The 60,364-nt window shown below is 35.7% G+C and overlaps 3 protein-coding genes across 7 annotated transcripts; 2 read left to right on the top strand and 1 right to left on the bottom strand.

Moving 5' to 3' along the window:
- The first annotated feature begins 24,834 nt into the window (after positions 1–24,834).
- Positions 24,835–26,645, top strand: LOC130997418 (GDSL esterase/lipase At5g33370-like). The gene is made up of 4 exons (XM_057922726.1): positions 24,835–25,286; positions 25,365–25,495; positions 25,569–25,811; positions 25,887–26,645. The coding sequence occupies exons 1-4, from the start codon at positions 25,052–25,054 to the stop codon at positions 26,370–26,372; spliced, it is 1,095 nt and encodes a 364-aa protein (XP_057778709.1). The 5' UTR covers positions 24,835–25,051; the 3' UTR covers positions 26,373–26,645.
- A 5,393-nt stretch (positions 26,646–32,038) lies between these two features.
- On the top strand, positions 32,039–37,136 carry LOC130997417 (probable lipid-A-disaccharide synthase, mitochondrial). Of its 4 annotated transcripts, none has more exons than XM_057922724.1 (11): positions 32,039–32,218; positions 32,291–32,411; positions 33,440–33,556; positions 33,934–34,190; positions 34,439–34,538; positions 34,661–34,766; positions 34,865–35,085; positions 35,439–35,517; positions 35,819–36,057; positions 36,377–36,603; positions 36,835–37,136. In XM_057922724.1, exons 4-11 carry the CDS (start codon positions 33,952–33,954, stop codon positions 36,998–37,000), a joined length of 1,377 nt encoding a protein of 458 aa, XP_057778707.1. In that variant the 5' UTR covers positions 32,039–32,218; positions 32,291–32,411; positions 33,440–33,556; positions 33,934–33,951; the 3' UTR covers positions 37,001–37,136. The 4 variants fall into 4 exon arrangements, with proteins under 4 accessions (XP_057778707.1, XP_057778708.1, XP_057778705.1 ...); XM_057922725.1 differs by having other exon boundaries at positions 32,039–32,230; XM_057922722.1 differs by lacking the exon at positions 33,440–33,556.
- A 3,075-nt stretch (positions 37,137–40,211) lies between these two features.
- On the bottom strand, positions 40,212–57,905 carry LOC130997416 (ubiquitin C-terminal hydrolase 12-like). 2 transcript variants are annotated; one of them, XM_057922719.1, is made up of 32 exons: positions 57,730–57,905; positions 57,307–57,376; positions 56,874–57,024; positions 56,632–56,789; positions 53,667–53,932; positions 53,371–53,589; positions 53,141–53,249; positions 52,950–53,065; positions 52,476–52,574; positions 51,147–51,256; positions 50,799–50,873; positions 50,316–50,394; positions 50,035–50,181; positions 49,889–49,969; positions 49,700–49,819; positions 47,582–47,704; positions 46,273–46,350; positions 46,069–46,157; positions 45,745–45,853; positions 45,581–45,649; positions 45,375–45,485; positions 44,524–44,579; positions 44,227–44,404; positions 44,019–44,120; positions 43,840–43,911; positions 43,522–43,587; positions 42,856–42,921; positions 42,411–42,494; positions 42,174–42,290; positions 41,653–41,727; positions 41,482–41,568; positions 40,212–40,822 (listed from the first exon to the last, which is right to left on the bottom strand). In XM_057922719.1, exons 1-32 carry the CDS (start codon positions 57,757–57,759, stop codon positions 40,781–40,783), a joined length of 3,354 nt encoding a protein of 1,117 aa, XP_057778702.1. In that variant the 5' UTR covers positions 57,760–57,905; the 3' UTR covers positions 40,212–40,780. The 2 variants fall into 2 exon arrangements, with proteins under 2 accessions (XP_057778702.1, XP_057778704.1); XM_057922721.1 differs by having other exon boundaries at positions 57,307–57,373; positions 57,730–57,896.
- Positions 57,906–60,364: the final 2,459 nt, after the last annotated feature.

Genomic DNA, 60,364 nt, shown 5'->3' with positions numbered 1-60,364 from the left:
TCGACTTCTTTACTAAACTACATCAACTTAGAATATTTGTGATATTCATAAGATATGTTTTGGTCTTCAGCAAGGTTCCATCGTTAGGTTTTGGCATTCCATTAAAGTATAGAATTTTTCCAATAATTTTCTCAGTTTTGATGATGCCATAAACCCAAAACTTGTACATATTGGAGTCTGATTCCAAAAGTTGAGATCAACAACAACCTGTTTGTTAGTTTGAAAACAAAGGTTTAATGTCATTTGCATAAAGAACAGAGCACAAAGCGAGGAGAGAAAAATATACAACAAGAAGTATAGTTTCAACAGAAAGGTTTATTGATCACTTTCCGAGTACATCAGCCAAATATATAAAATAAAAGTAGACTAGACTTTGTTCTATTCTTATTCTGTAGAGTATCTTCATAAGTAGGGGTGGGAAGATAGGGTTTGGGTAGGGTACCCGATTACCCGATCCGAAAAAATCGGGTATCGGGTACCCTATACCCCAAAAATTAGGGGTCGGGTATTTAGGGTGTTAAAAAATCGGGTATCGGGTATACCCGAAATACCCGATTTTGTAATTAATAAATTTTAAATTATTTAATTAAATTTAATTTAAAAATCTGTTAATTTTTGAATTGAAATTCAATTTTCAACTCCAAGCCCTAGTCTAGTACTGTTCGGCATCCCCCCTTCCACAGTCCCACTCCCTACCTCCTGCAACCCGCCTCCGGCCAGCGACTAGCGGCGCGCCGGCGCCCCTCGCCCACCCGTCGTCTCCCTTCGCGCGCCTTCCACTCGCCATCTCCATTTTTCGTCGTACCCTCCCACTCCCTCCGTGTGCCTCCCACAGCCGACTGCGCGACGCCTCCGAGCTCCAAGCCTCCACCGGACCACCGCGCCGCCTCCGAGCTCCAGCAGGTATGCTTCTTCAATTCTTCTCCTTCTTTTTTTTCTTACAGAGTTCTTCAAATATTTTTGGTTAATACTCTTTTGGTTTGCTTCACCCTTTCTCTTTTTCCAATATTCTGGCCTGGGCAACTGCTCAAATTGTAATCAATAAAATTAGGCTTTAAACACTTAGCTTAGCTTGATTGAATCAAGCCATCAATTATGACAGTAGGAGATTGATTACCTTCGGCTCAATAGAATATGCAGTTCTTCCAAACGCACTTTAGCTTCGTATACTCCATCCTGAAATTGAATGTATGATCAAGAAATTATTTGAATGGTATAGATGGAAGACAAATAAATGAGGAGAGGCTACATTTTCGATTTTTTTTAAGAAAATCGGGTATTTCGGGTGTTAGGGTATTCTAATACCCTAATACCCAAAATACCCGATTTCACAGTTTGACTTTGAAAAATTTAATTTTGATCGGGTAATTTAGGGTACCCGAATACCAGACTCGGGTATCCGAGTCGGGTATTAGAGTACCCAATTTTTTAATCGGGTTCGGGGTCGGGTATAGGGTTTTAGGCTTATTCGGGATCGGGTACCCGATTTTTTCGGGTAGGGTAACCGATCCCGACCCGATTCACAGCCCTATTCATAAGATCTGCCTATCAGTTTCTTCAATACTTCAGGTTGCTTCTATGCTAAGCTCCTTGCTGAGTTGTTCCTAAGATTGATGATATCCTCTTCAAGTTTCCTTTCTAAGTCATTTTCCCCTTTTTGGCAATCAACAAAAAGGAAGTTCTCTGACGTCGCATCAAGGAAAAAGGAGATTGAGGTTGTCTTTCAATACTGATCACATGGATTACCATCATGGTCATTAGCTCTCTAATAAGCTTTGAGCTTTATTGAGTAGAGGAAGCTAACGATAGGACAAATAGCTAAGATCTTGAGATTTTTACTTGTCCTTGATAGTTTTCGAAAACATATATGTCGGTTCCAAATGACGTATAAGGTCTAAGAGAATGTGTGTAATCAATAGTGACTGATTTTGGCTTTGGAATTCTCTTCTTCGATTCAAGCTTTGGGGATATTAAGCTTTAGGCTGAGTAGCAATTTCGGCAGAGCTTCAGCTTATGTCGTTGAATCGGTGAAAGTTGAAGTGATCCTCGAGCGCTATTTATAGGAGAACTCTTGAATAGATCCGTTGGCGTAGAACGTCATCAAGATTTCTTCCGTTGGAGAGCAATTCGAATTTAGGTTGAGGCTTCAATCTTCGAGGTTCCTTTTCTGGGTGGAAACGGCTCTCTTGATGGACAGGAGATGTGACGTCTCTGAAAAGTAACCACCAGATAGGAATGACCTCTGCAGAGATAAGATCCTGAGATCTCTGCATTTAATGCGGCTGTACTTTGTGAGTACGTGGCTTCCTCTGAAAGTTGGAAGATCAGTCCGATGAGGAATGTTCAACTGATACTTGACTTTAGTATCAGTCCATTGTGCGCATTAAGTAATCAGTTCGTAACTGATTCTTCAACTGATACTTCAGTTGGTATCTGCAGTCTTCAGTATTCAGTCCTTCGTTCTTCAGTCTTCAGTCTTCAGTCTTCGACACCGCAAGCTAAACTAGAAACGAACTCTAACACTTGAGTTCAAAGCAATTCTAGTCTATTACAATTAAGTCCTATGAATTTTGGTATCATCAAAACAAGGGTTAGGATATTCCACAAGGTTCCCAACAGTATTCTTCTTCTTCAAGTTGATCAGCTTTTGGATCTGATAATCAGTATCTGTGGTTGAGCTAATAACCACCATTGTTGGCACCAACTGTTGGTTAAGTTGTTGACCTTTCGGATATCTTTACTGATTTGAGGATTCAACTTAACTGATGAGTTGAAAAAGTTTCATCAAGATCAGTCAATTCTTAAAGCTGCTTCTGACTTTGAATGAGGTTATCCCTTACCTTGAAGTGGCTTATTTTGATAAAAGATTAGGGTTCTTCATCTTTTTTGTAGAAATGTCTTCAGCTCTAGGTTCTGTGAGTGAGAATACAAACTGATGGTAGAACAAATTGTTGAAAATGACAACTTGGGCTGATATCCTGGTGCTGATTCCTGTTTCAGCATCTTGATAGTTCATCCTTCACCATTTTAAGATTTGTCTGTCACATAGTCCTTATTGGTGTGTTGACTGTCTTCAGCTATAGGTGAGATGAATTTTCTCAACAATTACGCTAATTTCTTCTGAGGTTGAGCTTAGCTGCATTTCCTCTTAATCTGATATCTGAGCTTTAGTTTGAGGCTGGGAATGGCTTATATCACCAGAGTGTATGAGGCTTATTACACTGTTTCAACTTGTCTTCATTTGGCTCGTCTTGTGTTGATCTTCTTAGAGCAAAACTCTTTCAACATATTTGATTTGGTGATGCTCCAGATGCTCCAAGGTGTCAGACGATGCGATGATTTGTTATCGTTCATTCATTCTCGACTATCTAAGGAGTGATGTCTTTTTATCTAGATAATCTTTGAACATTTGGGGAGTCACAATCCAAATGTCTTCCTCAGCAGTCCTCTTGTTGCACCTGTTTTCACTTTCTCTTTTACTTCCTACAAATGAACTTTTTTCATGGTACCCCATTTCTCAAGATAGGGTCCGGAGCAATTAGCATATCTCATATTTTTAACAAGACTAGTTCTTGTGGTCTTTCACTAGATAGTGATACCAGAGTTGAGGTGAAATCCCAATAATAAAAGAACTTAATTTGCCTTGTTATTTGTTAAGCAGTTAAGATCAGTCAAATACAAAAAGTTGAAATATCATTCATGAATAAATCATATTTTGGTAGACAGAGAAGCTAACATGTCATTCTTACAGAAGAATATGAACATAGAGTGAGGTGCGAGCTCACGTGAGTATGTTATATACTAGTAGGATTATACAATATAGTTCATGTAAGTTTATGGCCTTGAAATTCTGTCACCTATACAAACTTGTATACGTAATCCAAATCTCAGCTGATTCTTTGAGGTTGACTGAGTCAGTCAGTACTCAAAATCCACAAGGATTTTGAGATTCATCCTCAAAGGAATTCAACAGCCAGTGTACCTTTTGTGCTGATGGGTAGAAGAGCTAAGTCAGTTGTTTCCCCTCTTGAGTGATGTCGTGAATCCATCTTCAATGTTCACATTTCAGAAGGAACTTTATCGTTGATGAGCTCTTTCTCTAGCGAGAGTAGCTTCGAGAAGAGATTGAGTAGTTTTAGCTTTGTGATAAACTTTGCAGTATTTATCAACCAACTTCTTCAGGCTCATTTCCTTGTTTGAGCTAATTTTATCGCTAAGCTCGATATTATACTACAGTTTGGTGTTCTCTTTCTTGAGCTCATTTATTTCCTCAGCGTGATAGGTTTCATATTATTAAAGCTTATTTTTTAGATAACCAGTCACATGCTGGGCTTTATTCAGAAGATCGAGCATCTTGTCATTTTCAACTTTGATCCACTCGATTCTTCGTCAGTTCGAAGAGATTTCCTCTGACTCAGTTTCCTGTTCAGAAATAACAGCAATTTTAGATAAATTGAAAATATGATTACTGCTGGTTACCTCTGGCTCATTTAGCATATGACCAAAATTAGTGAAGATCATGTCTTAATTGCTGCATCATTCAACATCGGCTCTGGTGGCAAGGAGGTGGTTGCCTTCATCATCTGAGCTAGATGATTCCTCGGAGTTCTTCCTGATCCTTGATGATTGACCACGAGTCTCAGAATGATGATTCTTATAAAGTTTGAGCTTTGCTTCCATCCTTTTGAGTCGCTTAACCATGAGATGGTAAGTCTTAGTCAGTGTATCAACAAGATCCTTGGGCGACAGTTTGTCCATAATACTTTGATTTAACACAGCTGTCAGAACAACTCCTGGTCTTCTTATTTCAGTGAATGATTTGAAGATAAAAAGAGTTTGAGCATCAATCTTTCAACTGAATGAGATTTTATTACCTGCAAGGTAATTATGAGTTCATAAAAATAGTTCTATACACTATTGAATGAATGAAAATCGTTTTTCAATCAAAAAACCAATAGACACATTAGGCACAAAGACTGCTTTTAACGATTTTGTGAACTCAAAATTTTTGTTGCACAAAGCACAAACTGACTTTGTAAAAATAGAAAAGATTTTCTAAGATCGGTTCTAGTAGACCTAATATCCAAAACTAGATGTCATGACATTAGTTCCACCAGAAAAGACGTAACCATGTTTCCAGAGGCATAGGTCTGTAGCACAACCTTCTCTTACACCAATTGTTGGTCCCGGGGCGAGTATATATTGTGTATGGGGGAAATGAATACACCAGTTTGTAGTTTTTCGTTGTTTTCTCATTTTCTCATAGTATTGAACATCTTACTGATAATGAGTCAGTAAGTGAATGAAGAGTCTCCTGACGAATAGAAATCTTACTGATGCATCAAGTAAGTTGACTATAATCAGTTTAGACAAGCAAGAGATCTTGTTCATTTAATCATGTGAATTTCGGTGGACTACGAGTCTCGCTTTGTAGAAAATCTTTTCTTCGAATCTCACATCAAAAGGCTTGAGTCAGTCTGATGTGGTTTTGATAAACAATTTAAGCATGTGAAGTTTACATTCTTTGTTTCTAGACCTTCCAAACGATGGCTGGGACTCGTCTTCGGGGCATAATTACTCCACAATCTCTTATAAGCTTTCGCGTCCTGCTTCTTCACTTCTCCCAGATTGTTACTCCTCAAAAGTTTCTCATGTGTATTTTTCATGGATTAGATACCATTTGGTGCGAACTTCCATCTCCAAATATCTTCATTTTTTTGTGTTAGATTACACCTGCTCAACAACAAAATAAGAGAATTAAGAATATCATATTCTCTTTGGAACAAACTCCTCATCCATCTCCAATCCCACTCCCATTTTCCTCCCTCATAGTTCCCCATATCACTCACCAGATCTTCATTTTGAAGACTAAGATTAAAGAGTCTAAGGAATTTATTTTTCAAACTTTCCATCCAGAAATACATATTTTTACCATTGCCTACCACCTTCTCAATCTCATTACGAATCCTTCCACCACCAACTCCCTCAAAGATCTCACACACGTCTTTCCAAAACCTGACGTCCCTCTCATTCTCCCACCGCTATTACCACCAACCCCTAATTCCTCTAACACCCCATATTTTGATCGAAGCATTTTAGCCCAAAGTCTCTCGGGCTCAGTAATTATCCTCCAAGCCCACTTCCACACCAACACCCAGTTGAATAAACCCAAATCCTTAATACCCAACCCGCCCTTCCTTTTATCTTTGCACACCTCATTCCAACTCACCATATGAATTTTCCTGATGTTCTCATGCCCCCTTCCCCCACAGAAATTTTCTCTGAATTTGAACAAGCTAACGAAGGTGTTTTTTTGTTGTAAATAGAATGACAAATAATAGATCAGCATCGCAGAGAGTATAGATTGAATAAGAGTAAGTCTAACCCCATCAAGATTTGATTATTATCCCACCTTGCAAGTCTTTATTTGATTTCTTGGACCAAGTTTCCCCAGGACGAGTGCATGCTATCGTTAATTCCCACCTTCATCCCAGGTTATGAGAAAGGCAAATGTGAAATCGAACAACTCAGTTCCTTCAACATAACATTCAAGCTTTCATTCGTAATATGTATACCTATAAGACTGTATTTGTTAAAATTGACCTTCAAACCCGACAATAATTGAAAATTCCATAAGATAAAGTTCATGGTCATGATATTTTCCATCTTTCCAGTGCTAAAAAAAACTGTATCATCAACACATTATAAGTGAGATACACTCACCTTCAGCCATCGGCCACAATTAAAAATAGAAAATGGAAAATGGAATACTTAAGAATCCCAGATTCAACAGCTCTACGATAAGAATACTTAAGCCTTCAGCCACAATTAAAAATAGAAAATGGAATAGCGGATCACCTTGTCTTAACCCCCATTTGAAGACGAAATTCTCTGGAGGGTCTGCCATTATTCACAAGGACGCTAGTTGTTGTGGTTGAAACATACAATCTCATCCATTTTCTCCATTTTTCATTGAAATTCATCCATTCCATCATTTCATCCAAAAAACCCAAGCAACTAAATCATAAGCCTTTGCAAAATCAATCTTGAAAATCACCGAACTTAATTTGCGCCTTCTAGCCTCTTCAAATGCTTCGTTTGAAATAAGGATGCCATCCATGATTTGCCTACCCCAAATAAAAGTAGATTGATGATCCAAAATGACATTGTCCAACACTTTACATAGCCTCCTTACCAGAATTTTTTAGATAACTTTGCAGATGCTTCGGATCAAAGAGTTAGGTCGGAAGTCTTAAATGTGTTGCGTTCCTTCTTTTTCTAGAATAAGGACAATAAAAGATGAATTGAGTCCTTTTACAATTCTGCCATATCTATAGAATTTCTCCAAGACCCGTAAGAAATCATCTCTCACCAAATCCCAATGTTCCTTAAAAAACTCAAAAGAAAAAACATCAGGTCGAAGACTCCTATTCATATAAACAATCAAAAATTGCATCTTCAATTTCCTCCATAATAAAAGGTTGGATAAGAAAAGCATTTTCGCAATCATCCAACCTCTTATGAGTGAGGGATTGAGGCAGAAGGGTCGAGTTAATGCTTTAGAGCTGAAATGTTCCTTGAAATGCATATGGATTTCTCTTTTTACCCCTTCCGCAAACTCAAACCATTTATTTTTCACAAAAATCCCATTGATCTCGTTAAATTTATACATCTTGTTGATGAAGCGGTGGAATGCTTTTAAGTTTGTATCTGCTTCCCGAATCCACTTTACCTTCACCTTCTAATAAAGCATCTCGTTCTCAACGAGGCCTCCTCTTCATCTAAGTCAAGTGTATCATCAATTTTGTCAAGTTTCTTGACCACAACTTTATTTTTCTCAATGTTTGTATCTAAGATTCCGAAAACCTACTGATTTCACTCCTTTAAATCAATCTTAATCTGCTTCAACTTTTTTTCCACCAAAAATCTATCACATCCTTAATGTTGTAGCTTTTCCACTTTGATGAGACAAACTCTTTAAAGTTGGGGTGCCATAACCAGTTGTTGATAAAATGAAAGAATTTTGGCCCCCAGTCTTTGAGAAGTGTTTCAATAAAAATGGGGCGGTACGACGGCTCCCTTTGAGACTCTAGTCATTTCACTTCTCTAGCCAGTTTTCATTCACCATCAGTCTATCCAATCTGCTCTTGCAAGTTCCATATCTGGCCTGTACCAAGTGAATTTTCTGTCAGTTAACTGAATCTCAGTCAGATTGCTTTGAAGAATGAAATCGTTGAAATAATCATATCCCTTCTGTCGCCAAAATATCTCCTTTTAAATTGCGATTTTCACTATAACTAACCTATACATATATATATATATATATATATATATATATATATGTGTGTGTGTGTGTGTGTGTGTGTGTGTATGTGTGTGTGTGTGCGCGCACGCGCATGTGTATGTGCGTGTGTTGTATAATTTCTCTCTTTCTCTCTCCTTAATATTTATATACAAATATATACTATTATTATATATTTATATGTATATTTTATGATTTATTATTAAAATGATAAAATATTATAACATTGGCATATATATATATATATATATATATATGTGTGTGTGTGTGTGTGTGTGTGTGTGTAGAGGGGCGCTCCAATGGCACCCCCCTAATTTTAGTGAGATCTAAGGCACGATCTGGTGCGTTTATTTTATCAATTCTATGGCTGATATTGTATCTGGAGGGAGATTTTTTTTCGCAGGGTTCGAATCTTGGAGGGAGCAAAATATTTTAAATTTTGTTATTCATCAGTATATACTACATTGTTCATCAGTATATACTGCCTTGTTCTTCAGTATTTATGTATTATTCATTACCAATTTTTTAAATTTTATTTTTCATCAGTATATACATCTTGTTCGTTAGATATACGTCTTGTTTATTAGTAATATATGTCTTCATGTTACCCAAAAAATAGGGGGTCTCAATGGAGTGCGCCCCTATATATATATATATATATATATATATATATATATATATATATATATATATATAGGGTTAGCTTATATTGAGATTTTAAATATTTTGAGATTTTGAGATAAATGAACATATCAATAAATTCTTTGAACATAACCAATATAACTGATGAACATATGAATCTATTTAATTTATTTAAAAAACACGCCACTTGTAGGGTTTGAACCCTAGACCAACGCGCGTTCATACAAATTAATTGACAAGTTCATCAAAATGTACTTATATGTTTATTTATCTCAAAATCTCAAAATATATATAAATCTCAATTGAACCAATTCCTATATATATATATATATATATATGATCATGTAGTATCCACTCCCCTCTTAGTAAATAGGTCCAAATCTGGACCACACAATGTGGCTACACGGCTCACTAGGAGCGTGACACGTGGCAGATGCCTTCAAAGGCAAAATACACACACAAGTAAAATAAGAATAAAATTTCCAATTTTTGTTTTTAAGTTTTAAATACTATTGTTCCAATAATTGAAAGAAACTAACAAAATATACTTAATATTCATACATGTATTTAAATTAAGTGATTATGAGACTTTATTTAAATATTTTGTAATAAAATTATATTTTCTTATTGTATTTATAACTTTTTATCTGATAGTTGAGTTAGTATGTATTTTATATATAAAAACGTTTCTCGTATATTACACAGATGCAAATGTTAGTTGTTCAAAAACTATGAACTTATAAGAATTAAAAGGATAAATATTGTGAAAATAAAATTTAATTGCTCTCAATCTTAGGGTGACGGATTTAAAATAATTAGTGAAAAATAATCTAAAGTAAATAACGAAATAGTTCACAAGTAATGTCCATTGTATCCTTTACCAAAATGTAACGGTATTTATAATTTATGCATGATTCATTGATTAGATTGTCCCTACGAATGGTGTAATTCAACGACTTATAGGGCTGGAAAATTTAGCTTTTTGGAAACACTTAATACATTAGTATGTCATGACTAATTTAATTTATTGGTTGGGTGATTGTGAAAGTCTATCTCTTTCTGCATTTTCAAATATTATTGTCAAGCTTTAACATATTTGACATTTGATCAGATTCGAAGTCCAATTCGAATAACTTAATTGGTTGTGTACAATGATTTATATAAAAGGAATAGGTTGTTTCTATTAATTCTATTCAACTTAAATATAGTTCATTTAAGCTTAACTCAATTTTTTAATAGTGATTGAGGGTAACATAAAATGAAAAAGTTCAATCAAATTTAAATAATAAATTTTCAACTCTACTTACACTCCAAGAGCTATAAAGATACGATTCCTCTCAACATGATGAAACACCAATTAATGAGGCTTGTATAAAGTTATAATGTAGTAACAAGTAATAGAAAACAAATGCCTAGAATAAGTGATAAATACTATTAATTCAACGAATAAATGCCTACTAATTCGGTAATGTCTACATTTAATAGCCAAATTATTAGGGAAATATTACTGCCGACATTAATTTTTATCTTCATTAATTAATTGGTCCAATTCTGAAAAACTTAATATGTCCCATCACCCATGTATTATAATCTTTCTTTTTTTTTTGATAAAAGGGTTAATTGTCTCTAAATCTATAACGTATACATGGAATTGATTTTTGCACCTAATTTAAAAAATCCGCTTCTAAATACATAACATTTCCTTTTTGTCTGGTTTTTGTCCGATGACCGATTTTTTTTCACGCCGGCGCCGGAATTGACTATGTGGCAGCCGGAATTAACACTGTGGCAGCCGAAAATTGACACCTAAGCTTATTATTTATATGTGGAAAAAAAATAATAAAAAAAATATAAAAAAAAACACACATCATCATCTTCCCCAATCTCCCCCACCCCCAAACCCTAATCTCCCCTCCTCCACCCACCGCCGCCACCCTCAGCCGCCAGCGACAGCGCCCGCCGCCCCCTCCCCCTCCCCTTCCCCACCTCGGCGCCCCCTCCCCCTCCCCACCTCGCTGCCTCCCTTCCCTTCCCCACCTCGGCGCCCCTTCTCCTCCCCACCTCGACGACAGCGCGGCGGAAGAGCTCCAGGGCTCGGTGGCAAAGTCAGCTTAAACATAATCTCAAATTTCTTTTCAGACATCCCCAAGAATCAACTACACACCAAGAAGTCGTTGAATCCACCGGCGATTTAACAGAAGTCGTTGAATCCACCGAAAATTTTAGGGCGGCGGCGCGGCGATTTAAAAAATAGAAACTAGGGGTCTTCTCCCTGCGACTGGCGCCGCTGTCAGCCACGGCTGCCGCCTAGCCATCCCTTCTCTCCTCGCCTCTGCTCTCTCTCCTCTCTCATTTCCCAACGCACACACACAGACGGGCGACGCGAAGAAAATCAACGGCCGCCTCTAATGCCCCTCGTCCCTCGCCCTCAAACTTCGTTTTACGGTGTCGGTAGTCAACAGACCACCATCGTCGTTTGATTTCCAGATGAGAGGTGGCGGTGTCGGCGTGTGGTGGCGGCAGCGGGTGGGGGAGGGGAGGGGAGGAAGGGGGAAGAAGATGGTGTCACGATGGGGATTTTGTTTTTGTTTTTTTTGTTTTTGCTTTTTTTTTAATTCCACATGTCATAAATTGGCTTAGGTGTCAATTTCCGGTTGCCACAGTGTTAGTTTCGGCTGCCACATAGTTAATTCCGGCACCGACGTGAAAAAAAACCGGTCATCGGACAAAAACCATACAAAAATGAAAGGTTATGTATTTAGAAGCAGAATTTTTAAATTAGGTGCAAATCGTAATTCTCGAACAAGCAGTCGAAACCAATTCTGTGTATACGTTATGGATTTACAGGCAATTAACCCTTGATAAAACCTATGTATTATACTCTTGAAACAATATCATATACATTTAAAGATGTGCCAATACGTATGCGTGTGTTGGCGAAATGGTAAGAGGCGGGGTTAATGCCTAAGACCAAAGGTCATGGGTTCGAGTTCCTTGTGACACAACTTTTAAATTTTTTTATTTAATACTAAAAAAAAAAAGATGTGCCAATATCATGCCACCTTGAATTACAATATCCATATATAGAGAGAGGCAATATTCTATTCTAAGTTTCTAACAAATAATAATAATAATAGGAAATTATAATCATATAGATAAAAATATAGAAATAATAGTTTTATTGTATTATTATGCCCTTACACGATTTACAATAACATTGTTACACGTATTTGTGTAATCAATCAAAATTCGTATAAATCATATAATGGGCATAATAGTCTCAAATAGCTAATATTTCAATATTTTCATCTACATGTCTATAATTTTCTTTTGCTATATGAAAAAAGCTAAAATGAGATATTATATATATATATATATATATATATATATATATATATATAGGGAGAGGTTTAACACTAAATAAAATTAGAACAGAGAACCATTTTAAACCATTCGATCATCAAGATCTACGGTGGATGCATCATCTTGGTGGATGAATGCAGATCCTGGGTTCGAATCCTGAAGGGAGCAAAAAATTTATTATTTTCGGATGCATTAAATTTAATAGCGAATGCATTAATTTATATAGTAGATGCATTGATTTTAATGGTTCTTATGTTCTCACTATAAGTGTGGTTCTCACTATAACCGCACCCTATATATATATATACTTAATTCATTTTTTGTTCATCTCTTAGAAATTAATACAGAAAATCTACATTCCCCAATATTTCCAGTTGATACCGCCCACACACAATTAGGGACAGAGCTAGAATTTTAAAAATGAGTTGAAGAAATTACTTTTTTTATTTAAAACAAGTTTGGACAAGTGAAATTATAATTATATATATACATAAATTGAAAAAAAAAATACAATATAATTGGCCTAGTTTTCTTTTCGGACCACCCTACCCAACTTGGCATATATCTTTTTTTAATAATAAATATTCACTACAATAGATATGGGTCCACATACTTTACACTACAATCTCATTTTTCTAAATAATCGTGTCAAAAATAACTAGGTCATGTTAGGTGGGACGGAGGGAGTAAAAACTTAAATGTAATAATTAAAATCATAATTGCATGAATGATTGTTGGGTCGTGCTTGGGGTTTGGCTCCATATATCCCAGTGCACAATAGACATTCCAGCCCACCCATATTTGATTCTAGGGTGATTATATTCATAATCATAACCCTTATTTTACTGAATATAGCCCTCATGTAAATTAATAATAATAATAACTAGTTTTAAATTTAATATTTTACCTTATAGTTCATATATAACCCCAAATTAAATGTTATTCTTTTTATGGGCAAATTAATCCACACTTTCGTGTAACCCCCATCACATGCAAATGCAACTCATGGCATAAACTCATCTTGAATCTTTCTATAGCCAAATTAAACTTTAAATTTTACTATAGCCCCCAACCGCAACTCAGCACCATAAATTTTCAAAAGGCTTTTATAATAAATAAATTTACAAAAGATGCTACTGACAAAAATAAATCTGAATTAGTTTTAATATTTGGTGCAAGTTAATTTCATGATTTGTATTCTGTTTCATAAAATTGAGGGTTGGGTCCTTGTGCATGGTTGTTACTTGTTAGCAGTGTCTGGTTGTGTATTGCACAGGAATTAATTAAGATAAACATATTAGAAAGACCTAAAATACCACTCTATTCGCCCCTTAAGAATGGGGTCGGTAATAGGTCGACTCACTCGATTTCGGGCCAGTCTATTTGATTTCGGGTTGTTTTCGATTCGGGCCAATTGATTTTTTATTTTTCAGGCTAAAATATTTTGACCCTAACTCTAACCCACTCAGTTTCGGGCTAGCCTATTGGACCTACAAGTTTACGATTTTTTTTTTACATGTATGAATATTTGTTGATAATCATATTCTTGTAAGAAAAAATAGGTTGTGATTTTTTACTCAATACACTTCGCCTCAGGTTAAATACAAAAATTAGTATAATTTCAATATAATTAAATTTACATAATACTCTCTCCATCCCATTATTTATTGCACATGCCTTTTCGACATGGAGATTAAAGAGAATAAAATTAGGAGAATAAAGTGTATGACCTACATGTTTAATTAGTAATTTAATGCATAATTTATCATTGTTATTTCTTGCAAATCATGTGTGTTTTATATATAAAAACAACATTCCGCATTAACAAAATCATTCGAAAATTATGAAACTAAAATGTTGAACGGATCTGGAGAAACAAGCAACAACATTTCAGAAATAAGTTTTTGCCCGATTATGAAGAAATAAGCTTCTGCACAGTTCTTACCAAGCAACGAGATTTCATAATTAAATTCACAAAATTGAAAACACATAATCAATTACCAAGCAACAAGATTGAATAAGCTCATGTCCTCAATTACCAAGCAACAAGATTTCAAAATTAAATTTATGAAATTGAAAAATAGAATTAATTACCAAGAAACAACATTTCAAAATCAAATTACATGTTTCTTATATTCCCTAAATTACCAAGCAACCTTGCACTCCGCTCACTGTTAGGGTTTCACTAAGAGGGGGGTGGAGGGCAGAAGAGGCAGCGCGAAACTCAGTGGGTGGAGGCGTGCGAAAATCAGAGGGTGGAGGTGGAGGTGGCGGCACGAAGGGTTGAAAGTGGTAGAGGCAGCGCATCGGTATGGACAGTGGTGGACGGATCTAGAGAAATCTCTATGTTCTTTCCTCTACTTCAGTACATAGAAGGTGGATGCAGTGAGGGGTTTTGAGACGTGCGGAGAAAGAGAGAGAGAGAGAGAGAGATGGTGGATATGGAAGACAAATCTGGGGAGTCACGGTGAGGAAGATGAGGAGAAAGAGAGATAGACGGTGGTCGGTGGGTAGGGAAGACAAATCTAGGGGGTCACGGTGAGATAGATAAGGAGAAAGAGAGAGAGAGACGGTGGGTAGGGAAGACAGATCTTGGGGTAGTAGTGAGGGAAATGAGGAGAAAGAGAGATAGGCAGTGGGTAGGGAAGACATATCAAATGAGAGAGACAGAGAGTAATAATGAATTGATTAAGAATTTTAATTATGCTATAATTATGGTCCAAAAGGGAAACATACCATGTTACTTGGGACGAAATCCAAAAGAATACAAGCCATAAATAATGGGATGGAGTGAGTAACTAATAAGTAACTTCGTTAACGATAAGAATTGGATATACTTTTAACATAAATGACCATCATTATTTGATTTCTATGTTATAAAATTTTTGTATTAACTGTTGCTGGAGAAAACAAAAACACATTCAACAAGTATCAAAACCTTATTATCGAATTAAAAAGTGTTAGAGTCTATGTTAACTCTAGCAATATTGGGTTTAATGTTGTTAACATTTTATTGTCAACATTTTTAGCAACTACCGAACATTGTGGAGTCAGCCTTAAAGTTCAACTTTTTCTTCTTCATTGCTAATTGTATATATTTATTTTTTACTTTCCTTTCACGTTTTATATTCTTTGGTAGTGGAGTATTGTATTTTATGCAGTGGACCACGTTTTTAATGAGTTGGAAGGTGGATTAATCATGGTCCAAGATAATGGGTAGTTTGTTCCTATTTTTCAGGAACCATGATCTCTCAACCAACATCCACGACTAGTCAAATAGCAGTTTTCGGATAAACATTGCAATGATTGTAGAAGGCTTCTAAAAGTAGGAGGTGGAGAAAACTAAACACGACATGACACTCTATAAAATCTGCAAGATGGCCCTCTCATACATACGACTTGGGAGTGTCATTTCACCAACCTAACAGTCACCACAATCATTTCGTCATTTTTCCTTCTGCAAACATGACTGACGATCGTTGTACTTAGGATTTTAAGCGAAGTTGTCATTTCATCCAACGTACAAATAAATTTATAAACTTGTCGAAGACAGGCGTAGTGCTTAGTGAAAGCAAGGGTCGATCCCACATGGAGTTGGTGTAGCTTGTCTCTTGTCACGAACAAAAATAAGAAAATGGTGGGTTGAACTATTGTCCTGATCACGAGACACTTTCCCGGGACTCAAACTCAACTTGACTCGAAATAATGAAAATAATTAAACTGAAAACATTAAACAGACGTCAAATTTGTGGATAATCTGTTACACTCGCTCCTTGGTCAAGATGTTTATTACAATATTATGTCTACTGGTTATAACTTACCAATGGTCTGTGCCCCCATTCTCACTTGTCACGTGCACTTCCGTTGTCTAAGAAAATCTATCTTTAAGTGTGTTCAAGGTAAGGGACACCCTATACCATTAAACCATCTCGACCTAACCATGCAATAGGACACCTCAGAGCATGCAATTAAATCGAGAAGCATTTAGCCCTAGATAGACTCGATATTGAACTTAGGCAGACCGAAGTCTACTTCAACCTCCCGTGCCGCAAATACTCTCAAGACGCACAGTGATCGTACACACCCTATAATCTTTATTTATTGGTGATCTAAGTCTACTCAATTAATTAATGGCCTATTAACTAATCAAGTCAATTTAGACACTTAATGTCCAGCACTTTGGGAACACAACATGCAATTACTTAAGCACACAATTAGACCTCACGAGTTTATAAATTCATATCCACATCATCTATGCCTTGCCCATATCTATAAACTTAGCTAGACATAAAGTAAATTGCGAAAACAAAAGATAAATAAGACATGGAAATAAAATAAAGTAAACTTAATATTATGGGAAAATAAGGCAGGATGTTACGCTGCCAACAAAAGTAAAAACTAAACGTCTTACCCAAACGGGAATTTAACTACTAAATGCAGAAAATATAAAGATTGTTTTTGGTACTCGCCCTACTCCTTACACCACAAATTCATCTCCGTAAAATGAAATGGGAACATGTATTTATAAGAATCCAAGCGTAGGCTGAAAGCCAACACGCAGGTAGGGCTTCAGAAGAGTCCGACTCCAATTGGAATGTCCAGGCTGCCCTAGACAGAGTTTTCAAGCATGAGGACTCTTCCTTGGATAAACCTCGTCATTGATCCGTGCATATCCTGAAGCTTCAACTATATCTACTCCACGCATGGGAAAAGAAATATTCATACGCCTTATCTTCTTGCACTGGATCTGCCACATCAGTATCGTGCCCTGGACGCCTGGTCATGATGGATCATTCCTTGTTCACCCTTTTTGTCTTCATCTTGCCCATTCTCGTGCCTTCGATACCTCTCGTAGTGGGTGCTGGTTTCTGAGCGTAAGTTAGGCCAACCTCTTGGTCAGCGGCAGATAGCCTTGACTGCAACACTCTCTCCCGAAAACTGCTCCAGAATGCCTAGGACCCGATAGAATTCCTCTTCTGAGTGGTACTACTTACTTGATTAACATCATGCCCAGCAGGTCAGCATATGTGACTCTCGATCTTTGGATTGCATCCAACCTGCAGGCTTCATTAGACTTGATCGTTGAGGTGCCTTCCCAGATTTTATCAGATTCGCTCCATCTTGCCTATTATAGCTCCACGAGGCCTTGTCCAAACAAGTGTCCTCCCAGACACAAAAACAAGCAAAAACACACGCAAAGGACTCGATCTAGACCTAGACACAACAAAGAAAAAGAGCACAAAACTTGGGCTCGTCAATGACACCAAGTCTTCAAGTCTTGCTTTGACGGATGAAACATAGGCAACCAATCTATAAAGGCTTACTATGTATTGACGGTAGGTTAAGGGCAAGGATTGAAGATTGAAGACATTGGAGCGTAGCATGCTGTTTGTTTGATCGTTTAAACTTAAGTTATTCAATTGATAGTTTTTTGTGCTGAATTAACATTATAGTTCAGTTAATAGATAGGTGTTTTAATTTTAGGCAGCCAATCTTCAAAGGTTGATCACCAAGAGATCTTGTATTGTACTGTAATGTTGATAAACATAGTGGATTTGGCCACGAGGCACTCATGGGTTGTATTTATCTAACCCGTGAAAAGTATTATATGTGTTGTTTAATTTCCACTGCATGTTAGCTTGAATGTTATTAATATTGTTTTATCAATATTCTTGGTAACATTATTCTTACGAACTACACAATGTTACTTGTTGCTTTGGGGCACTAAATTCTTTTAATTGGTATTAGAGCAGGTTCTTGAGGAACTAAGAAATGTTCTTATGTGCAAAATTACCACCAATGGATGTGTCATATACTTTAGTTCATCCTCATACCTTACATAGTAGTGGGAAGAACTATTCATTGTGGAAAACTAAGATAAAGATGTACATAAAATCCATTGATGAACGTGGTTGGGTTGTTGTGTTGGATGGATGGACTTCATGCGAGTTACTGATGATGTTGGAAACACTACTCCGAAACCAGAAAGCCAATGAAGTGCAGATGAACGACTCACTTCAAATCATAATTACAGGGCTTTGAATATTATCTTTATCTAAGTTGATGTGCCTTGTTTTTGCATTATCTCTAACTGCATTGAAACTCGCAATGTTTGGCTTAATTTTATAAGAACAATATGCAGGATCAGAAAGTGTCAAAGCAACAAAATTGCGAATGTTTACCACCAAGTTTGAAATCGTGAAGATGTACGAAGTTGAGACTATTCCAACATATTATGAAAAGTTGTGTGAGATCTCAAATAACGCTATTGGTCTTGGAGAACCGATCAGCAATGAGAGACTTGTAAGTAAAATATTTAGATCATTTCCAGAAAGGTATAGCATGAAAATTTATTCCATTGAAGAAACTGTTGATGTTACTTCTTATAGAATTGGTGATCTGGTTAGTAAGTTAGTAACATTCGAGATGAATCTTGAGCAATATAAATCTTATTATAATCCTAAGAGTGCTGCTTTTCATGTTGACAAATCTGCCTCTGTGATTGATGTTACTGACAATGTTGGGAGCGCAAATTTTGATTTGGAAGATGATGATGTTAATCTTGTCATGTTAGTCAAGAACTTTAACAACATGATGAAGTCTCTGAAGAAAGCAAAGACCAAATCTGAAAAGTGTCTGATTCATTTGCTGCCCAGAGTGAAGATGTTATCTTCAATGTCACTAACTTTCCCTCTACAAAAGTTCACAGGCTCATCTTCTTATTCCAAGAAAGGCAAAGAGCTCATGCATGCTCGTCTTAGATCAGAAGAGATGGATGTTGATATTGACATTGATGAACTAAAGAATACTATGGTGGAATTTTGCTCCTCTCAAAAGTCAAGTCAAAATATTGATAAATGGCACAACAAAAAATGGGTGATGCTATCATTGCGCAGATTGAACACCCAGATGAAGTGTTTCAACAACTTCTACATTTTCTTCTTTTCAACAAAAAAGGGTGGAGTAGATGTTGATAATGTTGATATTGATCAACTGATGTTGATGTTGATACTGATGCTAAAGTTGGGCTGTTGATGCTGATTAATAATTGATGCTGGGAAGTGGTTTTAGATGCATGGACACCTGTTTGTTTAATTTTGGTATTTGAGGTGTATAAACACTCTGGAACTATGAGGCAACACCCTAATCTACCCAAAACTTCTTAGGTGTAGGACAAATTATCCATGAAGATAAAAATATGGAAAATCTAGCCTTTTGGTGTTGAAATGACTTACTTACCCTTACTAACACTAATTTTCATTAGTTTATTTTTTTATTATTTTTGAAAATAGCAAAAAATAGTAAAAACAAAAAAGTTTCAAAACACAAAAAAGTCTTAATTCCATCGTCTTTCTTCCAGCGCTCTCCCGGCGTTTGTTCTCACTTCCCCTCATTTCTGGTGAGTCACTTAGTTTTAGTCTCATATATTTCTCAATTTGCTGAGAGTTTTTGAAAATGAAATTGTTGAATTTTGTTGGGCAAAACATGATGACAGAAAAAAGTCTTAATCCCCTTTTTAATGTTTGAAACCTCGAGATTTGTTTGATTTGATATAGTATTTGTGAATAATCATGTTGTTCTTGGTTATTGATTTTGAATTTTTGAACTATATTCTTCATTACATGATAAAAATGCATGCTTACGCACTAAAATCAAAATTTACACGCAATATCAATCGTTACACACAATTATCGATCGTTACATAGATTATCGTTCGAAAGTGTGTATAAAATACAAATTGTGCACTGTTACACACATTATCGTCAAAATATGTGTAATGATTGAATTTACACTGTTACACACAATTTCAAATGATAATGTGTGTAACAATGCATTTTGTGATTATACACACATTTTCAGACAAAAATGTGTATAAAATACGTTTTTTTTTTAAAATTCCAATCATTTTTGTTTAGTTCTGAGTATGTGATTTTTAATATAAAAATTTTGTATGTGCTACAAATGAGTCCGATATGCATGGTTTTATCCTATGGAGGATCATGGTTTTAGCCCAACATTTTGATGTTTGATCATAAACTTGTTTGATTGTGATTTTTTGTAAAACTCTTATTTGTTTGGATTAAGTTTGATCATGTACTTATTTGGTATTTGAAGTTTGGATTATTTAAACTATAATGCAAAATGTGTAGAAAAAGTGTGAAATAAAATGACTCCAACGAAAAAGTGTGTAATAGTTCATTTTGCACTGTTGCACACTTTTTCAATTTAATAAAAAAAAATGTAAGTTCACGATTTTTAGTGAATCATTAATTTTAGGGTTAAGTATCAAATATGCCCCTAACATAGAGGCCCTTATTACGTATAGCACCCTATACTCGACTTGGGTTCAACTAAACCCCCAAAGTCCTTAATTTGGTGCAATTACACCATCTGCCTTAACGGCAGTTTAACACAGTTAACTATTTTAATTTTTTTTTTTTGTAGAAGGTGGTGGACCATGCCTTCTTCTTCGTGCCGGAAACACGCCGAAAGGGCTCCGGCGATTGGAAAAACCTGCCTCCCGGCTCCAACAGTTGGCTCCTGGGCAGAAAACATGGGATTTCGCAGAAAATCGCAAAATGTCACTGAGACCAAACATCAAACACCTCATCGGCGCTTTCCCCTTCGCCGCTCGCCATTTCTCCTACCACCGAATGATAACTGAAAGATATATCGCCATTTAACTCGCATATCTTATTTTAATCCATTGATATATAGCTTGGCAATGATAAACACTAAACAAAATGCAGAAAATGATATATATTGTTAACAAAAAAAAGAGGATATGAAATATGTGTGTGTGTAGAGAGAGAGAGATAGAGAGATACATATGAAACCCTAAGCAGCAGTAGGAGAGTGAGAAACGAGGGTAACAAGAAAATCGAAAATATCAGTTTCCATGACAGCAGCAGCCACATCTTCCTTGTGCATTGTCCTTCTTTTCCCTTGCAGCGTCATCTCCCACGCTCTCTTCGTTAACTCCTTGATGAACAGTTCACACGCTTTGGAGAAGACGATGGGGGCCTCGTATGAACTAGACGAATGGAGTAAAAATTCCAGAATTTCAGCGAGTTTGTCAACCAAGGGCACCACTAAAAAATCATATTCCAAATCACCGCAAATCCCATGTGTTTCCCGGTAATCCAAGGAAATTCTAGCGATTCCTCACGGTTCCATGCGTCTCCCAGAAATTCTTCGAATCAGATCCACAACTGCTATCTTCTTCCATAAAAATTGGAAAAGTTCATATCCACAACTGCTATCATCGTCGTAGCAAATCCGACAAATTTTCAAACGAATTTTAAAATAAATATTTTTATGGAATATTATGAAAAGCTAATGAATGAATTTAGGGTTAAGGTGCAGATAGGCCCCTCAAGTGAAGGCCCTTAGAGCATTTCAGTCCTCTTACTAACTGTGTGTGCAGATTGGCCCTCGAACTCAAAAAAATGGTGCAGATCGCCCCCTCTGACTTAACACCGTTATGGGCCGTTAGTCAGAGGGGGCGATCTGTACCGTTTTTTTGGAGTTCAGGGGGTAATCTGCACATTTTCCCTTTTTAGAGTTCGGGGGCTAATCTGCACACTGTTCATTAAAAAAATCACATCTCATCTTCTCCGACCAACTTTTCCGGCGTCAATCGCCGTCAGATGAGGAAAATCACGAAATCAAGTTCCCAAGCCCTAAATCGGGAATTCCAAATCGGCGTCATTGCTCCCGAAAATCACATAATCGAAATGGAAACTCGAATTCTCCCTCGAACGTCACCGCCCCCAATTACAGAATCACCCCCAACGAATCGAACTTCGCCTCGCCGTAGGCGGTGATCGTGACCCCAATCGAGATCGAGATCATGTTGGCCATGGTCTCTGATTGGAAGGCGTCCTTCTTCAACAGCACGCCGATAGTGTAGATGGCGACGGGCATCGTCAGCCTTTATCATCGGATTTTGCCGGATTTGAGAGAAAGAGGCGACTCCTTATCGAGAAAAGCTAGGTGACTCCTCATCGAGCGTGTGCAGTCGAGCGAGCTCCGAGGTTTAGGGCCCAAGAGAGAAAGAAAGGGGCGGCGCCCTCCGCCGGCCTCGGCGGAGCTTGAATCAGCGACAACGACGATCAAATTTTGAGCGAGAGAGATTAATTAATTAAAAAGTTAAAAGGTGCAGATTAGCCCCTGAACTCCGAAAAAAACGGTGCAGATCGCCCCCTTGACTAACGGCCCATAACGGTGTTAAGTCAGAGGGGGCCGATCTGCACCGTTTTTTTGAGTTCGGGGGCCAATTTGCACACACAGTTAGTAAGGGGACTGAAACGCTCTAAGGGCCTCCACTTGAGGGGCCTATCTGCACCTTAACCCATGAATTTAATATGTACACACTTTTTCTCTTTAATAAAAAATTATGGAAGTTAACGATTTTTGAAAAAGAATTTTAATATATATTTTAATACTATTACATACTCCCTCCGTCCACCAATTAAAGGCCTATATGAAAAAAACGGGTTTTAAGAAAAAGTGATTTTTATTAGTTGAGTGGAGAAAGGGTCCCACTTTTTAAGAAAAAGTGTATTTTTATTAGTTGAGTGGAGAAATGGTCCCACTTTTTTGTAAAGAATCTTTGACTTTTTTGATTAAATAATGAATAAAAACTTACCAAAAATAGGTAGGCCTTGTTTTTGTGGACAGACCAAAAAGGCAAGTAGGCCTTGAATTGGTGGACGGAGGGAGTATTTTTTTTGTTTTATTACAAGAATATTAATACAAATATTTTTATGAAATATTATGAAAAACTAATGAACAAGTTTAATACTCCATATGTCCCGTGTGTGTATATATATATGTGTGTGCGCGCGCGCTAATTGGAATTTACACAAGGATTAAGAAAAATAATCGAAAATGAATTTATACAAGTAAACTTCCTATGCAGGCTTTATTGATATCTTTATTTAGGAGTGTGTATCACTTTTAGTGACACGTGTTTTAATAAATGTCAGATGAGTATATTGGAATGGGGAATGAGACTTATCTTCTTGTAATATTATACTGTAAATTAGTATTTAAAAATAAAAAATACACACTTTTATGAATATATAAAAATAACAAAAAGTACACTCTCTTGTGACAAACAGAGGATGTACTAATTCATGCATCGCAGTCCGAAGTCCAACCCAATCATCAACCTAAACCCATCAAAATATCACAATTCTAGCTTTCAATCAACTACCTTCAAACTTACCACAATCAATTCCCCCTATATTATTACAACTTAGAATTTTATATAGAAAGTCCACCTCTAAGACATTTCCTACCATCAGATCTTCATATTTAAGAAATGACTAATTATTTTCAACCTGAACCCAACAAATCAATTTACCGTCATTACAACTCAAAATGCAACATGGACTCAACCTTCTATTTCATGAAATGCGATACGAAATTACGGATCATGACATTTGCACCAAAAATTAATACTCTAAATTCATCTTCGTCATTTGCATCTATTTTATTTTTTATGAAAGCCTCTTGAAGACTTCTGGTGTTGAGTTGCGTGGTTGGGGTTATAGTCAAATTTGGAATTTAATTTATGAAAAAAATGAAGAAGAATTTTTGTCGTGAATTGGATTTATGTGTAGTTAATTTGACTATAAAAAAAATCACATTTAACTTGAGGCTATAAATTATAGGATAAAATAGTAAATTTATAATTATTTATATTATTATATATTTTATACGGGAGATTATAGCGAGTAAAATGAAGTTTGTGATTAGAATTAGCCTTGATTCTATATTATATATATACACTATATATGTCGAATACATTGATATTTGATAATACATAAGTATGAGACAGAAAATTAATCGAGTGAATAATAATAAAGGACCCGACTAGAAAAATGAAGTGCCACTACTAATTGGATATAACAATATGTAGGTATATCTTGAGACTCTTGCCTATAAAATAACTTGCTAGTTGTACTATTACGTAAACTTGCGTGAGTAGTTAGTTGTCTATAACGTTGTGAAACTCATTAATGCAGCTCACATGCTGCCCTTTTATCTCACAAATCTAAAAGTTCTTACAGCCCTATCACCATTGCATATGTGTGTGAGAGAGAGTTGGCTAATATTCTTTGCAAATTGAATTATCTAATTATGGGGAAACAAAAATTGCAAGACTTTTTTTTTAGTCTTTTTCAAATTGTCTTGCATTTTTCTATCTCTATCATTCAACCCTTTTAAGATCTTCGAAATCTATATCCATATTAATAAGGCATATTGTTACCTAACAATATATTGTTCAATTCCATTTGATGGGATATCTATAACCACTAAATTAATTTATATATATGTGCATGTACATTCTGATTCACCTAAAACATGAAACCACCTTGGTAGATATATTTAATTTCCACATAGGTAGATTATATTAATTTTGTTGGCATGCACATAATCTTTAATGATAGCTAGATCAAACCTCCTATCAACTGTCCAAATTGAATACTATTGTACCACCCTTCACATTTTGCTTTGCTTAGTTTGAGGCGCTTTTCCCCCCCTTTACAACCACAATGGTTCCTCCATATTTAATTCCATAACAAAAGAGCCACAATCTTTGCTGAAAAATACACATTTATATGTCAGGGTATAACACAACACTTACTCTTATATATACAACCAAATTCAGCATCCATCTCATCTCCATCCACAGCCACTGTGTGTTTTGTGTCTTTCTCTTCTTGCTCAACAATGGCTGCCTCTGCCTTCACCATTATTGTGACTGCAGCCATGTTCTTAGCCACAAATGGCGTGGGCGTAGAGGGCAGAGCCTTCTTCGTGTTCGGTGATTCGCTCGTCGACAGCGGCAACAACAACTACTTAGCCACGACCGCACGCGCCGACGCCCCGCCTTACGGCATCGACTACCCCACCCGCCGCCCCACCGGCCGCTTCTCCAACGGCCTCAACATTCCCGATCTCATCAGTTCAGTTTTGCCATCTTACTAATATTATCCATCTGAAACGAATGATAATTAATAAATAATTTGAATCGATGTTGCAGGCCAGAGCATCGGCGGGCGAGAGTCGCCGTTGCCCTACTTGAGTCCGGCCCTAACCGGGCAGAGGCTGCTGGTGGGAGCCAACTTCGCCTCCGCCGGAGTTGGGATTCTGAACGACACCGGAGTTCAGTTTGTAAGTCAACACAACTCATTTATATATATACCAAATGAATATATGTATCCTTACGAATTTGGAGTGTATGCAGGCGAACATAATAAGGCCATTCCAACAGCTAGAATACTTCCAGCAATACCAAACGAGAGTGTCGGCATTGGTGGGCGGCGGCGCGGCTAAACGGCTGGTGAACCAAGCGCTGGTGCTGATGACGTTGGGCGGCAACGACTTCGTCAACAACTACTATTTGGTTCCTTTCTCCGCAAGGTCCCGCCAGTTCTCCCTCCCCGACTACGTGCGCTACCTAATCTCCGAATACCACAAGCTTCTCAGGGTAATTAATTAACGCCTCTATATATATCTCCATCTCCATCTCCATTTAATTAATTATACATACATATATATATAGAAATTATACGATATGGGAGCTCGGAGGGTGATAGTGACGGGGACGGGGCCGCTGGGGTGCGTGCCGGCGGAGCTGGCACAGAGGAGCCGGAACGGGCAGTGCGCGGAGGAGCTGCAGCGGGCGGCGGCGCTCTTCAACCCGCAGCTGACGCAGATGCTGCTGAAGCTGAACTCGGAGGTGCGGGGCAACGTGTTCATCGCGGCCAACACGCAGCTCACCAACAGGGACTTCATCCGCAATCCGCAGGCGTATGGGTTCGTGACATCCAAGGTGGCATGCTGCGGCCAGGGGCCCTACAACGGGCTGGGGCTCTGCACGCCCTTGTCCAATTTGTGTCCCAATAGAGAGGTGTATGCGTTTTGGGATCCGTTTCATCCTTCCGAAAAGGCTAACAAAATCATTGTTAGGCAGATCCTCACGGGATCCCTCGACTATATGAACCCCATGAACCTCAGCACAATCCTCGCCCTCGACGCCCGTCTCTAACCTCCACTCTTTGGGTATATACAGCATTTCAATTATTTGTGTGTGTTTGTGTGTGTTGAGACTCATAATGGTGGTGATGATGCAATAAGATGCAGGGTCTCGCCGACAAATAATATTTCCTTGTATTTCAAGTAGACAGAGAGAGTCGGAGAATTCGTGTTGTATTTTGATGTGATGTGATTCCTTCTTGTAATGTCAATCAAAAATATGGTTCAACTTGTAGATTTATATCTATTGTTTTTTAATATATACATGGATGGGTTCAAATAAAAATGTAGGTTTATATCCATTGTTTATTAATATTTATTAGGGTTAATTGCACAAAAATACACAAACTTTAGTCATTTTTCCATTTTGCACATGAACTTTGAAATTTACATTTTTAATCATGAACTTTGCAAGTATTTCAATTTTTCCTTAAAATTGAATTCCGACTGCCTGAAAACCGACGTGTCATTGTAGATGCCATGCATCTATAGCACTTGTCATTAATAAATCGACGTGTCATTACTAAAACGACAGCATTTGGCGAGCGATCCTCCAAACTATATCGTTTTACTGATGCCGATGTCGTTTGACTTCATTTAGGGAATTGAATCTCTAAATTTAGTTTTTACCTCGGTAACATTTAGGGCTACAGGGAATTAGGGAGATTTTCGCCATTTTCAACGCAATTTGAAGGTCAGTGTTGGCTTCGTTGAGCGCGGCGGACAACTTTCAGCTTCAACGGCGGCCTGCAGCTACGATGGAGGAAGCGCATCAGCATGGGGACCTCCAGTAGGCGGCCGCAAAATTGAGACAGAATGGAAGCTAGGGCTCGACCCTTGTTGCGTTTCGCCAAATTGAAGGGATGAACGGATGAAAAGAAGGTTTAGGGGTGAAGGCAGCGCCGATGGTCGGGCCCCGGCTTCGCCAAAGTTCAAAAAGGGGAGATTCAGGTGGCGATTTTGAAGGAAAGAGCTAGGGTACGAATTGAGAAGAAAGGAAATTAAGAGAGGAAAGAGAAGGACGAACTGAAGAGAGAGAGAGAGAGGGGCACAGTGGCTGCCCATCGAGCTCAGTGAGGCGGGCAGTGGTGGCGATGCCAGACACCTTGCCGGGAACGAAATCGATAGAGAGGGGAGGCTGCATTTGCTACTGTGGAATTGAAGGAAAAATTGTGCCCAAGAGTTATATTTCAGAAGTGGGCCGAGTTTGGTGAATATTTGGAAAATTTAAACCCAAATTCGTGATTTAAAACTAAACAACGTCGATTACAGCTAAAAAAAATGTCATCGTTTACCGGACGATGAAATAAGTGGCACACTTCCGGCTGCCACATAGGATCCACATCATCATCAAATTGGGGGAAATTTAATTTCAAGGAAAAATTGAAATACTTGCAAAGTTCATGATTAAAAGTGTAAATTTCAAAGTTCATGTGCAGAATGAAAATGTGACTAAATTAAGTTCATGTATTTTGGTGCAATTAACCCCATATATTATATGTATGGTTCCAATAAAATTCTGCTTATTGTAATATGAGTATATGAGTAACTGTACTCAACCTATAAGAAATTCGCAACTTTTATTAGAATCATACACTAAGGGAAGATTCAAAGAATATTTAAATAAATTGAAAATGAAGAATCATTTTTAATCGTTTGATCATGAAGATCTATAACATACACATCATCTTAATGGATTAATGCACCATATACATGGATTTGAATCTTAAAAATTCTAGAAACAAAGATTTCCTTGTTCCTTTTTTAATACATTAAATTTAACTAAGGATGTCAAAAAAGCCTGAAATCGACGGGTCGACCCGAATAGACCGATAAAAAATGAGGGTTAGGGTTGAAAAATTTTAGCCCGAATGGCCCGAACGGAAAATAGCCCGAGCCCGATAGGATTGGCCCGAAAATCGAGTGGATTGACCTGATTAACCAAACACTTTCTTAATAATTGATTATTAAACTTTAATACTTTACTTTTTAATTTGATAATAATATTTTGATGCTTGTAAAATACGTTTTGATTTTTTCCAACAGTTAATAACAAACATCTATGATATAAAAGTCAAAGAAAGATAGTTATTTATGTTAAATCTATATACAATTTTTATCGTAAACGAAGTTAAAGTTAGATATTATGTAAACTTACGTTAAAATAACACTAATTTTTGTATCTAAAACAAGACGAAATGTCTTGATTTAAAAAATACGACATATTTTTATTATAAGAATATGATTATCTATAAAAGAAACTAAATATATAAAAAAAAAATCATAAACTTGCGGGCCTGAACGGGCTACTCCGAAACCGAGTGGATTAGGGTTAGGGTCGATAAATTTTAGCCCGAAAAATAAAAAAACGACTAGCCCGACACGAAAATAATCCGAAATCGAATGGGTCGGCCCGATTGACATCCCTAAATTTAACAATGAATTTATTAATTTTATAAGAAAATAAATTATTATTGCGTTCTCACGAAAAATATAGTTATCACGATTATCATACACATACCCTACATACACACACACACACACACACACACACACACACACACATATATATATATATATATATATATATATATAAACTAAAAAAATCAATGCACTTTTATAAATTTGAATTTCATATATTTAATTAATTTTTCAAATTGTAATATTCTCTTCTACATGTGATTTTCATTTAGGGTGCGTTCTCTTTTATTGTAAATTTATCATGAAAAAATGAAGGATAAATATCCCTCTTTTATAGTGTAAATGAGGAATGAGTAAGGGCAAGTAGGAAATGTGGGAAAAGAAATGAAGAATTTAAATGGTGAAATTTTGTTTATCCTTCCTTTTCTCATGATAAATTTACAATCAAAGAGAACGCACCCTTAATTGTATAACTCCGGAAATAGCAACTACTATTACAACATCATAGGATAAGTAATTATAATATTGTAAAGTATCTTTGATAAATCAAGAGTATGGATAATCTTATATATTTGTCATTACATAGACTATACATTCGAAGTTAGGTACATGATGTATTATTTCATCAGAGGATGTACTTGTTTTTCTTGTATGCGCAGAAAACTCCTTATTCAGTTGTAGAGTTATATGTAATACTCGGACTTTTAGTTACTTGTTTAATTGCTTGAGTTTGAGTAATTAAGGTTTTAGCTTCCTTCTTTAATTTTATAGAGACATGACAATTTGTTTAAAACTATTTTGATTTACAGTTTTTAAGAAGTCAATATTCTATATCCGCATGATGTGGAATTTTTATGTCTATATTGGAGTATAAGTAATTGAATCATTTGAGATAATTATTTAAATGGGAAGGATGAACTTGGATGCATGTGAGATCTGAGTATGTTAAGACGCTTTTAAAATTTTAACAATTTGACGATGAATAGTTATTCTTCTGTCCCACTTTAATATACTTATTTCTTTCAGGCACGGAGATTAAGAAACTTATTTTTTAGGAGTAAAGTGGTGTAGTCCACACCAATTAAGTACAATGTTTCTGAGTGAAAATTTAAAATGTCATATCACTTAAGTTATATGTGAAAAATGCTTTTTTTTTGTAAACACAAGCATTCTATGCCCTATTCTTTAAATACCCTTTGATGTTGATGAGTTTGCTTGGTTTTTTGTGAAAGTCTTACACATTTGACCGATTTGACAGTTATCAGTCATAAAAGTCAACGATTTGACAGCTATCAGTCAATAGTACATATGGTCGGTGGGTGGCTAGATCATGTGTCCGTTCGGTAAAATCATGTGTCCGTCCCGAGAAATCATGTGTCCGCCCGGTCTAGCCACCCATCGGTCATATGTACTCTTGACTGATAGCTGTCAAATCATTGACTTTTATGACTGATAGTTGTCAAATCGGTCAAATGTGTAAGACTTTCACAAAAAATCAAGCAAACTCATCAACATCAAATGGTAAAATAGGTACTTCACATAATTTGAGCATAAAATGCTTAAGTTTATAAAGTATGCATTTTTCATATATAACATAAGGAATATGGCATTTTTGCCTATTAACACTTTTTTTTACTCTAAATGAAAAACGAGTCTATTCCAATGAGACGTCCCAAAAAGAAAAACAAGCCTATTAGAGTAAAACAAATGGAGTAATAATTACTACCTCCGTCCACAATTTAAAGCCCCACTTTGGTGTGGGCACGGAAACTAAGAAAGCTGAAAAATGTGATGTGGATGAAATATGAGGGTAGTTGACTAAAGTAATAAAAGTGTTGTAAGTGGGTCCACTAGTGATAAAGTGTAGTAAATATATAATATAAAAATGATAAATGTGTTTTAAGGTGGGTCCATTAGTTGCAAATGGTAGTAAATATAGGAAAAGAAGAAGAGTAAAAAGGTACAAAAAGTATAATAGGGCTTTAATTTGTGGAGAAAAATTTAAGAGCAAGTAGGGCTTTAAATTATGGACGGAGGGAGTACTATTTTGTCTTTTTGTCTATTTTCAAAATCTTATGTGCGTGTCGTCCCGAAATATTCTTAATTTTTCGATACGAGTCAAAAAATAAAAATATTTATTTTTGGACGACGATTGAATAGTAAATCGAAATTTATCAATAAACGAATAGAGCTCGTTTATCAGAATTTCGAGAACGAGCTTGCGTTTTCTATATTTATATAGAATTACGAGTGTAATGAAAGTGAGTAGGAGTTAAGAGGACGAGTAACGAAGAGTATGGATAACTAGTCGATAAAACGAGACGAAACAAGATATTCAACGATGCTGTCAGGCCTAGCCCATCAATGGTTCTGACCGGAAGTTAGAACCAAAGTCCATCCATACATTTGATGATATATACAACTTGTTTATGCACCAATTTGACAGCTCCAATAGATCGGAGAAAACAGTTATGTGTTTAGTATACATGCGTCAGGAACCCCGAGAGTCTTTACAAGAATATGTGATCTAATTTAATATGGCATATTTGGAGGTGCCAGAAGAGAATCACAGATCAAAGAATATGCATTCATCCGGGGATTAAAGCCTGGGCCACTCTTTGATGCGTTACTTCAGCCTATATAATCATATTTCTTTCTCATCCTAATATGGAACTTAATGGATTAATGGGGTTTCATATTATGCCCAAATTCTTTCCCAATTAACTTCTACTTTCATTTTTTCCATCATCTTTTCATTTTTCATTCTGTTTTACGTTTTTCTTAATTATTATCAAAACCAGTCAAAGAATCAATTAAATGTGATGGAAAAGGTAGTGGAAGGAGAATTGATAATTAGTTATAAAATTATTTTTCTATTTGATTAGATTTTTTTGTTTTAATTGTAGTAAATAAGAAACGAAATCCACGCAAAATGGATGAATTTGCATGCCACAAACCTTACTTGGCTGCATTCCTATGGCCGTTGTAGTTTATAAAATAATTGATAAATAATTTTGATATATTTTAAATAAAAAAGGGATTATAAATTATAATGAATAAAATAGGGGTTATGTATAGAAAATCAATAAAATATAAGAACTTTATTAGTTATTTTATTTTGATCCCAATTTTATTTTTTTAAGTTAAAAAATAACATAATCTCTACGTGGCTCGTTAAAAATGACATGGCATCTACGAGAAATCCATGTTGCTCATCCGAAATGATATACGGCGTCAAAAATAAATTTTAGCCAAAGTTGGTGCGTTTACATCTAACTAATCCAAATTAGAAACAAGCCCTCGCCAATTCTCGTCGCCCATTCATAGCTTGAATCTCTTTCGCCACCCCACCCACCGTCGCCCCATCCACCGTAATCTCTTCTGCCCTCCAGCGAGTGGCGGAAGCCACTCGATTGCCGCGCCTGGCCGCCGATTCCGGTGCCCCAATCAGTTTTGCCGCTCTCTCTCTCTCTCTCTCTGTTTGCTTATGCATAATAACTGCATGTACAGGTTGTGTGGTTTGTGGTATGACTTTACGAAAGGGCCTGTGAGAGAGTTCCTTCAATTTTGATTTAACTCTGGAGCTAAATTTGGACTTGGCAAGTTTATTGGAGTGCTGATTTTCCCATAGGTATGCGTTTATTGCTGATTTTTCTCACAGAGAAACCTATTCGAACATTCTTCAAGTTGCTTTTTTTTGCCTCTCGGATTATGTTTAATTTTGTTTATGACATTTTGTTTCTTTTTCTGGCTTGGTTGATTACTTGAATCTGCTTGTATTTTATAATAGCGTTTTGTCTTTAATTCTAGTATAGAGCAATATGATTATAGGCTGAAGTAATGCTTAGGTTCAATTCGAAAGGTACTTTAATTTTTTTTTTCCTTCCCAATTTGTGTTTACGAACTTTGCCAAGGTTTTGCATATGCATATGTTATGAAACTGAAACGTAGGAGGTGGTTATTATCTTGACTTTTGTTATTGGTGTTGAAGAAGGCCTGTTTCTTGTTAGATTACTTTTTTTGCTCTGTTTTCGACTTTGATGTTTTCTTTTTTCCTAAAAAACCACGGTGCTGATGTTTAATTATCTGGAACCAATGACTACTAAATGCCAGTCTGCTGCTGACTTAATGATTGAGAAATTTCTTTGCTTCCTCTAACGGGATCAGATGCTTGATAAATTCCAGCTTGAATTGAGAAGAAATTTACATGAATCTTGGCAGAGTTTCAATTTTACTTTTGTAAACAATATCCTGCTATTTTATCTTTAACAACTCAACTGTATAAACTTTTCCTAGAGTTGATGGAAGCTAGGAATTCTGGAGGATTTGAATTGGTATCAATCTGGAAAGTCGCTTATTGAAAACCCAGAATTGATTTAGTGTTTAGTTGTTTACTGGTTATTATCTGTTTGCGAGTCTTTATATAAGCTGTAATGAAACATTCTACCGGTGGTTGGGCAGGAAATTTTTTAATTCTTTGATATCCTTTTCATAGAACCATTCCACTAGTAAACGAGTAATACTTAGGCAAAAAACTTGCTGTTTGCTGGCACATTAGTTTTATGCTTACCTGTAAACGAGTTCAAGTTGTTTGGTTTTGAGTTTTAATTAGTCCTTGTTCAATGGGATTTTTGACCTTTGGTTTTAAACATTGGTTAGGTTCTTGAATAGTTGGTGGTGTTTTGTCAAATTGTGAGAGGAATTTTAGAAGTGTTTATCCATCCACTTGGAAGAGAATCGGCAAAAAAGAGAATAAGAAAGAGATAAGCTTCAACGATGTGTTTCGTATATTCTTGCTTTTATTTTTGCACCATGGCTCAAGTGGCAGTCATGGTTACCATAGATAAGCATGTCTCTAGGTAGTGGGTGTGGAGATTAGGTTGGAGAATGGCTCGTTCCATTCCATTTGTTGTTGTGGCGATGGCTTAGAGCCAATTATATGTTTATGTGTGTTGGGAGCCGATTATATGCTATATTCATGAATTATATGCTATATGCAAATTGGGGGCCACAGTGTAGTTGCTGCCACTGCAGTTATTTCATTTTCATCCCCTTTTAATCTTGATGGAAAATTATTTATTTTTTTCCAATACAGTTTGTCCTTGCTGTCCATGAACTTTTGCTTACTTTTATATCTTTTTCTTGTTTTGTAGCTGAGAATCATTATTATTATGTTCTCCAAAAGCGTGAGGAGTGTGAAGATTGGATTTAATACGAGGTTTTTGTGCGTAGTGAAAAGGTCATTATCAGTTTTAGGCAGAGAAAGTGTGCGAGATTTGGCTTCCAAAGATGGGGAGCTTAGGGTTTTCATTGTTGCTGGGGAGGTTTCTGGCGACCTTATCGCGTCGCGTTTCATGAACTCTTTGAGAAAGCTTTCCCCTTATCCTATTCGTTTCACTGGTGTTGGAGGGTAAGAAAATTACTATGTTTTAGGATTTCAGTTAGTTAGTTTGCGATTTTGGCTATATATGCAGACATTCGCTCATTAATCTGAGTTTTGATCTGATGGTTTAAGCCCTTTCGTTGTAAACAAGCTGGTGGTTAGTGGTTACAATAATTGCAATGTCATAACATATGATTTAATCAATGTATGTGATTCAAATATTTGAATGGAGACGAAGACAACATCTTGATTTCGAGAACTGTTGGTATCTCTAGGTTGCTGATGTCGCAGCAAGGGTTGAATACCTTGTTTCCTATGGAGGATATTGCTGTTATGGGCATTTGGGAGTTATTGCCACATCTTAGGAAGTTTAGGGTAATTCTAACTTCACCTATCAAACTTTGTAGTTTTCCAATTCATTTTTAGTTAGTGTTCCTGTGTCTTAGTTAGTACTCACTATCCGTCATCCTAATATCATCTGAACTGCAAAATTTCAGCTCAGGCTAAACGAGACGGTTGAATCAGCGCTAACTTTTCAGCCACATGTTGTGCTGACAGTTGACTCGAAGGGGTTTTCCTTCCGCTTTCTGAAGCATTTGCGAGGTGAATTTCCTTTAATAGCTTTGAGTTTTTCAAAGGATGTCTCATTTTCCTTATTCAAATATAAAATGTGTAGGAACATGGGAAAATGCTTTTTGCAGCTAGATATGGTCCACAAGGATTAGCTAGTCCTCAACACTTTCACTATGTAGCTCCATCGTTCTGGGCGTGGAGAGGAGGTGAATTGAGACTTAAAAGACTTATGGGGTTTGTCGATCATTTGTTTTGTATCCTTCCATTTGAGGCAGATATCTGTAGATCAAATGGACTTGCTGCCACATTTGTCGGCCATCCAACACTAGAAGATGTTTTGGAGCTAAAGGTGAACTCTTTTATATGATGATCAACCATCTTCAGGCCACATTTGATGAAAAATTCTCCACTGCCCTACTATTGCATTCATGACGATCGAAGGGGTAGTAATCCTTCTTCCAGTCGTTTTCCTCATGTTCCATTTTCTGGTACCAACCACCTCCTCAAACACCCACCCAGCCCCAACAGAAAACTTTAAAAAAAAAAAAAAAAAAAATGAGGCCTACTCCTTAAATGCTCCCTTTTTATCCATTTCTCAGTCAGATGGCCTAATGGAAATCTAATTCTGGAATAAAAGTGTTGTTTACATAAAATTTGGAGTTTGCTCTGTATTTTATTTTAGTTTAATGTTTTTCTTCGCAGAATAACAAATGCATGGACAATGAGTGGAAGGTTCAAGGTGATGGAGAGGAATTTAGAAAGAAATACGGAGTATCCTCAGGTACATTGAAGTAATTCTAGGTAACTGTACCTATATTGGGTTATATTTTTTTGTTTACAGGCTTTGCAGATTGTTAATTGCTAACCTCAATGGTTGCCATTTATCTCATGTTATAATGTTAACAATTATTACATCACTAAGAAAGCAGTAGTCAATTATTTTGAAGCAAGTTGATCTGCACAAAAAGTTTTTAAGAGAGAGAGAGAGAGAGAGGTGGCATTGGTTATGTGCTTATTAAGCTGCTAACAGAAATTTTATTATTCTTTTTCTAGCACCTAATCATTTACATTTTTATACTAAGGATCAAAAATAATTTCTGTGCTGCCCGGAAGCCGATTGCAAGAGGTAACCCGCATGCTTCCAATATATGCACGCACTGTGGAACTACTCAAAGATTCCTTGTCAGGGCTGACAGTAGTGATCCACGTAGCACCTAATAAGCATGTGGAAGAGTATATCAGTGAAACTGTTCGCGAGTGGCCTGTACCTGTTGTATTGGTTCCAGGTGGATCACTGTGCATGAAATACAATGCATACAGTGTAAGTGTTCACAGTCTTCTCTCTGCATTACCGATAACAAAAGGACCCTTATTTCATGTCAAGAAGACCTAATTGACTAAGCATGATTGTAACTTCATTTGCTAGGTGGCGACATTTTTCAGAATCTGTTATGTTTGTATGGATGGACCAATGAACTCTAGAAATTTGGCTAGTTCAAATAGTTTCTTCATTTATTTGCTTTCCTTACTGCATTTAGCTAGCTGCATTATCTTGCCCTCTAGTGTATCATACATGATGTATTAGATTCACTTTAAATCTTGTAACTGAAGTGGTCGGTCAAACTTCAAAAATTGTGCAGGCAAGTCAAATAGCACTATGCACGTCTGGGACTGTCGCAGTGGAAATGCAGCTTGCTCGTTTACCTTGTGCTGTTGCATATCGAGCACATATCCTGACCGAATGGTTCATACGATACAAGGCTAAAGTACCTTACATCTCACTTCCAAATATTGTCCTAGATTCGCCTATAATTCCTGAAGCTCTTTTTGAAGCTTGCACTCCTTCACAATTAGCACCGGTGCTCCTGTAAGTCTTACTACTCACTCTTTTTTCATAAGACGCAATGTTTTCATCCTTTTTTTACGTCAAAGAAAAACATGCACATTACTTCTTTTATACAACATCTGAGAAATTCAAGAAAAATGGACAGTGTAGCCTCTAGATTGATCTTACTATTGAGCGAAACCTACACGCAAAAAGGGGAGATTTTCATATACTGTGTGAAGTGAGTAGAGCTTAAGAGCAGTTATATCGCAGGGACTTGATGCATGATGAGAGCCTTCGTCAAAACCAGATTACTGCTGCCAATAAGTTTCTGAGTTTGCTCAATCCTCGCCAAACAGTGGGTGGCGACTCGATGCATCATCCGTCTCTTGAGCACACACCAAGTGTCGTGGCTGCATCAGTGGTATTAAATTCTTGATGCACCATTTAGTTTAGAGATTGTATTTTATTAACACGGCTATTTTTTGAATAACTATTCCTTATTGAGTTTCTCACATTATGGCCTTGTTTTGTTTATTATGAAATTTCTAGGGAAAATATTCACTTTGACTCAATTTGCAATTTCGACTTGACTTCTAAAATCTAGCAAATAAGTACTTTTAACATTTCAGTTTTTGCAATTAAAATTCTCCCTACCGTTTTGGCTATTCAATTTTGTTGTCATTGTAGATCTTGATTCAAGAAATCAATATTTAGGCTTTGATAGGACATTTTGATATATCGGTCAATATGCTAACAATGATGAATTTTATTAAAATAGTTTCCAACAATAGACTTTTGTTTTTGATAAATTAACAATTCAAATACGAAAAATTCATGCTCTCGTCTCAATGGATTTGAACACAAAATCTTTGATCTTTAGGCATTAACTAGTTTATTAATATTGAGATTAATCGTCGTAGGTATTAGACGATGTATATGTCAAAATGTTTATCTCCTTAAGTATTATAGCTAAATTTTGATTTCTCAAATCAAGATCACAAATAATGGCAATCTAAAAATTTGAGGATCAAAAGAAAAAAGTCCGATGCCTTGAATATAATAAGTGGAAAAGAAAATGATGATGAATCGGTAAAAGCTTGGATTTGCAACCTAATCTTCCTTGGTAAAAGCTTTGAGTAGCAGTAGATCTGACTTGTATCTACAGCGATGAGAATCAAGGAAAGGTTTTTGCTTTTGAGGGTCGGAAGTAGCTAATCATACATGTAGAGAATCTTTGATTGGCCGAAATGCAAATTTTAATGTTGTTTGAGGTTTTTTATATGTATCAAGTTAATAGTGTCTCATCTCTCATCTGATGATACTCTACTTATTGTAATGGAAGCTTTTTCTATTGTTAAAATATCAGCAGTCTCTTACAAAAGATAAATAAATGAAACTATCTAATGTGTGAATTGGAGCACCAATATTCGTAAAAATCACTTATATAGCGATATCCTAAAAATGAATATGAAAGGGATTTTATTTGGACGAGGAGTTTTGTGATGTTTGTATTGTTAATGGTCTTAAATTTATAATTAATTATTAAATTCACAAGTAATTTATAATTCAAATATATGTTAGTCGTTAATTATAGCATAAAATTTTTGAATTCACAACTATGAGTAATTTCAAGGTGTGAATTCTAGCATAAAACTCAAAAAGTGAATATACAAAATTATCCATTTTCATATAACAAAATTTAAAAATATCCACTAAGATTAAAAAAAAAAAAAACTTAAAAATTAACAAATTTTTGTGGAAGAAGACAATTTTGCCACTACCATAAAACTTTCAACACATATGTGTCTCTCTGCTTTCTCCCATTTTTATCTCTTTCTGGCGATCAACACTTGTCTCCCTCACTTGGAACCGGCATGGGATGTTTGCGGCTGCCTTAGGCTGTGTTGTGGTGATGGCAATGACAGTGATGAGAGGTGGTGGCGGCTCCTCTAACACCACGATTCACGACCTTCAATTGGTTGTGGATTACTCTACCGCCGGAAATAGAGGCCAAGTTTATGAAGTAGGTGCATGCGCTGTTCGATGTGAATGTGGTCGGAGCAATCGAAATGGACTAATGAGGTTCTCACGGCGTCGCTACTTGATGTGCACTATACTTTCTTTAGGTTTTTCAAAAAAAAAAAAAAAAAAACCAAGTGATAGAGAGAAATTGTTGTGGATTTAATCAAATATTTGAGGTTGTGTGCTGTCAAATTGTTGTGGGGGTGAGCTTGCGTTGGTAATGTTCTTGAATTCACAACTGAATCTCTAGTGTTGGTTGTGAATTCGAGTTTTAAAACTAGAATCACAACTTGAATATAGATTGATTGTGAATTCGAGTTTTAAAACTACAATTCACAATTAGTTGTCTTAGTTGTGAATTCAAGTTTTAAAACTAGAATTCACAACTCAAATACAGATTGATTCTGAATTCTAGTTTTAAAGTTTGAATTCACAACTATAAATAGTCTTGGTTATGAATTCAAGTTCAAAAACTCGAATTCACAACTAAAAAATTAGTGGATAATTTTAAAGTTTTTGTGTGAAGGGTTAAAATGGTAAGTGTGAATAATTTTAATTTTTTTTTTATCTTAGCAGATAGTATCTTTTATTTTTAAAATGGTAAGTGTGATTAATTGTTGGACATAATTTTAATTTTTTTTTTTATCTTAGTAGATAGTATCTTTTATTTTTTAAATGATAAGTTTGATTAATTGTTGGACATTGTTTAAGTTCGCTCACATTCAAACTGACATCCAAGAGTAGTCATGCTTGTGAATTATACCATAAAAATTCAAATTCACAATCAAAAGTAATTTTCGGGTTGTGAAATATAACATAAAAATTCGAATTCACAATCAAAAGCAATTTCAAGTTATGAATTATAGTATTAAAACTCAAATTCACAACCAACAATATTCTAATTTATTAATTTGAGAGTATTAAAGTTCAAATTCACAAATAAGAATAATTTTGATTGTGATTCGAGTTTTAAAATTAAAATTCACAACTAAGTTATAGGCTAGTTGTGAAATACATGGTTAAAATAGCAAGTATCGTTATTTTTTTTAGGCTAGTTGTGATTTACGGAGTTAAAATAGCAAGTATCGTTATTTTTTATTAATAAATAATTTTTAATTTTTAAAAAATCCACTGTCCTGGCAATGTCGATAAATTTTATTGCTTAGTTTTTCTAAACGAAAACAAATGGAGCATTGGGCTCCCGAATTTGGGGAGAACTGGCATTTTATTTGAATGTAAATACATGAATTAAAAGAACATCAGTCTATAAACACATAAATTTTGAACTCTTTTTAGTTTTGCACACTATTATTCTTTTCTTAAAAAAGAAAAGAACTCTCGTAGCACTTTGACACCAACCTCCAGCTGGGCCTTGCTTATCGTGAAAGCTATACATTTGAATTTCTTGGAGAAAATTGTCGCAGAAAATGGATTCAGATGCAATAAGATGAAGAACTTTGATATCACATCCATGGCGTTAATAGGCTTGAAACAGGGGAAGATGGAGTTAAGAAAATATATGCACCAAAATCAGTTCTTGCTCCAATCAAGTAAAGATACACAAGTAATTACAGATACGAATCTGCGAAAGAAGCACTCAAAATCAAAGGTAACGAGCTCACAAGTAAATTGAATGTCGAATCTCTTAACTAATATACCTCACAAGACTAAGGATGTCAACATACATCTAAATGTGTACAGAATCAGTGGAGAAAAGAAGCGCCACTCCACATCTAGTTGAGTGACTTCAACAATTGTCAGTTTCTATGTAAAAAAATCATAGTACATAGTTTCCACCTAGAGTTTCCTCAAATCAAGATCGATATGGTTATAGAACAAACAGAAAAGACAAGGTCAAAAATGGACAAGTATAAACACACAGCTATACCCTCTATACATCCCCACCAAAAATCTTAAGCATTTCTAATTACAATAACATCTTAAGATGGAAATATACCAAGGTAGCTCGTAAAACTATGTATAGGCATGGAGGAAGAACCTTGATAGATTTTGAAATATGTAGGCTACATCAGGTTTTTAACAGCTTTTCATGCCATGTTTCCATAAAACCACTGCTCGTGATTTGCCTTTGATCAGCTTGAATTCTATTGTCACACCAAATTTACTCCTATTCTTTTCACAAAACTATACCCGTGGAGCTTTACATATCCAACACACGGTTCTTGGGTATGTACTAATTGTAGATTCTGACGGGTTTCTCAAACGTGTGCCGGTTCTGCAATGTTAAGGTAAAAGAGATTAGGACCAGAATATACATATATCACCAAGGATGGAGAATGCAAGGTAAAAGAACATTGTCGATTGAATTTTGCTTAAAACAACGCCAGAAATTCCTCAATAAAAGCAACTGGTTGCCTGTCTGAGTTGGCAAATTCTAACAGTTATCCCACTTGCATCATAAGCTAGACATTATGTTGAGATACCACTAGTAGATTAAACGAACATAATGACTTAAATATGTTCCTTGTCTTGAAAGGGGAATTTTGTCTACAGTAGTTCACAAAGTTCATAGAATGATACTCCCTCCAACCACGAAAATATGTCCTAGGGGAGATCGACACGGGTTTTCATGGACTGTACATGAAAGTCCCAATATGAAACTGCTATGCAGTGAAAGAATTTGAGTTGCCAAGAAAGTCCTGATAAATGGCCCATGCTTTACAATCAATGCCCACCGCATGGATCACCTAAGAACAGGAGCTACTTATACACTGAAAGGATTAAAGTGCTGAGAAAGTAATCAAGATAGTTGCATACTTTCATTAATATATAGAGAAAGAAGGAAAACTACAGCAGTAGTCCCCAACTGCACATCTTTTTTCAATTAAGATGACCGAATATTATACATTGAAACAGCTTCATGTAAGTACTAACCTGGTTGGCTGCATATGACCGCTTTGGAGTGTTGTCAGAGTGCTCTAGTCCTAGGTACTGTTCCCAAGCACCATAAACATCTCTTCTCTGGAACATACATAAGTAAAATCAAGGTGAAGAGAAACACATGTATATGAGGAAAGAATCTTGGGGCAAGAGAAAAATCATCACCTGAAAACGACTGGACACGATGTCTGAATCTTGAAGATATTCAGGCCGGCCCAAAGATAAAAATGCAAACTTCCACTGGAAAAAGTTTGGGATGTTCTTAAATTACCAGCAAGAAATAATATCCTAAGGGTGCATTCTCTTTAGTTGTAAATTTATCATGGGAAAAAGAAGGATAAACAAAATTTCACCCTTTAAATCCTTCCTTTATTTTCCCACATTTCCTACTTGACTCTTACTCATTCCTCATTTACACTACAAAGGAGGGATAATATTATCCCTTCAAAAATGGTGTGATAATATTATCCCTCATTTATAGTGTAAATGAGGAATGAGTAAGGGTCAAGTAGGAAATGTGGGAAAAGAAAAAAAGGATTTAAAGGGTGAAATTTTGTTTATCCTTCCTTTTCCCATGATAAATTTACAACCAAAGAGAACGCACCCTAAAAAGAAAAGATAAAACAAAGAATCTCCATACAACAGCTTTTTTATATTAGGACATCTTTAAAGAGAGGTCAACATACCTTGGAGTAGTCCTCATCCAGAACATGCAATTTTTTTTGTATGCGCATTTTAATCTCACCCAAAGTCTCGTTATCATTAATGGCCAAGAAGAAGGGATCTCCAAAATTGTGAACCTGCTGTAAGGAGAACACAACAAGCAACTTAAATGTCAGTTTGATAAAGTAAGATTGCACTATGCAGTAATACAGATGTGCATGTAGGACTACAAATTTTCAGGCTTCTCATTAAATAACAACCTGATTTTGAGCAGTATCTTTCATAAAATGGTATACATGAATCAAACGATCATTAGGACCAAGGTTTTTCTCCTCCTCAGGTATCTGCAGCACAAAAAATAAACGAGACAATTTTCAAGCTTATGTTTAAACAATTATATTGATGCTAGCAATCTTTCCTTCTTTATGTATCTGAATTCTATAACAGACCCATTAATAGGGAAAGAATTACAGCAAAGGTTCAAATACACCCCCTGTGTTTCCTGCTACGTTCAGATACCTACTACTACTATTTAAGGAGTAAACTTTAGGTGTGTATTTAAATCTCCTCTCAAAGAATTAGAAAACATACTAGGAACAGAACAGAGGAAGGTCAGAGAAGGGGGTACAAGAAAGAAAGAAACAAGGGACAGGGGAAGAGAATGACATATGAGAGAGAGAGAGAGAGGAGATGGAGGGTGTGTACCTCCTCTGCACGCAACGTCCAGTATTGATCATTTATATTTTCAATCTTTTCTTGGAGCGGGAATATCTGAAGACAAGCAACAAAAATGATGTTTTCGTAATAGAATTGCATTAAGACTCCAACTTAGAACATCATAAATTCAAGGGAGTGCACAAAATGGTTCGTTACGGACATGCAAAGTTAATGAAAGCACCTAGCAAAAATGCAACTACGTGCTAAACTATAGCAAATAATTTTTTGTAACTAAGGGTTTTAGCAGCAACTCTGCAACCATAAGGTTAATAAGAACAATTATAAGGACTCCTTTTACATATATTTAGCGCCTCCAAAAAAGTTGGACGTTGTGGAAACGAAGATGGAAAAGAGGAAGGTATTAACAACAGCCATGTAAAGCTATCTCTGAAACTCAAATAGCTATGGGCAGTCATTTATGGATTTAGAATGGAAATCTAAAAGTAAATAATATAGGATAATAATAATATGACTATATAATGCTTGAATTAAGTTTCACAAAAGAAATCATATGAAAAGGCTCACTCATTTATCAAGTAAGACAAAGTAACTATGCAATCTCATGGACAGATGATTGTCTGACACAAATTCTTAAGCCTTGCTGCTAACTGCTATGCCATATGATAGTAATTAATATATGTAGGAATCATGTACCTTATAAATCTTATGATAAAAAACCTCCAGCAATCTCAGTTCTGCATCCGGATGAGACAGCTCAACCTGAAATAGGATTGTAATAAATGTGGGATTCATGTTACTAGAAATCTTTAAGAAAAATTTGAACACAATTAGGAGAATAATATTTATTGAAAAAACATTTAGAAATTAATGTGGAGTAAGCTTGTCATATAAATATTGCAACAAGACATCACCAAGCTGCAAAGGTTCCCTTCAGGCAATCATTATTTGATTTTCTTTATATTCTTTTACTCTACACAAACATTTTGCAGCAGGATTATCTCAAAGGCTTACCTTACGCTTGAGATCATTGATGACATCTCCCACAGTACTCTGTTTTGGTAATCTGATAGTGTGAATAACAACCTGAATTTTTTTGAAATGGCATTGAATGACCCAGGGAAACATTGTACACTCACAAAAAAAGAAAAAGATTCAGAAATAAAAAATCAGAGGACTGGTCCTTGACTCACTTCATCCTTAGTGGCATGATGGAAAGCAACTTTCAATGTTTTAAGGCCTTGCAGTTCAGGCAAAGGGATATCCAGCACTTCATAGTATAATATATCAGAAATCTATAACAAACAAGGGAAAGTTTTTGTCAACAGACAAACTCGGACCAAACAAAAATCAACTGAGAAAGCTCCAGCCTCTAAGTCTTATATCACAATCATATACCACCTGGTTATAATGAACAAGCATGTCTGTAAGTCGTTCAGCACCTCGATACTTGATAGGTTGGGGCTTTGGTTGCTGTGAATAACAGTTATGGGATGTAAGCCTAATTTTAGAGGGATCATCCAAGCCAAGATGCCGGGCAACATATTCAACAACTTCATCATAATTGTTTTGCTTTGACCTGAAAATTTAGTTCTTATATAAAGAAGATAATCCCTCGGAAACAGATAAATGGAACAGCTCAACCACAACAAGAACGAAAAATCATAGACTTCAAAGATTTACAACCAAGATTCTTACAATTCCAGACAAAATTCATCTTCCTTGGGCTTCTCCAATGAGCGAAAGCGAACCACCTATCAACCATCAAACAAGCTACATAAAAATTTGTCCCAAAAATAACTAAATGAAAAGAGGTTTTAAAAGTAAAGCAGAAACAGCAATAATAAGAGATACTAGGTGAGCAACTTATTTGATTTATTTCTGTAAGTAGACAAATTAGATAACATAATTCCACCCTACAGCTTTCGCACCTGACACCTCATGGTTAAAGTATAACATCTATAAGATCAAGTTGAATCGTAAGGATTTAGTTACATTTGAGGAAATAATTCAATGCATTTAATACTTGAAAATACAGACTCAACTTTATCTTCAGTTCAGTGGCTGTTGACAAATAAGCAATGAAATAACTGAGTGAGTCATACACTGACCACAAATATTCATCTTTATCACAAACTTCTATTTTAGCCCTACCATTTCAGTCATTTGAATCGATCAATGGCTTTGCTGACTTGAGACCAAAAAAAAAGTCAAAGCGGAAAAAAGAAATGTCCATGTACACGTGCTTTAGAATATTATATAAATTGAAGATGATTGAACAACCAATGATTTCAGAAGAGACAATTACTTAAGCCTCGCCACAAATACAAAGACAGCATTCATATTGTTACAACACATTACCCGCATCATTTTATCTGATAAACATAATTCAACCACCAGGAATGAAGTTTCTAGATGATAATATATGAATGCTTAAAATACTACAGCTGGTTGACATAAAAGAACGACCAGAACGAAGAGTACCAAAATCTGGTGAAACCCACTAAGGAAACCTACAAATGCAAATGGTTAAGCCATCGAAGAGATACCTGTCGATTGTGCACATAAATCAGAAAAGCAGAGACAGTCGGATAAATGCATTGTTCGCTGCTCAGACCTTGAGGAGACTTTTGGAAGCAAATTATGTCACCATCTTCTAGCTGAGTAAAAGGTAGTAACCAAAAGAAAAAGGAAATCGTGTCATGAATGATTAAATTTTTTGTTGCAAAATTCAGTGGGTTTAAAGTTAATAAACCTGACTGCTACGAAAGCTGAGCTTCTTATCAATGTGCTCGCACATGACATTAGGTTCGTACTTGATTTCCTACATAAATCCAATGTAAGGTAAATAAGAAACCTTTAAAGCTTAAAGATTTGAATGATTAAACTTCGACATAAACATAAATGAGAATGTTCGACCTCAAAGAGTTCAATTTCTTCATCAAGAGCAAAGCCGGCCATTTCGTTAAGCTTTTTCAGTATATCCATTGGTTTGCCATTGCCTTTCACAAACAGCCTTCCAACATATCTAATCACAAAAAAAGAAAAGTTTAGACACCAACAGTAATTATCTATCTATGTTCCCTGATCCTAGTTCAGGCAAATTGGCAAGAGATCAATCTATCTAGTGCATTAAAGGTGCAACTTGGCTGTAATGAGAAGGCAATGGACAGCATGGCATGACATGACATACTATGAGATGCTAATCTAGTGAATGCATAATTGCCACAAAATGAGCCATACCTGAGCTCCTCTTTGATTGGATCATAAAGTTTGAAAAACAAAAGAATATCCTCCTTAGTCTTCTCAGGCGGAGGAAGAGGCTGCATCTCCTGTATTCAGTGGTAAAGAGAAAGACATAAAAGTCAGGAGCAAAAGTAATTATTTAGCACTGGCAAAAATAATCATTTAGCATTAGCAAAAATAAAAAAGCAAAAGTTTAGTTACCAAGCCAATTGCTACTTCCAGAAATAATTTTAGCTCGGCATTATTTGCCTTGTTGGATACTTCTCTCAACTGACCTACCTGAGGAAAACAATAAGCAGAATCACATAAATGCATGTAAAAAAAAGAGGTCCTAATACACAATGCAGACAAACTGAAAATACTGATCATAAGAACTTGACCATGCAAATGTCATTGGACTAGCAATTTCCAACAACAAAGGCTGAATGGTCCTTAATCTCAAACGACAATCCTAGATGGAAGGATCATCCCAATTTAAGCTATAGAAGCTGGAATTAAGGATTGCCATATCAATCAAGGCCACCATATAAGAAAGAACAAGCAACCTCTAATTCAGTAGATACATCTTTAGAGGACCTTGTTTGAAACTTCAAATAACTACTCCCTCCGTCCCATTATTGTTGGGCTGTTTTCTTTATTGGGGTGTCCCATTAATATTGGCCTATTTCTATTTTTGGTAATAATTTTACTACAAAAAATATGGCCCCACACATCTTTACACACTTTTACACTACAATCTCATTCTCCTAAATACTCGTGCCCAAAAGAAATAGGCCAACAATAATGGGACGGAGGGAGTATTTATTTGGATGTTGACATTATATGCAACTACTAACTAGCACCATTATGCCCCACCTTTCAGATTTCTTTCCTTTAACTAGAGTGCTTTCTCTTATTGGATTCGACGGTTGTTTAGTCTACTTAGCTTGAAGGTATTTGTCCTTTATAAGCCATAGCCCCCAATTTTCATTCTTAAAAGAACCAAATAGATTGGTCCTCGTGAGAGACAATCCTACTCATCACCACACCTACCATCAAGCTCTTTCCAAAATATCTGGCTTGCAATTGCCTTCTACAAATAGGCCTCCAGCATATCTAATGACAATTGCTTAGAACCCTTCGCAGAAAAGTGAATGAAGTGCTTAAAAGTTAAAAACTTAGCAGCAGTAATCTCATAGAAATTAATTAAGCACCACCAGCAATGGCCCCCTGAACACTTTAAAACCAAGTATGCATCTATTGGAAAAGCCCAATATCCTATGGTGTCATGCCTTGATAGACAAAATCATATTACACTTTTTAAGCTATTATAGACATGTAAAAACTTGACATAGCTTTAGGTGTGAACTTTTTGCTAAATGGAAATTTTGACAACCATCTGTGTTGAACAAGAGATGAGAATTAGGGTGTCAAGCATTTACCAAGAGAGGTTGTTAACTTGGTTCTTATGACTAGACGATACCTAAATCAATGAGGACACATTAAAACATAAAGAATGAAAAATATTTACAGATTGAGCTTCCTCTTGAGGTGTGAGTGGGCGGTTTGGGCGGTATGTGTGATTTTGGCGCTTGGCCCATAACCAGAAACGTTGAAATTGCACTGGTATCCCAACCTCCTTCGCAACTTCTTCCTGAGAATCCCAAATTGACATGATAATAAGATAAGGTGATTGTAGTTCATTATCATAATACCCACCAAATCCCTCACCTAGGAAAAACGAGGTTCAACTTATCATGGGTAAAGCTATAAATCATGTTCATAAAATTAATCTTTGAGACATTCTGCTACTGACAATGCTCAAGTTGAGAGAAGCATAATCTGCATCTTGTTCTTTGATAATAAATGGAATTACTAAATTTTAAAGCCAACTCATGCCAAGGTAAAATAGTTACATGCACAAAGACTTCCAGGATCCACCAGATCAATTGAGTTGGCAAATTGGACCTTAAAAGGTCAACCAGCAGCCATTATGGTGTTGGGTTAACAATGATACAGGTTGGACATTGATTTCAAATTTTTTAATTTCATATACTCCCTCCTATTCTAAATATTAGTCGTTTACTCTTTTGCACAATTTTTAATGATAACAATATATACCTATATTAACTTTATTTAATGATAATTTTTACAATAAATGTTTGATTGAAAAACATAAAGAATAGTAAGTAGGATTATTAATAAAAGGAGAAAAGAATCGGTGCTTATCAAAGATGGAAAAAAGAAAAACGAGAGGCAATTTATGGTGGTAAATAAATAAGGTTAATTTTGGGACTTAAAGTTAAAACGACATATAAAATGAAATTAATGAAAAATAGTAGAACGACTTGTATTTAGGATAGGAGTATTTAGGATAGGAGAGAGTAGTATTCTTTACACATTAATGTTTCAGACAGGACCAATCAGCCACTTCCATCACTCTAAACTCCAATCTAAGATATATACATGTGAGTTGCGACTCTTTATACGTTCTGTGTGTATGTGTGTGTATCCAGAAGCATGCATACATATATAATTCATAAAGAAGAATACTTCCATCACTCTCACAAACATTTTACGATTTTCCAGTTCCTTGGTAGATTTGTAACATAAGCATTTAGTAATATCAGTTCCAAAATAATCTTGACGCATAAATATAAGGGTTAATTACCTATAAATACATAAACTATACCCAAATTTTGATTTTTAACCGGATCTAGTTTTTTGGTCAGAAAATACATAAACTTTTAATTTTTTGGAATTTGACCCGACTCCAAAAATTCATTGGCCAATAACTTGATTGTCTGAATTTTGATTGGCAATCTAAAGGTACCGTTGGAAAGCATTGATGTACTCTTTCTAATGATACTTATATTGTTGGGTTTTGGTCTCTGGAAGTGGTCGAAAAAAAAAAAGGAAAAAATATAGAGTTCTGTGACCTCAACTTTCATAATGCCATTTTTTTTACCACTTCCAGTTATCAAAACCCAACAATATAAGTATTATTAGAAAGATAGAGTTAAAAGCTTTTCAACGGTATCTTCAAATTGCCCATCGGGACAATCAATTTATTAGCTGGCGAACTTTCGGCGCAGGTCAAATTCCAAAAATATAAAAGTTTGTGTATTTTTTAACCAAAAAAATAGATTTGGTCAAAAACCAAAATTTGAGTATAGTTCATGTATTTATAGGCAATTAACCCTAAATATAAATACAAATATACCAAACATATTTGAATCTTGGTTTGAATAGGAAATAATATCAAAATACATTAATTCTACCTCTGTCCACGATAAGTGTGGTCTTTTTGTCATTTTCGTTTGTCCACATTAAGTGTGATCTTTCCATTTTAGGACATATACCCTTATATTTTATCTCATTCACACACAATATTTACAAAAAAATTCATCTCACAAACCATTTTTTTATTACCTGACAAATCAACTCGGTGGGACCCTTTCTCCACTTTATATACATCTTCCAATATTTTCTTAAAACTCGTGCCCTCTCATCCGCACCACACTTATCGTGGACGGAGGGAGTATTAGTCAATTACGATGCAACATTAAAGGTCCCTTTCCAGTATTCGCACAAGGTTTACCAATAAATCTTGTCCAAGATGCGAGAATGTGTAAAGATAGTAAGATACCTTAAAAGAATTAAAAGATAGCTGTTTCTGAATACGGAATTGGCGAACTTTGTCATGATCCACAAGATCAAAATATATATCCTTTCCAATCTGATGAACTAGATCCTCATCACGAGCAACCTACAACAGCAATAGAATACAGTTGAGAACAACCTTCCATGTAAAACATGAGAACTACAAATTAAAAACCTTGATAATTGTGTAGAGGTGGGCCTCAGCCTTTTCCTTTCTCTTTTGCTCTTTTTCTTCCTGCTCTTTCTTCAATCGTATCTGCAGATAGATCCGATGGAATCAGAGCAATGAACATGATCAAGAGCCAAAATTATGACTCTTACCCTTAGATGTTCTGCTATGTCCTTCTCATCCACATTGCAAATTATTTTCTCCGTGTCACTTTCACGTATATAAACAAGCATGTATGCATTTGAATATTTGGTAAATTTGAATGGTGAGTTATTGAATCCAGGATTTGTCTGCGGTAGCTGTGTCACATAAGAGAAAATGTGACTTGTGAGAGCATGAACAAAATGCAACCAGCATACTGGTAGACATCAAAATTAATTCTTTGTAGTAATTCACTAGAATAATGAAGTTATTGACGAGTAAAATGATCTACCTCTTCTTCACCACCATACTGCTCTTCTAAGGCGCGCTTCATGTCTTCTTTGGTCACACGCTCATCATCAAATTTGAACCTAGAGAAACATAGTACAGGAAATTCAGTAACATAAACCAACAATCCACATTACACAATGAAACAGAAGTGGTAGTCCCAAATCAGAACCAGCAATGGCATACAGAAAAAAGAGAAGGAAAAAGAAAAGAGAAAAAAGGAACATGTTCAAGCATAGATTGCACCAAAATCACTACCAAGGCAAGATCAGATTGCTATTAAGGAAGCAGAGTTAAAGAAAATTTCCAGAGCAGTCTCGCATAATAATCCTTACAAAAACAGTATGTATCCAGTAACAGATAATATAATGCATTTCAGCGAGCAAAGCATACTATGAATAAATAATCTAAATTAAATTTAGAAAAAACAGATGAAAAAGGAAGTAAAGTAAGGGAAGACAATCCAGGATGCATAACATGGGCATACCACTGATCAGAAAGTGTTGGCCGTATATAAGCATAATAATGTCCACCATGTACTCCACCACTGTGAACCAGGACACTGGAAAGAAATACAACAGTCAGTATTAGAATCAATAATCTTAATCTCCGCCAGAATTCATGAACGTGCTAAGGTAAACATAATAAGTTGAAGGAAGATGTAGAAGCAGACTTGAAAACCATCTCAAGATAACAATAAGAGCACATTCACCAACTCGGAAACATCGACGAGAAGCAGGTAACAGAAACTCATAAAACACTGTTGTTTGGAAATATGATCATTGATCCATCAAAGCAAAGCATCTGACCGAAAAGCATGTACAGACAGGAATACCTGTGAAGAGTGTATAGGTTGCGGACACTGCTATCTGCCTCGGGAGATAAATATTTTCTGTTCTCTCGATCAAGGTCAAGTTGCAAAGGGAACTCATAACGATCATTTATCTGCTTGGTCATATATATAGGAAGGTTACAATTCTAAGCAACTAGTAGAATTGCAAACTCAGATCATGTAATGCTTTAGTATAAGAAATCAAGTTTACAAAATTTAAAACCAGTCACCAGAAACAACAAATCTTTCTAACTCTTCTTGGACATAGGTCCCTGCTTAAGATCAAAATTAAAAGCCCTCCATATCTAGAAGATCACTTATGATCACTCTAGACTAAACAGATCTAATTCCTTGATTCAAGAAGGGATATAATTATTAAATACTGGAGCAAATTATGTCAGAAACACTGTTAGTCCACAAAGCCACTAATGAAGTAACTATGACATGAGGGATCTCCACCAGATGAAGAACACAAGATGTTTTTCAGAAAGTGTTATACTAGACCGAGCATGGAATGGGAGGTTAGTCCATACAGAGGCATCAAAATAGTTGAGGATTCAAATTTCAGGCAATTTCCCTTAGATGTTATGTAAGATACAGCTTTCAGAATTGCATTGGCGGCCCAGGCCAGAAGCAGTATAAAATTTTCGACTTGCAAACTCTCTTGAACTTTTTAGAAACAATGCAATATTCCCTGTGGATCCTAACATGTAAGTAACTGTGTCCCCCCCCCCTTCACTACATCATCTATGTAAAGATAAATTGCATGAGCGAAGAAAGACATGCATTCACATTCTTAAACTACTAAGTATATTCTGGTAAAGATATTAAAAGTGGGGAAAAACACAAAAATATAAAAATAAAAATAAAAACTATAATATTAATAGTTTATACTCCCTCCGCCCCAACGAAAGTGGTGTGTATTCCTTTTTGAGCCGTCCCAACGAAAGTGGTGCATTTCCTTTTTGGTATCAATTTTACACTACAAACAATGTGACCCCACACACCTTTACACATTTTACACTACAATCTTATTCTCCTTAAATCCCGTGCCGAAAAGAAGCGCACCGCTTTCATTGGGACGGAGGGAGTATGACCTATATGGCTGACTGTACATAGTGGGATAACAACTTTGTTGTGGTGGTTTTGCTTTTAGGAAATAACTGCAGATCACTCATCTAAACCCAAGGCAAAAAAACATTGTCATATATGTCTGAGACTAAAAGAAAAAAGTAAACAGATAACAATAGAAAGGAAAGGAAAATCAGAGTCACTAGCATCCGGCAAAGTAAGCAGCCAAATCCCACCAGGGGATATTAACTAAGAAGTTACCTTGACCATAGTATCACGAACAAAATCGTATTCGAATCTTTTTAACTGAAGCTGAAGAACAGGAGGGAAATCAATGAAAAGGACACCTTTCTTAGCATCCTGCAAAGTAAGCAGTCGCTTAGACATGAAAACCAAGGGGGGAACAAGGCACATAAATTTTGTTTGGTGCTATAATATCATTTTTATTCCCCAAGAAAGAGAATTCTAAAGCAAAGGCAACGTCTCAAAAAAAAAAAATTAATAATAATAATTAACACATAAGCTTCAGGGGTTTTCTTAACAGTTATTGCTCAACTACTCTATTTTCTCTTCTCCATTTCCTGTCCTTTTGTTTCTTTCTATGCCAATAGTAGGGTGCTATTAGCTCTTGATAAATATTTCAAGTGAAGTAGCCATGTTTTATATGCACAACTCAGTATTCTCTCAACATCCTCCTACATAAAATGCTAATGAAGAAAGAAGAAGATGGCCAACCTGCAATCCATACTGCTCAGCATGATACTTGTTATCACCCTCAAGACGTTCTACTTCCACATATTTGTCGAAAGAAGCATAAATATCTTTACAACCTTTAACATCAAGCTGCAGATCTGGCACCACAAGTGTAAGTGACATTAGTAATAAATAACAGCTCCGAGTAACTCTAGTCGAACCCTAAGGCATACCATAGAAAGATTCCTTTCTTGTTGATTTGTACTCCACATTAATACATTCTATGTAATTCATATGGTGCCCCTCAAATAATTGCTGTATTGTGCCCTCCACTACAGTTCCCTGAAATAAGCATAAATAATAAAATAAGCATCTTATTAGCAGCACACCTGTAAAAAGATGTTTCCCTTTCTCTTGTCATCAATTCAGCAACCATAAAATCTTAAGTTTCTTGACATATTACTTTCATTTTGTCTTCAAGTTTTTCGCAGAGAACCCTGTTCAGTTCTTGGACATCATGCTGCATAAAAGAATCATATGTATCCCAACCAAAAGACTTTGTCAACTCCTTGGTTGCAACACTGGTATCACTGTACTGCAACTTATAGAACAAGCTTTGAAGGGCCAAAGGGATGCTACCAGATGGGTTATCATTTTCTGTTGTTGGCATGTGGTATACAGCCTGCAGCAAGATCTCAAGTAAGTACTAAGTTCCTTTCTACAAAAGATTTAAAAAGACAGCACAACTGATGAACAAACCTTTCTAAAATAAGGAATATGATACAGTGTCTGGAGAAGGGAGTTCATATAACAAGTAGCACCCTGATTCTTCAGCCCTACATAACCTGTTTCTTTCTTTGAGTCATGGGACCAGTAATCAACAACTTTACGAACAGCAACATCAGCCTCAATTATACATGTATCATTCACAAGGTAACCACGACCAGGGTCATAAAGTTCACTAAGTGGCATGAACGAGGTGAATCCCCAATCACTTTCTCTAGAATTGAACTGGTGTTGCGTATCTGCAAAATTAGTTTATCAAATTATCATCCAGCCAGAAATGCTAGCATATGAGTTATAAAGAACCTAATCAAAATCCTGAGGAAATAGCAAGCCAGCATGAAGCAAAAAAGTACCAAGCATAAGAATCATACATCGCCTGAAGACAAATTAAATTGATGAAATGACTACTTTGAATTATTTTGCATTATTAAGAGACTTGCAAAGCTATATTTTGTTAATGCATATGTAAAAAACATAACAAATTGTACCAATAAAGACTATAATGTAACATATTCTGTTATTAAGAAACTGAAAAGAATATGAATCAAAACAAGAACTATGACCAGGTTTTAGGCACATACCCCTAGTCCATTTCCCAATAGAACACTTACAATGTACTAGACAGTCTAAACTATAAAAAATTGTCCTTATCCACAGTTCAGTGATTCCTCATATTGTTTGCTGAGCACAGAAAACGATCCTCACGATCACCATCCATATAAAGATAGTATCCATGAAGGAAATTTAACCTCACATGCACACAGAACTTATATTTTAGAGCAAGCAAGACAGACATTCACCCAAGTGAATATCTCGTTCAAAGAGTGTTCGGTCAAGCTTGTCAAAGAAAAACTTACAGCGCCTAACCTTATAACATGTTTTTGCGTTTCTAAGATGTTCACAAATAAGTTATCAGCAGTGACAAAGTTGTGATCAAATAAGTACGATTTTTTTTTTCCAAATAAAGTTGGTATCCCCGTACTTCTCTAGAACAAATTACAAGCTCCCACCATCCTATTTTGGAAGCATATATATTTCTTTGCAACATGAAAATTTTCTTAAAGTTGTGGAAACTGTACAAGAGAACAGTTACCGACACACTTGTAAGAATTATAAGTTCTAAAAAATCTTGGTAAGTTAAACGCTTATAAACTCAGTCAAACAGCCTTTTGATCTTGTTCAGGAAATCCACAAAAAACTGTCCATACAAACTAAACTAACAAATGGAGATGAAGAGTTACAGAAAAAATTATTGTGACCAACCATTTTCTGTTGACAAACATAAAATATCAAGAGATGAGATACTTGGTATACATAATAATTCTCACTATTGTATTTTCCAAAAGAGAATATTAACTACTAATAATTCATTTGACTTATTCAAGATTATTGAACTTTTATGGTTTCATTCCTCAGAATAAGCAATTATACCACCAGGGGTATTTATTCATATAATTAAACAAAAGGCAAGATAAATCTCATTCCCAAACCACACATACCAGTACCACACATGTTCCTGGCCTAGTTTGTATAGGCACATCTATCCATTTTATATAGGAAACAAAGTCTTATTATTAAGAAAAATAAAATTACAAAGGGGATCAGTATCCCAAATAAAAAAAGTAGTTAGCAAACAAAATGACAATGTTCAAATGTCCAATAGTATCAAGTACAATGAAGGCTTTGAAATCTTTGTGGTTTGAAACTGACCAGGCAACCCTAAATTTAATGCTCTCCCAAACATCATTGACTGATTTCCTCCGAAATTCCAAAAATCCTCCTATTCCTTTCTAACCAAATAGACCATCAGAGCACTGACAAGTATATCTGTATATAAAAAAAGAAGATAATTGAGTCTGATACACTACAAAGATTCCCCATGACCAAACAAACAAGGCATGACATCAACACTTAAGACAAGAACTGGAAATCAAACTCTGAATTAGACTAATCAAAAAGATAACTCCAGATAAAAACAAAGAAAAGTAGCATCTTAAACTCCCATGTAAAGAATCTGACAGCTAACCACTACAGTAAAAGAATATAGACCGCCATAGCAGCTAAATGTAGTTAAGATGCCTTCTTCTAGCAAACGCAACAAACAATGCCAGCAATCCACAAAATTGTTTCATCAAACTTGGACATACAATTGTTTGTGGATTTGGATTTCTCTAAACAAATCCACCCTAAATCCAGACAATGGATTTCAAATGAGTGGATTTTAAACTCCAAGGAATTCTACATCCATTCATTTCAAATCCCTCAATCCATTGAAGTACATCTAAGAGAGAAACAAATGGCATCAAAATACCATTATTTGTCCCCCTTTAGCATTACTTTTGATAAGATGTTCAATTAGAACTACTCTTTAATATGTCTTGAGTGTTTCGCTCTCCAGTAAAATGTATTCTCAAAGCTTGCACTTATCCTACACTAGTAATTCTTACAGGATCTTTCTGTTCTGCATTTAGTAACCAAGCTATAGGTCCAAGGGGTTAAAGTGGCAGGAGGGCGCAATATCCTATATATTTTTTACTCACTTTTAAACTAAAAAAATTTTACAGAAGGGGGAGATACATTAAAAGATGTGATAGTGCTGCAGTTGGTAAATATATGAATATCAGAAATGAGACAAAGAGCCCATTTGCAAGATCATAAATGCTTTCAACTTGGCACAGAAGATCTAAGATTAAAAAATTAGAAAATCATCAGAGAGAATTTCATTTACAACATAAATAGTGAAGGCATGGGCAGCACCAACAGCTAAAGCAATACAAAACTTTTTTTGAAGAAATTTAAACAGTTGTGTAAAATAAGTAAAACTAAGAATGCCAAGAAAATCAGAGAATTCTTCTTTCACCACACTACCTTATTATTCCCACATTCAACAATATTTCGGAAATGAATATTCCTAAAGCAACTGCAAATTAAATCTGACCTTTCCTTATTGTGAATTTGCTGTGAATTTGATTAATCACAGACAAACTAAATTGTGCATATCTGCTCCAACCATAGGGTAAAGTAGAAGAGTCCGCAACATCCAGATACATAGACAGATGATCAACATTGTTCCCTTTTGGGAACGTAAGAATTCTCCTGACCACGAAAAAGTAGTTTGCATCAGCTTCAACATAATGCTGTCAATCCCAGAACTGATCATATGAAGCAAAATATAAATACCATTTGTATCCTCCAACAAGGAAAACATCAGAATATTGTTTCTTCATGTTCACCTTCGAGAAATTCTCGATTTTCCAAGTAAACCGTGCAGATGGCGGTTCATCTACCACTTGTGCATCCACGGCATTTGTTGTTGCTTCAGAGGGAGCAACTAGATAATAAAGTATAACAACCCAATAAGAAGACGAAGAAGAAAGAACAATGAAAAACCAGCCAAACCTCCCTGAGTCCCGAGCACCAGAACCAGATGCATTCAACAAATGCCTATTGCTAAAAATACCGAAAGATTAACCCAACTCAAAGAATCAGAAGAGGAACTGCTGGGATTTCATTATGATAAGTTGGTGCAGAATCAGAACAACAACTAATGCAGTGCCTAGTCGGAATTAAAATGGAACAACACTTTTAATACGGTAACGTAGTACTGCAATACCTTCCATAGGTTGAGGACCGTCTGGGGCAAAATCAGCATGCGGTACCAGCATCTGCTCGCCTTCTGCCTGCTAAATGAATAAACCAATGCCACATGTCACAAAAAATGGATCTAACAGACCTACTGTTGTACACCTAGCCCCAACCCGAACCCTAAAATTGGACCAATTTGACCACTAAGTACAATACGCCACAACAATCTTCAAACCCCCACAATCCCAATCAATGCAAAACTCGTTATTTCCACCCAAAAAACACGTCCTGAACTGGAAAAGGTAGCTGAATTCAACACAGTGAAAGAAAACTCAAACAACATAAGGCCATTAACTAAGTCAATCACGCAAACACGGGTATCTACGCCCATGAACTGCTATTACCGAACATCAAAAGGGAAAAAAAGAAAAAGAAAAGATAAATTACTTACGTCGATTGGGGGAGGTGTAAGAAGAGTCATGGAACTAAACTGAGGAAGCGCGATCGATTAATCGGGGATTATTATACAGAAATTTCAAGATTTTGTGAGTTTTTGTGTGAAAAATAAAATGGAGAAGAGAAGGGGGCTGAGAGTAAATAATAGTAGTGATCGATCCAGAGATAAAAGACTTTGAGGAAGAAATTTGAGGGGTTCGAACTTCAAGGGTTATTTTGGGATTTCGCTTTACTGTAGTTAATTAATTGATTTTTACTCAAGTAAAAAAAAAATTAATTGATTTTTACTGTGAATATCATGAATTTAATTTTGAATATTTTATATATAATGTTGGTAGTGATGTAGTTAATATTTAATTTGGTGGTGATATTCACTTTTGGATATTTACATCACTAAGATTATCTCCATTACTGACTTTCTCTCGACCCAACTCTCAATTAAAATATTCATTTCTCTTTCTTCCATATACATAATGCAACTTTTACCTTATTTCTATTCTCATTAATGACACTTACATGACCCAAATATTTATTTTATTTTATTTTATTTTTATTCTTATATTAGTCATAATAATTTTAAATGTATTTAGGCTATGTTTATCAATAATCTTCATCAACCCCACTTTTTAATAAAAAAATATTTCTCTCTCTTCTACATATACAATCTATAATTCAATTCAATTTTATAACTATTCCACCTTATCAATAACCCACACCAACTTAAATATAATTTATTCTTTCATTACTTTTTATTATATTTTTTGATGATAAAATGCCAAATGGCATAATCTCATTTGACAATTGAGGTTATCAAAGAAGTCGGTCAGTACCCATTTTTTACAATCGATTATGAGTTTTAGAGTATTTTATTATTATTATTTTTTAAAACCAAATATAATGTCTTACTCAATGACCCGTCGATGAGGTCATTAGTAAATGTAGTCTTACAAATTTTTAATAAATAGAGAAAAAATAAATAATTATTAAAATTCAAAATTTACTTGATCATAAAACGAAAATTACAAGAGTTACATAAAATTAAAAATACATAAAGCAAATTGCAAATATATTATAGATATAGGAAATTTAAGTTACAAGTACAATAGATGCAAATTACATATTCAATTAGCCGTACTGAATTTTTTCCATATGTGCTCAATTAAGTCATTTTGAAAAGCATCGTGAGCTTCTTGATTGTGAAGTTGATCCCTGTTGACCATGTAATTAGATAGATCTACAATTTTGTCAATTGAGTAGTAAACAGATTCATCTTCACCTGAAGGTAACTCCATCAAAAATTATGTGGGATCATAATAATTTTGATATGTATCACGTTCATCTTCTACCATCATATTGTGCATGATGATATACTCATCATAATTTTTCCCATCAAAATCATATCTTTATCCTAAATGAGACATGGACATCGAATAAATGCAAAACGAGCTTGTAGAACTCCAAAGGCTCTTTTAACATCTTTTCTTACAATTTCTTGGTATTGAGCGAACAACTTGTGCTTTCGGAGCATTGGACTTGCAATTGTTTTGACAAATGCAGCCCAAAAAGGATATATGTCATCAGTGAGATAATATGCTCTATCATTTTGACGATCATTGACCACATAACTTATTTTTGGTGCTCTACCTTGTAAGATATCACTAAAAATTGGAGATCGATGAAGTACATTAATATCATTACACGAACTTGGAGTTCCAAACAACACATGCTAGATCCATAAATCATATTATGCAACGACTTCCAAAATGATTGTTGGTTTTTCACTTATTCCTAATATTGACCAGCCCATGCAGTAGAACAATTCTTCAATTACTAATGTATACAATCAATACTTCCAATCATATAAGGGAAACCACGTTGTTCCCCAACATAGAGTAATCTTTGCAAATCTTGTTGATTAGACCTTCTAAGGTATGTGTAACTAAAGCAATAAATGGTATCTTTTACGAAATGAATGACAGCATTTCTCGTAACTGTTAAGCTCATTCGTAAGTATTCATCAGAGGCATCGATTGTGGTTCTATAAGCCGACACCCTTATAGCTTCAGTGCATTTTTGTAGTGGTGAAAGGCCTTGCCTACCCGTGCAATCAGGTCTCTGTTAAAAATATTCGTTATTGGTAGTAAGGCATCCACTATACGAACGAACAATGATTTCTGCATGTGAAATCTACGCTGAAAGAGCTCCGAAGTATACGTCGGATTAGGGATAAAATAGTCGCTCATCAAACGATGCTCGCCAACTTCACATTCCCTATCACAATACCTTTTTCTAGTGGTGGAAGAATGAGTTCCTAAAATAAGAATTGGATTGTTTAGGAGCATATCACTAATAATGCGATCAATTTGACGATTTTGTTGATAACGAATTCTTCCCATTCATCTGAAGATGAAGATGGAGAAGACTTTTCATTGATAGACATTTTGGCTATAGGATGGCTTAGCTACTGGATAAGAGATATGTTATATAGAAAAATATATGTAGTTATAAGATTCAATTTTAAATTATCTAACATATGCATGTGAACACTCCTTTATCTTTTTGACAAATTTGGATGGACATTTGCATGTGGAATGACAGGGAATCTCATTTTTTTTTTTACTTTGGGGAGG

Source organism: Salvia miltiorrhiza, chromosome 8 (genome assembly GCF_028751815.1).
Source record: "Salvia miltiorrhiza cultivar Shanhuang (shh) chromosome 8, IMPLAD_Smil_shh, whole genome shotgun sequence".
NCBI lineage: Eukaryota > Viridiplantae > Streptophyta > Magnoliopsida > Lamiales > Lamiaceae > Salvia > Salvia miltiorrhiza.
Note: the sequence above shows the minus strand (reverse complement) of the source record. Positions and strands in the feature narration are given on the sequence as shown.

Coding starts and splice junctions, on each gene's coding strand:
- LOC130997416 (XM_057922719.1), bottom strand. CDS start 57,759: ATGACTCTTCTTACACCTCCCCCAATCGAC. Junction 52,575..52,949: donor CTGAGCAGTATGGATTGCAG/GTTGGCCATCTT, acceptor CTTACTTTGCAG/GATGCTAAGAAAGGTGTCCT. Junction 50,182..50,315: donor AGTATGGTGGTGAAGAAGAG/GTAGATCATTTT, acceptor TATGTGACACAG/CTACCGCAGACAAATCCTGG.
- LOC130997418 (XM_057922726.1), top strand. CDS start 25,052: ATGGCTGCCTCTGCCTTCACCATTATTGTGACTGCAGCCATGTTCTTA. Junction 25,287..25,364: donor CAACATTCCCGATCTCATCA/GTTCAGTTTTGC, acceptor TCGATGTTGCAG/GCCAGAGCATCGGCGGGCGA. Junction 25,812..25,886: donor AATACCACAAGCTTCTCAGG/GTAATTAATTAA, acceptor ATATATATATAG/AAATTATACGATATGGGAGC.
- LOC130997417 (XM_057922722.1), top strand. CDS start 33,952: ATGTTCTCCAAAAGCGTGAGGAGTGTGAAGATTGGATTTAATACGAGG. Junction 34,539..34,660: donor CACATCTTAGGAAGTTTAGG/GTAATTCTAACT, acceptor GCAAAATTTCAG/CTCAGGCTAAACGAGACGGT. Junction 35,086..35,438: donor AAGATGTTTTGGAGCTAAAG/GTGAACTCTTTT, acceptor TTTTCTTCGCAG/AATAACAAATGCATGGACAA.